This window comes from Bombina bombina, chromosome 2 (assembly GCF_027579735.1).
Source record: "Bombina bombina isolate aBomBom1 chromosome 2, aBomBom1.pri, whole genome shotgun sequence".
NCBI classification, from domain to species: domain Eukaryota; kingdom Metazoa; phylum Chordata; class Amphibia; order Anura; family Bombinatoridae; genus Bombina; species Bombina bombina.
The window spans coordinates 901,335,567-901,407,655 of NC_069500.1; positions in this window are offsets into that span (position 1 = coordinate 901,335,567).

Sequence of the window (72,089 nt, forward strand, 5' to 3'; positions counted from 1 at the left end):
GTTTACAAATTAAAGAAATATGTGTAAAAGTTTAGTTTCTATATAGTAATGGGTGGAACCTTATTGCCTCGTTGTAACTTAGTTATACTATGTTTAAAAGCCTGTTCATTTTACCCAATCTTCCATGTTGAGGCCCATTAGGAACAGTTATAAATGAGTCGATGAAGTAAATATCTTACAGGATTTTAGCGTCCCTTTAAAGGGACATGAACAGTAAACAAATACTAGGTATAATGATATATTTAAAGCAAAAATTAATAGTATGTGGATGTATTTTTTTAAACACTTTTTTTTTTTGCTAAGCCTTTTTACACCCCAGTGCTGAGCCAATTTGTAACTTTTTTTGCTACCTACATTTAAACCCTATTGTAATCAAATTTCAGTGAATGACCCACACAAATTATAAACTGTTTGTTTCAACAGGCCCAGCAGATTCATAATATGTCATTATTATATGTATAATAGATAGCTGCGGCAAAAACGGAAGAAAAAAAAAGTATATTTTTTGCATAGATTTTGGTAAATAATATTGAAAATGGCCCAGTGCTGTTACTGTGATTACCTTACTAAATTGTCATCAAGGATAGCCACATGTGAAATAGCGGCTCAGGGCTTTTGGGGGTTATAATACAGAATAGAGAGGCCCCATTGTTCAGTACAGAAATAAAAGCACTTTTTTCTTGCAAGGTGTTCACAGTTACCACCTGACTATGCAGACAAAATTCATATATTTTTTTAAGAGAGGGACTAGAAAAAAAAAACTTTATTAGGGGTCTTTTTTATATATAATGTAACATCCCAGAGCAAATCCCTTTTTGATGTTTTACTTTATTTTTAAAACATCTAGTACTGCTCCAAGACCACCAATTGAAAGAGCAAGCGATTCTCTTTCAAATGAGGAGTCTTTGAGGTTTGTAGCTGCTAAGGGAGCTGAGATCGAGGGGTTTGAAGAAACTCTCAACATCCTGCTTCCTTGCAGCTGCCGATGCATCCTGGTTCAGCCCCTTTGTGATGTCATGAAGCCTGGAAGTGCCGCCCTCTAGGCCACCAATGATCCCTGGCCTGTAGTTAGTGCCGGATTGGCTGGCTTCCGGCACCACAGGGCCACATACGTTGGCAGAGCTTGCATTGGATAGACATTCAATGCCTCTCTGCTCCTGGCAGCAGGGGCACGGGTGTGGAGGCCTGGGGGGGGCAGATCAGTGGCTACTTAGAACACTTGGCAGACAAGGTAAAGGGCGAGCGGGGCTGCCCTGAGTGCCGGGGGCTGGGGTCCAGGGCTGGTTTGATTTCCCAATCCAGCCCTTCCTGTAGTGCAGAGTATCACCAAAAATAGCATTTGAATGTTGATCCCCTTCATCATTCGTCTACAAGGCACAATGTGAGATAGCTCGTCATGTACATCGATGTGGCTAATTATATTAGCTGTTTAAATATTGAAGAAATAACTGTAAAGTTTTAGCTTTCAAAAGGTACATATGTTTTTAAAAAGTAATGGACACTACTATAGTAATTGAAACCTAGGCTTCCCTTAGCTAATATATTCTTTTGAAGACAATTAGGGATAGACAAAGTGTGCATTGGCTGTGTAGAAATATAAAAAATGTTAAAATAATTATTAAAGTGCATATACTAATGCAATATTCCACACACAACTTTTATTTGTACATAATATTTATCCTTAGTTGTCCTCCACAGAATAGAATAGATAAAAGAACCATAGGTTACAACATGGCGACTTCCATTACTATAGCAACTCGAAAAGCCCTCAATTTTTAGTGTTCAATTTAAGGAAAGGGAAAAAAAAATTTTAAAGGGACACTGAACCCAATTTTTTTCTTTTGTGATTCAGACATGAAATTTTAAGCAACTTTCTAATTTACTCCTATTTTCAAATTTTCTTTATTCTCTTGGTATCTTTATTTGAAATGCAAGAATGTAAGTTTAGATGTCGGCCCATTTTTGGTGAACAACCTGGCTTGTTCTTGTTGATTGGTGGATAAATTCATCCACCAATAAAAAAGTGCTGTCCAGAGTCCTGAACCAAGAAAAAAAGCTTAGATGCCTTCTTTTTCAAATAAAAATAGCAAGAGAACGACGAAAAATTGATAATAGGAGTAAATTAGAAAGTTGCTTAAAATTGCATGCTCTATCTGAATAACGAAAGAAAAAATTTGGCTTCATTGTCCCTTTAACTATATTGCAAAGGTTTTTTTTAACTACACTGTGATTAAACATTTTAAATCACACTTTAAAGGGACATGAAACCCAATTTTATTTCATGATTTAGAAGGCGCTTACAGTTTTAAACAACTTTCCAATTTACTTCTATTATCTTATTTGTTTCATTCTCTTGATATCATTTGTTGAAAAGCATATCTAAATAAGCTCAGTAGCTTCTGATTGGTAGCCGCATATAGATGCCACGTGTGATTGGCTCACCCATGTGCATTGCTAAAAAATGAAGCAAATTAGATAATAGAAGTAAATTGGAATGTTGTTTGAAATTGTATTCTCTATCTGAATCATAAAATAATTTTTTTTTGTTTCATGTCCCTTTAAAATTGATTCATGTCCCTTTAACCATACAAGCATAAGCTCATACTAGACACACAAACTACACACACTCTCGTCTTGCAAAGTTTACTGATTTGTTAACTTGTGAAAACACCTTTGTCTGCCTATGGTTTGTAGCAGGCAATTAACACCATTTAACTACTTTGGCACATACATAATAGGCCTTTGTTTTCCTCAACATCAGCTGAACTGCTAATTGTCCTGCATTGCACTACAGATTCAGGCTCAAATTGACAATATGCAATATATAAAAACAATGCAGAGGCCTTGTTAATACAACCAATACACAAAAAAAGTGTTAAATGGAAAAAAAAAAAAAAGTGAATTAAAATACACTAGATTCATTAGATCTAATCCAAAAGCATTAGTGATAGTCTATCACAGAAGCTGTGTATCGGCTTTTAAAGCATGTGGCAGATTAGTTGCTATCATTTAATCCCTCAGAATTCCCATGTAAACTAATTGCAAAGCTTTTCAAATTGGAGCACATCCAATGAATTGGAAACTTTCTTTACTCTCCTAAAGGGACACATTTACTATCACACATGGCAGCATTTTATTTTTTGCTTGAAAAGAAAAAGTTGTTTAAATTTAATTTGAGTCTAATACTGCAGGGTTGACAGCTGCTTCTTCACTGGTGGAGAGGGACAATGCTTCTGTAAATGATACAAGAAAACGCTGGTTTATTCAGGAGAGGAACATGAGTTTTTAAAAATAATTAAAAAATTTTTTTTTTTTTATATGGGTTCTTTTAGATAAAAAAAAGAAAAGATGACATAACATTCTGTTAAAGGGACACTAAAGTCAAAATTAAAGGGACACTGAACCCAATTTTTTTCTTTTTTAAGCAACTTTCTAATTTACTCCTATTATCAAATTTTCTTTAGTCTCTCGGTATCTTTATTTGAAATGCAAGAATGTAAGTTTAGATGCCAGCCCATTTTTGGTGAACAACCTGGGTTGTACTTGCTGATTGGTGTATAAATTCATCCACCAATAAAAAAAGTGATGTCCAGAGCACTGAACTAATAAAAAAGCTTAGAGGCCTTCTTTTTCAAATAAAGATAGCAAGAGAACGAAGAAAAAATGATAATAGGAGTAAATTAGAAAGTTGCTTAAAATTGCATGCTCTGTCTGAATCACGAAAGAAAAAAAATTGTGTTCAGTGTCCCTTTAACCTTTCATGTATCAGAGCATGACATTTTTAACAACTTTCCAGTTTACTCAATTATCTAATTGGCTTTGTTCTCTTGGTATCCTTAGTTGAAAAGCAAACATAGGAAGGCTCAGGAGCAGCAATGTGCAATAGGAGTTAGCTGCTTATTAATGTCTCCACATATACGCCTCTTTCCATTGGTTCATCCAATGTACTCAGCTAACTTTCAGTAGTGCATTGAGGATCCTTCAACAAAGGATACCAAGAGAATAAAGCACATTTTAAAATAGAAGTCAATTGGAAAATTGTTTACAGTTGTATGGTCTGTCTCAATCATTAATGAAAACATGGGTTTCACTACCTTTAAGAAGCCCTGCAACTTTTTCACAGTTTGTACAAACCTCTCAACTATTGAGTAAGCAAAAGTTGTCAAACTGACATTAAAATAAAGGCATTTAGAGGCACAATAAAATGTATTATTATTATTTATTTATTTTCAGCACAATTTACAAGGTTGTATAAACAAGAGCAATTTGTGCATGCTCCCCTTCAAAATCTTTGTGGAATTCATGTTGCTGGTTTCCTCTGCTTTGGCCAGTTAGGGAAGACATAATCATTTCTGTATAGAGGATGTAGCCTTCTGGGAGTATGATCTCCAGTATACTCCTGTACAAGATCTTAGCAGTGAACAGCAACTTGACCACTTCTGTTTTCTGTTGCAAAACTATCTCTATGTAGGACAAAAGTGGGCACTGGAAAATATACTGCTCCAATGTACCCCAATCCACACCAATATTAACTCATAATTGCTGCATATATTTCCCAAACCGGAGGCCAAGGACACACAAGGGGGCCATGCACCTCCACTTGACAACCAGGGATCATTGATTTGTAAAAAAATGAATAAATAAAATATTTGAGGAGCATAGGGGTGGGATGACATCATGCCACAAAAATGACAACTTTAAAATTCTAAGCCCCCTTAAAGGACCACTCAGTGTTGTAGAACTGCATAATTAACAAGTGAATAATAAACACCTACTCTGAATTTCAAATAAGCAGTAGATTTTTTTTCTGACTATTTTTTTTCCTCCCATTTTCTGACCCCTTGTATCATGTGACAGACATCAGCCAATCACAGACTAGTATACGTATACCCTGTGAGCTGGTCCACATGCTCAGTAGGATTTTGTTCACCAGAAAGTGTGAATATAAAAAGACTGTGTAAAATTTGATAATGGAAGTAAATTGGGAAGGGTCTCAAAACTGCACGCTCTATCGGAATCATAAAAGTTTATTTTAACTTGATTGTCCCTTTAAGTCATGTACAGACCCAGGAAGTCTAGACCAAAATGCGCCCCTGTGTAGGCTAAAGGCTTTATCCTTACATTGCAGATCATAGATGGTTTTTTTTTTTTAAATTCTTTTTATTGATATTTTGGAAAACAGAAAAGAAAAACAAACAGCCATCAGCAGAATTATGAAACAAAACATAGAAAACAAAAAAACATGACTTTGGTCAATAAGACCCCAATTCCACTGGCCACATATGTCAACGTAGCATATATAATCGGTTCGCACATAATAATCTGTTGAACCTCTAACATGCTTATTCTTTATATACATTGAAAAATGACTGTAGAATATGATTTAGAAAGTTGGGGGGGAAAGGGAAAGATTCCCTAAACATTGAGCCACATATTGGGTCCTCGACCTATGTCCTTGCTCTTGTGTATATTGCGAAACAATCATATAGCCTTAGTAAAAATCTCCTCTCCTCCCTCTCTCCCCCCCCCCCCAGTAGTCACCGGGACACAATACTGCTAAGGATATAAAGGGTGCATATCTAATATATTTCTCTATGATTCAACATACACATCTCTAGAAATATGCCCAATAAAACCAATTCCGCAAAACTTATCGAAGATAAAAATGGAAATAAAAGCTGTTTTTGTAGAGGAATTGGAAAGGACTTAATAATTAGGGCCCATTTCATAAAAAAAATTTAAATTATTTTCTCAGTTGCTAAATACAAATGAAAAGACTCGTAAACCATTTGATTTTGAATTCCTTTCAGTATTTGGGCAAAATTTTGGAATACGCTTAGCTTTCCAATTTTTTACTATAAAATATCTAACTATCATTATAATGGTATTTAAAGTGTTTGTCTGGAAACTTGCACTAGAAGTATATACTAACAACAAAACATCTTCCGACAACAAGGCCACAGTCGAGTTATGTATTTTATTAAACCAAAATTGAACTTTTTGCCAGACCTGGTAAATTTTAGGGCAAGACCAGAACATATGGACCATGTCTGCTTTTCCATTAGTACAGCGTGGACAAACCACCGGATTGGATGGATAAAATTTGGATATTTTGGAAGGAGATAAATAAAAATCGTTAATGAGTTTCATGTGTGATTCCTTCCAGCTCACTGAAATTTGACATCTAGCTAAAGTGGCAAACCTTTGTTTGATTTTGTCAGAATTTATTGTGGGTATAATAGGTAACCAGAGGTTACACAATTTTTCCAGGAGTATAATGCCTTGTTTTGAAAGCATAATATCATACAATAGTGAGATTGAAGCCTTACTCGTAATAAATCTCTGAATGCAAATCTTGACATCGGTCCACACGCCCTCCAAAGAGAGAGACCATCTCTGAGAAGAAATGTAATGTCTCAGTTGAAAGTATTCAAACAGATTTGTTCGAGGAAGTTTATAGTGTTGAAAGATAAGCTCAGTTGAGAGTAACTGATTGTTCTCCTCCAGCATTTTTTTAATGTTTTTAAGCCCCTTCTCGAACCAAACTGTAAAAACCTTTTGATTTATACATGGCAAAAATCCTGGATTACCGATTATAGGTAAAAATTCTGAAAGGGTGTAGTCAATCTGCAACAAAGAGCAAATTGAAAGAATTTCTACTATGTTTCCCGATCCACATAAGTTCACTTTTTTCCAAGTTAACTCTGTATCCCGAGAATGAGCTAAACTCATCCAAACACTGCAGCATGGATGGTATCGATTGTGCCGTATTTTCCAAAAAGATTAATAAATCATCTGCATATAACAATGTTTTCAACGTTTGGGAGCCAACTACGATCCCTGCCAACACCTCTCTCAATCGAACCGCTAATGGTTCTAGAGCTATATTAAAAAGAAGGGGTGACAGGGGGCATCCTTGTCTCGTACCTCTCCATAACATTATTTTAGGAGATACCGTGCAGTTGATTAAAAGGAAAGACACTGGCTTTTGATAAAGCTTCTTTACGAAACACAAGAAATTATCCTTGAGACCAAAATTCGCTAAGGCTTTAAAGAGATGTCCCCACACGATACAATCGAATGCTTTATCCTCATCTAGAGTTAAAATAGCTAAATCCCTATGGGAGGACTTCCTTTTGAATTAATCTAAATTACAAGTGTAATCCACTAGAGTAATGAGTTTACGAAAAAGTTTAGCAGGATTCCTCGATAGCATAAAACTGGCCTGATCAGGGTGAATAAGTTTATCCAGAGAGGATGCAAGTCTAAATGGAATAAAAGAAGCTATAATTTTATAGTCTGTATTGAGAACAGAGATGGGTCTATAGGAAGCTGGGTCTTCTGAATCCTTACCTTTCTTCAAAATCAATTAAATGTTTGCGGCTGAAAAATACCCTGAGATAGGCTTATCTGAAATAAAATAGCTATTATAAAGTTTCTCTAAGGAAGGGATCAGCTCTTCAGCAAGACTCTTATAATATTCTGCTGGAAGGCAGTCTGGAACCGCCGCATTATTTAATTTAGAGTTATCTATAGTCTTCACAATCTCTTCCTTTGTGATTGGGGCATTGAGTGTCTCTAGCTCCTCCCTTTGTATCTTAGGTAATGTTATCTGAGACCAAAAAGCGTGTTGGTTCTGACTGTTTATTTCGACCTCTGTATAGAGTGGCTGATAGTAATTGAAAAAGGTATTGCTAATGTCTTTAGTATCTGTAAACTGCTTTTCACCGTCTTTAATAGCTGATATAACATTTTTCTTCTTTCTGGTTTTAACTAATCTGGCCAGATTCTTAGCTGAGCAACCCTGAAAACTCCTAAACTGGAGATTCAATTTAGTTCCTTCTTCTTGTGCTTTACGCATCAAAAATAGATCCCTCTCTTTTCTCATCTCTACGTATTTATTGCAGTTTAACTCCAAACGATCTACATAGTATTTTTTATACTCATTCCTGACCTGATTCGATAACTGAAGTTCGTGGGCCCTGTTTTTTTTATGCAAAATATTTAAATAAGGCTTAATTTCACCCCTTACAACCGCTTTAGACGCCTCCCAAAAGATTTCTATTTTATTAAAATATTAAATATTATGTGTACAGTAGTCTTTCCACTTTTGTTTCAACCAAATAACAAATATTGGATTATTATAAAGATAACGAGGGTAGACTAGCATAGATGTTTTACATTGAGTTTTACTCAAAAAATGAAAAGTCAAAGAGATAATTGCGTGGTCCGATATCAAGATCTCACCTATACCATTCTCAGCTCTGAGCAGCGATAAAGATTCAGAGATCAGAAATAAATCGATTCGTGGAAAAGTTCTATGGGCTTTTGACTCACAAGAAAAAAGCTGAACATCCGGGTTGAAGGTTCGTCAAATGTCCACTAATTTTAATTTATGACAAAATTTCTTTAAAAAATTGGCCTCTTTCTTATATTCTGCAATATTGTTTTTGGATAATCTATCCAATTCTGGACATAAGGTTAAATTGAAGTCGCCTCCCAGCACCAAATTCTCATTAATAAAAGGGAATGCTTTAATCTTAATCTTCTCCCAAAATTCCAAAGAAAATTTATTGGGCCCATACACATTGAACAATATTTACCAAAATTTGTACTATTAAAAATCTAACAGCAGGGTCTAGCTCCACATGTAAAATACTGTATTCAAGTGCCTTATTAATTAAAATCGCTAATCCAAATTTTCTATTAGTTGAGGTGGTAGTAATCACCTCACCTACCCATTTTATCTTTAGTTTAGCGGCCTCTAGGGCATTAAGATGTGTCTCCTGTAGGAAGACAATATCAGGATTGGATTTCATTAAAGTTTTAATGATCAGTTTGAGCTTCATAGGGGAAGATATACCACCTACATTCAAAGATAAAATTTTGATGTCAGCCATAGCCTACTACAAAATAATTCCTTTCATCAGGGACCAGTCGGGGGGAGAGAGAGAGGGGGAAAGAGAGGAAGAGAAAAAAAAAAAAAACCCACCCCCTCTCCCAACTCAGGGGGTACACTGCAACAGACCCCATATACATAAGGACACCTTTTACCTCTAGAACTAAGATTATACTTCTCCAGTTATAGTTTAGCTGGCATGACACAATAGGCCATCTACATAAAATGGAAAAAAACATGATGAGCCTCTTAATAGGCATGAATTATATGTACTTAAACTGTCATTATTTAACAGCGATATATTCTTTAACTTCTGAAATATTGTTGAAAACCAGCCTTGACTGATTCTCCTCAACTATAATTTTGGCAGGGTACACCATTCTGGCTTTCAACCCTTTATCTATAAGTTGAGAAAAATAAGGGGCCATTAGCTTCCTTTTCATGAATGTTTCGCTGGAAAAATCCTGAACAATAGTATTTTATTGCTTCCAAAGGAACACTTTTTTTAAAACGATTTAGTATTTCAAGTTTATCCTGGAATTTTAAAACTTTAAAGATACACATCCTGTTTCTGGGGACCCCTTCTGAGTAGATTTTCTTAGAGCCGATTCTATGAGCCCTTTCTATTTCTAATGGTAACTGTTGAGGGGGGATACCAAGAGCTTGGGGTAAAGTGACAGATGTAAACTTTATAAGATCCTCAAATTCAGGGGCTTCAGGGAGACCCACTATTCTGATATTGTTGCGCCTTGAGTGATCCTCGAGATCCTCAAGGCGCAACTGCATACTATTAATTTTAGAATCTTATTTTGTAATCTTATTGTCTTGACTATTAACTTTATCCTCTAGATCAGATATTCTGTTCTCTGCCTCCTGAATTCTTGTTGAGAATTGTCTAACCTCTAAGGAAAGAGATCTTATGTCTGAAGAGATTGAGCTCAGCACTTTCTTGATTGAATCAAATTGGGGAGCAAACAATTCAGTTAGTTGGGCCATTAAAGTTTGCGTATCTAAGAACATTGAAGTAGTGTCAAAAGTAATATCTAAACTAGCATCGGCCATCTTGGCTCTTATCTTTAGTTTTAACAGACATTATGGGTGAACTGGATTTCACCTGTGTGACAAATTTTTCCATGGATTGAAGAACGTGTACATTGATATAAAAAATATCAAAAAAGGAAAGAGAACAAAAAAATTAGAAAAATCCAAGGTCAATACCTCTGTAAAATGTTTACACATATACAGTGAAAAGGACTGTGAGTGAAAGAAAAGGCCCCATGGCCCCCGTTTTTTTTTTATTATTATTATTATTATTATTATTATATACGTATTGTCTTTTTTATGTGAATCGTGTGCTATTCTGAAAAAAAAACAAAATCCCCGCCAGGGGTGAATTACAATAGTGAGTGTGATTAAGGCCTGTATTACATAACACCATATGTCTAAAGAAGCCAAGCTTATTTCCTAAATGCTTCTAAATGCTGAAAACTGGGAACAAAAAAAAAGATTAACATTCAATCCCAATAGACTAAACAACTAGTATACAGAGTTGTACCTGATTCCTCTTAGAGAACATTAAATGCATTTATAAGAGGGACAAGAATTAGATATATAAGTAGCACACACAGTTGTATATTGACTTCTAAGCTAGTATTTATATCACTTAACTGAACCCTTGATATAGGACAATATTCTATACAACATAATCTTCTTAGAAAATTTCCCTTCGATCAAGCCCCAAAAAACAAAAAGTAATCAGACTTCAAAGTTTCTTTTTTGCATTATTTAAGTATGAGGGATGATTCCTTGCTGTTTCCCTTGTATCAGGAATGGTTCACTGTGAAAAAGATCACTATGAGCTACTAAGAGTAACCACCTTAGAGGGGGGCAACACCGGGTTTTCAAACCTGCATCTGGTGGAACTGAATAACAGTAGGGAAAAAGTACACAAGCAATAGTTCCTGACAAGTTCCTTCAGATTGGTTAGAAAACAACCGTCTCCCAAAACACAGCAGATCTTTATCTCACGCTTCTTAGAGTTTTTCTTGGACTTTTTAATTGCCTCTGTTGCTCTAAAAAACTTCTCATTGAGGCAGTCACAACCTTTTTACATACACACCCCACCAAAGGTATCTGTCCCTCTCCAAAGACAGATAAAAGACAGGCTAATCTTTTCAGCCGTAAAAAGTCACCAAGAGTTATATGGCCCCATACTTGCAATTATAGGGAGTGGGTCCACTAGGCGGTCCCAACTTGGGCCGGTACCTTACTGGGATAAACTCCAGAGGCAACACCAATGCAGCACTGTAGCTCTGTATCGCAGCTCTGCTGGTCTGGACCATTCCTGCAAATTCCTCTACCGGCTGCGAGGTCAGAGCGTGACGTCCGGATCACTCCGCACACCAACCGCTCCATCCTCAAGCAGCACAGCTGACCACGGATCTCCGGTCCCAGACACTTCACCTCCTGCCGCATTCAATCTTCTGCCAATCTAGCAATTCTTCCTTCCAGGTAAGCGTGCCCAGGAGACGCCTGATATAACTTTTGCTGAAGCTGTCACTAGAGTTTAAAATAAATGCGGCGAGTGAGACCACAAGCCAGTTCAGCCGTATCGGCTTCCGACACTGTGGCGGGCAGAAGCCACTCCGTAGCCCACCAGGAACCCAGATTAAGACCCGGGCTAAGTGGTATAGAGCGGGGGAGCGTTTTCAGGTACTCTGCAACACCGCCGACATGAAGCGTGCTGCTACACGCTCCACCCCCTACCGGAAGCCTCTCGCAGATCATAGATGTTACATTAATCTCTTGGATACCAGACAGGTAGCTATTCATATATACTAAAGGGCTATCTCTCACCCCAAGCTTATTTCCTGAAATCAATTCATAGTAATAAAAGGGCAAATTACTTGTTTTGGAATGATGAGCACTATGGCCTAGATTTGGAGTTTTGTCGGTAACGACCCGAAAAACTAACGTCGGCTTTTTTCTGGCCGCACCATAAAAATAACTCTGGTATCGAGAGTCCACATAAAGGCTGTGTTAGGCTCCAAAAAAGGAGCGTAGAGCATTTTTAACGCAGCTTCAACTCTCGATACCAGAGTTACTTACGGACGCGGCCAGCCTCAAAAACGTGCTCGTGCACGATTCCCCCATAGGAAACAATGGAGCTGTTTGAGCTGAAAAAAAAACAAACACCTGCAAAAAAGCAGCGTTCAGCTCCTAACGCAGCCCCATTGTTTGCTATGCGGAAACACTTCCTACGTCTGCACCTAACACTCTAACATGTACCCCGAGTCTAAACACCCCTAACCTTACACTTATTAACCCCTAATCTGCCGCCCCCGCTATCGCTGACCCCTGCATATTATTATTAACCCCTAATCTGCCGCTCCGTAAACCGCCGCTACTTACATTATCCCTATGTACCCCTAATCTGCTGCCCTAACATCGCCGACCCCTATATTATATTTATTAACCCCTAATCTGCCCCCCACAACGTCGCCTCCACCTGCCTACAATTACCTACAATTAACCTAACACTACACTATCAATAAATTAATTAAATACAATTGCTACAAATAAATACAATTAAATAAACTAACTAAAGTACAAAAAATAAAAAAGAACTAAGTTACAAAAAATAAAAAAATATTTACAAACATAAGAAAAATATTACAACAATTTTAAACTAATTACACCTACTCTAAGCCCCCTAATAAAATAACAAAGCCCCCCAAAATAAAAAAATGCCCTACCCTATTCTAAATTACTAAAGTTCAAAGCTCTTTTACCTTACCAGCCCTGAACAGGGCCCTTTGCGGGGCATGCCCCAAGAAATACAGCTCTTTTGCCTGTAAAAAAAACATACAATACCCAAGCCCCCCAACATTACAACCCACCACCCACATACCCCTAATCTAACCCAAACCCCCTTAAATAAACCTAACACTAAGCCCCTGAAGATCATCCTACCTTGTCTTCACCATACCAGGTTCACCGATCGGTCCAGAAGAGCTCCTCCGATGTCCTGATCCAAGCCCAAGCGGGGGGCTGAAGAGGTCCATGATCCAGCTGTAGTCTTCATCCAAGCGGGCCAGAAGAGGTCTTCCATCCGATTGAAGTCTTCATCCAAGCGGCATCCATCCGGAGCGAAGCGGCAGCATCCTGAAGACCTCCACCGCGGAACATCCATCCTGGCCGACGACTGAACGACGAATGACGGTTCCTTTAAATGACGTCATCCAAGATGGCGTCCCTCGAATTCCGATTGGCTGATAGGATTCTATCAGCCAATCGGAATTAAGGTAGGAATATTCTGATTGGCTGATGGAATCAGCCAATCAGAATCAAGTTCAATCCGATTGGCTGATCCAATCAGCCAATCAGATTGAGCTTGCATTCTATTGGCTGATCGGAACAGCCAATAGAATGTGAGCTCAATCTGATTGGCTGATCGGATCAGCCAATCGGATTGAACTTGATTCTGATTGGCTGATTCCATCAGCCAATCAGAATATTCCTACCTTAATTCCGATTGGCTGATAGAATCCTATCAGCCAATCGGAATTCGAGGGACGCCATCTTGGATGACGTCATTTAAAGGAACCGTCATTCGTCGTTCAGTCGTCGGCCAGGATGGATGTTCCGCGGTGGAGGTCTTCAGGATGCTGTCGCTTCGCTCCGGATGGATGCCGCTTGGATGAAGGCTTCAATCGGATGGAAGACCTCTTCTGGCTTGCTTGGATGAAGACTTCAGCCGGATCATGGACCTCTTCAGCCCCCCGCTTGGGCTTGGATCAGGACATCGGAGGAGCTCTTCTGGACCGATCGGTGAACCTGGTATGGTGAAGACAAGGTAGGATGATCTTCAGGGGCTTAGTGTTAGGTTTATTTAAGGGGGGTTTGGGTTAGATTAGGGGTATGTGGGTGGTGGGTTGTAATGTTGGGGGGCTTGGGTATTGTATGTTTTTTTTTTACAGGCAAAAGAGCTGTATTTCTTGGGGCATGCCCCGCAAAGGGCCCTGTTCAGGGCTGGTAAGGTAAAAGAGCTTTGAACTTTAGTAATTTAGAATAGGGTAGGGCATTTTTTTATTTTGGGGGGCTTTGTTATTTTATTAGGGGGCTTAGAGTAGGTGTAATTAGTTTAAAATTGTTGTAATATTTTTCTTATGTTTGTAAATATTTTTTTATTTTTTGTAACTTAGTTCTTTTTTATTTTTTGTACTTTAGCTAGTTTATTTAATTGTTTTTATTTGTAGTAATTGTATTTAATTAATTTATTGATAGTGTAGTGTTAGGTTAATTGTAGGTAATTGTAGGTAGTTTATTTAATTAATTTATTGATAGTCTAGTGTTAGGTTTATTTGTAACTTAGGTTAGGATTTCTTTTACAGGTAAATTTGTAATTATTTTAACTATTTTAGCTATTAAATAGTTCTTAACTATTTAATAGCTATTGTACCTGGTTAAAATAAATACAAAGTTACCTGTAAAATAAATATAAATCCTAAAATAGCTATAATATAATTATAATTTATATTGTAGCTATATTAGGATTTATTTTACAGGTAAGTATTTAGCTTTAAATTGGAATAATTTATTTAATAAGAGTTAATTAATTTCGTTAGATTTAAATTATATTTAACTTAGGGGGGTGTTAGTATTAGGGTTAGACTTAGCTTTAGGGGTTAATACATTTATTAGAATAGCGGCGAGATTCGGTCGGCAGATTAGGGGTTAATAATTGAAGTTAGGTGCCGGCGATGTTAGGGAGGGCAGATTAGGGGTTAATACTATTTATGATAGGGTTAGTGAGGCGGATTAGGGGTTAATAACTTTATTATAGTAGCGCTCAGGTCCAGTCAGCAGATTAGGGGTTAATAAGTGTAGGCAGGTGGAGGCGACGTTGTGGGGGGCAGATTAGGGGTTAATAAATATAATATAGGGGTCGGCGGTGTTAGGGGCAGCAGATTAGGGGTACATAAGGATAACGTAGGTGGCAGCGCTTTGCGGTCGGCAGATTAGGGGTTAATAAATGTAGGCAGGTGGAGGCGACGTTGAGGGGGGCAGATTAGGGGTTAATAAATATAATACAGGGGTCGGCGGTGTTAGGGGCAGCAGATTAGGGGTACATAAGGATAACGTAGGTGGCGGTCGGCAGATTAGGGGTTAAAAAATGTTTTTCGAGTGTCGGCGATGTGGGGGGACCTCGGTTTAGGGGTACATAGGTAGTTTATGGGTGTTAGTGTACTTTAGAGTACAGTAGTTAAGAGCTTTATAAACCGGCGTTAGCCCAGAAAGCTCTTAACTACTGACTTTTTTCCTGCGGCTGGAGTTTTGTCGTTAGATGTCTAACGCTCACTTCAGACACGACTCTAAATACCGGAGTTATAAAAATCCCATTGAAAAGATAGGATACGCAATTTATGTAAGGGGATCTGCGGTATGGAAAAGTGAGCGTTAGACCCTATTTTGAGTGACTCCAAATATCGGCGGTAGCCTAAAACCAGCGTTAGGAGCCTCTAACGCTGGTTTTCACGGCTACCGCCAAACTCTAAATCTAGGCCTATGTTAGTAATGCCTTTATAACCAATAGCTCAGGAAAAATGTCTTTGCAAACTCTTCTGCAACATAAAATATAATTCAAAGTATCTCATATTGAAAGAAAGCAAATATATTTTATAGAGTTATCAGCATTCACATTGAAATTATCATAGCTAACAATCCCAGAGATATTTTTGTCACTGAGGGGAAACAATCTCAAATGAGTGTTGGAAGAAGAAAGACTTAAGGCTAGATTTATTAAGCCCCTACGGCAGCAAGTTCTCTCAAGAACTTGCTCGCCGGGATTTATCAAGCAGCGGTCACCAGACCGCTGCTTCCCTAACATCTACACCACCTCTATTGTGGCGAAATTCAATCTCCTCGGTCGAGTCAGACCGAGGAGATTGACAGCTCCTGCCCGCGCGTGATTGGGTGTGCGTGGGCAGGGGGCGGGATTGCACGCGAGCGCAAAATTGCGCTCATGTGCAATGTTAATTACCTGCGGGTAATTTCGCCCCACCACAGGCGAGCTGAGGCGTAGTACGCCTCAGCGTTGATAAATCTAGCCTTTACATTGTCTGATGAGGATGCTGAATACTTTATTGCTTTTTCTTTTGTCTTCATACACTTAACCCAAGCATCCTCTTCTTCGCTGACTCTGAGCAGCCATTTCAACCTTCAATGACAGTTCCAGGACACAGCAAAGTTTATGACCACTAAGGTGACAAATTTTAATGATACACACAATAGGCTCTACTCACACCAATTCCCTTTCATCATAAACATTTTAAATAAAGTTAAATTACCTTGTTATTTTGCCTGTTCAAATACAAAATAAATAAGAGTAGCTGAACAGAAACTTGGGAAATGGTCTATGGTTTAAATTCCCATTTTGTACAATGTCACAATAATGTGGTCTTTACTTGCCTGCTAATGGAGTTTTGCCTAATTACATGTGGCTGGTATCCTCTCCCATTACATCCTATTAAAATATTGTTTATGCATCTTTCATCATAGTAACTTGTTAAACTTGAATCTACGTCAGAAATCACATTGCACATAATTGGATTTGTCGTAATTTAAAGTTAGGAAGAATTCTTCTTCTAGGAAATGCTGCAGCACAATTGTTTATTAGAAGATCCATTCTAGAAAATAGTTTTTTGTTACTTAAAGCACAAGAAAAATATTATTCTAAAGTTATTCATAACTGCAGAAAAATAAATATATAAATATACTCTTTCAGTGATATTTTTCAAGCCACCAAGCACTTTCTGATGATACTGTTAGCTTAAAGACCTATGCACTCTGTTTCGGACGAACAATGCAAAAATAACAAACTTTTTGTTATTTGTTGCTTTAGTCCAATTAACGAATAATAAGCTGTCCCTTTAATTTATTAATGAACAAACAAATTAATGTAACAAAGAAAATTTGTTGGGCCATTCATCCATTTGTTAAAACATTTCTCTGTTAGGGGGAAAGACTTTGCATCCAATAACGACCCAGCAATGTGCTTGTCAGATGATTCATTTTTGTATCAGCCAATAAGTGTGTAAGATTAATTTTTGTGCTATGCCTATCCTTACCCCATTAGGGTATGTCTCAAAATCATGATAAAGGTCCTTGTCTGCCATTTTCTTTCACTTAAAGGGATAGTAAACCCAAAAATGTTCTTTTATGATTCAAATAGAACATATAATTTTAAACAACTTTCCAATTTATTTCTATTATTAAATTTGCTTCATTCTCTTGTTATTCATTGCTGAAGGAACAGCATTGCACTACTGGCAGCTAGCTGAAAACATCTAGTTAGCCAATCACAAGAGACAAATGTGTGCAGGCACCAATCAGCAGCTAGCTCCCACTGGTGTATAATATGTGCGTAGTCATTTTCAACAAGGGATACTAAGAGAACGAAGAACATTTGAAAATAGAAGTGAATTTAAAAGTGTCTTAAAATTGCATGCTCTATATGCAGGGCCGTCTTTAATATTGATTGGACCCTGGGCAAAAATTTTCTTGGGCCCCCCCACCCCCACCCCATGCAATTTCGCTCTCCACCCCAACATCCCAAAAAAACAACTAAATCAATTTTTTTATTATTATTAGCCCAGCGGTGGATCATCCACTGCTGGGCTAATCATTTAAAAAAAAAAATTAAAAAAAATTGCAATATGTGAAACTGGACCTAAGCAGAACTAATAAGTAAATAAATATATAAATTCCTCCACTGTGGATTCATTTAATATTCTTTTGAATGTGATTCTGGTGTGAGGTTAGCTGGTTAAAGAGATTTAGGGCAGCCAACAGGAGCAAAGCAAGGTAAAGGAGGAAGCATGGAGGTGCAGACAAATATAAGTTTACTGACTTGAACAGCAGAACTACTATGGGAAGCTGTAAAATCTGAGACAGAGAGAAAATAAAAACTATAAAAATAAACCTTACATTAATGTGTGAAGTATCAGCATAACGCTATACATCAGCCACACCAGCACATGTAGCTTCTTTGCTAGGAACAAGTTCCCTCTCACCCTGAACTAGACAATGCTGCATGGGGAGGGGCGTGTGTGCACTCACTTATTCTTCCCACTGACACCTTTCTACATTGCACTATTCCCCTAACAAACTTCAGTTAGTTGATCTTAGGGCCACAGCAGAAAGAGCAGGGCTAAGGGGACCAGTAGACATGATGCTGTCTGTCCAAGGCCGCATGGATACAGTGTGAGATGAGTCACACAGCCTCAAGACTGAAGAGAGCAGTGTATGCAGCTGCACAGATGCTCAAATCCTCATGTGCCTGCCGCTCTCTGCTGCATGTGCCTACAGTCAGCCCTACCCAGAAACAATCCCCACCACCAGAGCAGTTACCTGGTAACAGTGGTAACCCCAGTAAGACATTTTCTGATGCAGTGGGAAATGGCTGGATGCCGAGTTAGGGCTTTGCATTCAGGGCTGCACAGTGCACATCTAAAACAGCACATGGCACTAGCTTGGCATGTCACATGACACGGGCACGGTCTGGCACAGTTTTTAAAAAAAAATATAAGCAGAGTACTTTTGACTGTGACAGTATTAGGACTGAATGTGTGTGTTCCCCATGTCACATCAGCAGTCTGGTATGAACCATTAAAAAAAAAAAAAAAATTTTTTTTTTTTTTTTTTTTTTTTTTAGGACTCTTGGGCCCCTGAACAGAAACTGGGCCCAGGGCAGCTGCCCCTTTTGCCCTGTGTTAAAGACGGTCCTGTCTATATGAATCAGGCAAGTTTAATTTTGACTTTCCTATTCCTTTAAAGCTCGGTCAGCATCCTGCTTGGTTGCAACTTACCTGAGTGCTGCCAAAATAGAGAGTGAGGAGAGGTGGAGATAGGGAACAAAGGAGAATAATAAGACAGAAATAAGACAAAGGGCTCAATTATCTAACATTTGCCAGAGCAGACATGAGACATCATGCTGACACTCAATAGGGCTTCCCTAAGTATTTACAGGTCCTCATTTGCAATTGAAACTGATCAGAAGCCCCTAATAACAATTTCTTACAAAGAGTTATGGAAAGCTCCACCTAGAATTCAAAGACTGCTGCTCAAGCTGCAAAAATATGACTATATTTTGTAGTTTTCCCCTGGCAGACTTCTTTTAATAGCAGATACCTTGTCAAGAATTTGGTCTGAACGGACCAGGTCTCCGGATGATGGCAGGGATGCTGATGTGGATGTGCATATTAACACAGGGATGAACTATCCGTGGTTGACAATGTACTCTTGAAAGGCAGGAGATTGGTAATTGCAGTTTCTCTCCGACGCTAAATGCTACAAAAAATATATAAAGGACATTTAGGGATACAAAAATGCAAGAGGAGAACAAAGGATGTTCTTTTCTGGCCTTCAATAATGAGTGATATAGCAGCTGCAGTCTCTTCATGTCCCACCTGTCAGTCATTTCAGCCAGTCCAAAAGAACCTTTACTGCAGGAAGATATGGTGAAGATTCCTTGGCATGCAGTGGGAGTGAATGTGTTTTCACTTGATGGACATGATTACCTAGCAATGCTGGACTCTTACTCGTTGTACCCAGAGGTTGCCAAACTCAGGAATACGTCATCAGAGCATGTATGCAGGCAATTACTAGTTATATTTTCAAGCTTTGGCATTCCTACAATCCTAAAAACAGACAATGGACCCCAGTTCCCCTGCAGGTACTTTAAGGCATTTTCTGAAGAGTTTGGATTTCTTCACAGAACATCAAGTACAAAGTATCCTCAAGGAAATTGATTAGCCGAGTGCGGAGTCAAAATTATTAAGAGACTATTTATAAAGGCTAGTCACTCAGGTGAGGAACCACATGTAGCTTAATTATCGAGCAACACCTTTGGAAGGGGGCAAATCTCCTGCGGAATTATTCTTTGGGCATCAGATAAAGACAAAGCTACCACAATTGCATTTGACACAGTATCATTATGGTAGAAACTTGCATACTTCATATATAGTGCAAAAAATGTAAAAATGCTGCACATTGGGGCCCCCGTAAGTATCTGGACAGGCCAACGCTGGATGAATGAAGCTGTAGTGCTGCGTAAAGTTGCAGACAGGTCCTTTAAAGTAAAGTCAAAGCACGGAGTGGTGTTGAGACGTAATCTGAAACATTTATTGAAGATACCAAATCATTCTCTGAGCCGAACACAGTAATTGGACATGGATTGCTTAAGCAATGCTAACGATTCAAAAACGTCCGGAAATGCAGCATGACCAGAATTTAATTGATCTGAATACTTTGCTGGTAAATTAAACTGATGAAGAGTAATCTTTTGAGGATACAGTATCCAAAAGGAACTCTACAACAACCCTCACAAGGGGACCAACATACAACAAGTGGCAGAACTGTTAGAAGGCCACACAGACTCATTGAAGGATGTTAATTGCTCTTGACACTAAACTCCTTTCTACTGCATTTTATGTTAAAGGGCCACTGTAAGTAAATATTTTCTATGCCTGTTACTAACTAACTACCCCAAATACGCTTTTTATCAATAGCATTTCATTAACATATCTCTACCGTATATCAGAAATCTTGTCTGCAAATTTAATTGTTTTCCAAACCCACTCCGCAGGTATCCTTTGCTCTGTACCAATCAGTTTACAATACCTAGGTTTCAAAATGGCGCTTTAAACACAATTTCATTGGTTTAAGTATTTTGAACATGCAGTGCTGAAAATAGTGGGCAGGATAACGTGATATCATCGGCAAATAAAAGATATAACTTTTAGAACGTTATGAAACTTCGTTTTGGAGAAAATATAGGTCAGTAGGTTTTAATTAATGTTTATTAACTTTAATATGTTAGTTGTTTGGCTTAAAAATTATAACGGAAAGTAATCCTTTAAATTTAGTTTAGTTGTTGTAGGTTGATTGTTATGCCAGAAAATATAGACATTTTGTTATTTGCGAAAACTTGTTCTATTGTTAATTATAAATGTTTGTGTTGTTGTTTGTTTTGTTTAGAAAAGGAAAGATGTGCTGAGCTGAGCCTGTAATGAATATGCAAAAAGGTCCGATTAAAAGGGAGTAGGGATGCGCAAATGTTTCGCAACATTCGAAAAATGAAACTAATTTTAACACATTTGTTTGTTCGTTTGTTTCGAATTTCGAATGTTTGTACAAAATTCTAACATTCGTTTAATGTAATAGTATTTCTAATGCTTTCCTTAAATGTAATATTCGGTTAGAATTTTTCTAATAATCCGATTCAAATTATGCAATATTCTAAATAGAAAAATTCTAATTGATATGTCTGTAATAGTATTTCTAATGCTTTCTTTAAATGTAATATTAGAATTATGCAATATTCGAAATAGAAACATTCTAATTGATATATTTGTATCTATTATTTATCAATTTACTAAATTCTCTAGCACATGACCTTCTGATTAGTATTTGTTAAATCGAATGTTTCATTCGAAATTTTGAATGTAGACATTTGATCTACAGGGAGTGCAGAATTATTAGGCAAGTTGTATTTTTGAGGATTCATTTTATTATTGAACAACAACCATCTTCTCAATGAACCCAAAAAACTCATTAATATCAAAGCTGAATAGTTTTGGAAGTAGTTTTTAGTTTGTTTTTAGTTTTAGCTATTTTAGGGGGATATCTGTGTGTGCAGGTGACTATTACTGTGCATAATTATTAGGCAACTTAACAAAAAACAAATATATACCCATTTCAATTATTTATTTTTACCAGTGAAACCAATATAACATCTCAACATTCACAAATATACATTTCTGACATTCAAAAACAAAACAAAAACAAATCAGTGACCAATATAGCCACCTTTCTTTGCAAGGACACTCAAAAGCCTGCCATCCATGGATTCTGTCAGTGTTTTGATCTGTTCACCATCAACATTGTGTGCAGCAGCAACCACAGCCTCCCAGACACTGTTCAGAGAGGTGTACTGTTTTCCCTCCTTGTAAATCTCACATTTGATGATGGACCACAGGTTCTCAATGGGGTTCAGATCAAGTGAACAAGGAGGCCATGTCATTAGATTTTCTTCTTTTATACCCTTTCTTGCCAGCCACGCTGTGGAGTACTTGGACGCGTGTGATGGAGCATTGTCCTGCATGAAAATCATATTTTTCTTGAAGGATGCAGACTTCTTCCTGTACCACTGCTTGAAGAAGGTGTCTTCCAGAAACTGGCAGTAGGACTGGGAGTTGAGCATGACTCCATCCTCAACCCGAAAAGGCCCCACAAGCTCATCTTTGATGATACCATCCCAAAGCAGTACTCCATCTCCACCTTGCTGGCGTCTGAGTCGGGCTGGAGCTCTCTGCCCTTTACCAATCCAGCCACGGGCCCATCCATCTGGCCCATCAAGACTCACTCTCATTTCATCAGTCCATAAAACCTTAGAAAAATCAGTCTTGAGATATTTCTTGGCCCAGTCTTGACGTTTCAGCTTGAGTGTCTAGTTCAGTGGTGGTCGTCTTTCAGCCTTTCTTACCTTGGCCATGTCTCTGAGTATTGCACACTTTGTGCTTTTGGGCACTCCAGTGATGTTGCAGCTCTGAAATATGGCCAAACTGGTGGCAAGTGGCATCTTGGCAGCTGCACGCTTGACTTTTCTCAGTTCATGGGCAGTTATTTTGCGCCTTGGTTTTTCCACATGCTTCTTTCGACCCTGTTGACTATTTTGAATGAAACGCTTGATTGTTCGATGATCACGCTTCAGAAGCTTTGCAATTTTAAGAGTGCTGCATCCCTCTGCAAGATATCTCACTATTTTTGACTTTTCTGAGCCTGTCAAGTCCTTCTTTTGACCCATTTTGCCAAAGGAAAGGAAGTTGCCTAATAATTATGCACACCTGATATAGGGTGTTGATGTCATTAGACCACACCCCTTCTCATTACAGAGATGCACATCACCTAATATGCTTAATTGGTAGTAGACTTTCGAGCCTATACAGCTTGGAGTAAGACAACATGCATAAAGAGGATGATGTGGTCAAAATACTCATTTGCCTAATAATTCTGCACTCCCTGTATTTATGCATATTCAAAATTGAAAGTGACATTTGAAAACTGTTAATAGCATTCGATTAAAGAATATTTAAGAATATTCATTCTTATCAACATTCAATTATGTAAATCTAATTTCTAGAATAACATTCGTTCTAACATTCAAATTCAAATATAAACAAATTCGCCCATCCCTAGAAGGGAACTGATGCCCCAGGAAGTGTTCAGCTGTGTAGTAGTCAGAGAGAGTTCAGCAGACAGAAAGCACCTCAGGTGTCATCATGGCTCAGAAATAATAAATAAGTTGATTAAAAAGAACTTTGTGAATCATTTTAGTACATCATACAGCTGAACAACACATCTCCCAGTAGTGTATTGCTGCTGTTTCAGCAAAGGCTATCTAGAATAAAGCCAATTTGATAATAAAAGTAAATTGGAAAGTTATTTAAAATCACATGATCTATCTGAATTATGAAAGAACAATTCTGGATTTGATATCTCTTTAAAGTAGAGTTCTCATAGTGCTCCACTTTAGTTGAACTAACTTTCTCTGATATAATTTGTAATCTTATTATTTATAATTTACAATCTGATTAGCCAATCAGAAGAATAGGTAGCTAAATTGTGAGTAGCTTTAGTTCACATTGGTTAATATCATTATCATTAATCAGAATGCTAACTAGTTAGAGTATAAATAAGATGGAATAATGGAGGAAGTCTATGCTTTTCCCATCATGATTGTTAAAGTAAAACAGATAATCCACCTTAAGACAGCAAATAACTACAAAGACAAGGTGAGCTAGAAAGGGAGGAACGCAATGTTAAAGGACTGATGAGACATGCTTGTGACACTCCTACACACCACCCACAACCCACCCAGAATGCCTGTAACCCTGTTCCTCTTGCGTAACTCCTCTAATGTGTGGCCCCATGCACTCAAAATATCGGTGGGCCACAAAGCTCAAGCTCTTAACCTCCCACATCCTAGATAATCATGATGTTGGGAGGTAAGGGATATGGGATGAGGTGTTTTTCATTGGCTTGACAAATTTCTGCTGTTTGTGATTGATATAAATGCATTCTATTTTTGTATACATATCATTGCACTTGTATATTTTGCTGTCATTTCAATTATAGAATTAATAAAATACTCCTGGGAAAAGATTATGTAGTTTTATATTAATCAAACATTGACTTGTAAAGACCACTGGAGGCATTGGGGAATATACAGCATGCAAAAGCTTACAAATCATTCATACAATTAAGATCTTGCTGACAAAACTTTAGCAACTTGAAAAAGTTAAAGTGAATGTAAATTTAGCAGGACAGCCTCACGGCATTGTATAGACTTATAAAAATGAGCATGAGTTTAAGTCATGACATTTTTTAAATGTATTTATTTTCTTAAATTTTTTAACTTTTTACTGCTCCGCCGATAAGCGCAACTCTCCTGCCAGCCATTTTGTCTAATTGACAGATGATGATCTTAAACCAACTAATACTTGTTCCCCCCCCCCCACGAAAACAAGGATTAGTTGTTTTAATAATCGTTATCTGTCAATCAGTTAGACAGTATGGCGGGTGGGAGGGCTGCGCTTATCGGCGGAGCAGTAAAAAAAGTAAAAATTTAAGAAAAAAAATTAATTAAAAAAATTTAATAAATTAAACTCATGCTCATTTTTTTCAAGTCCATACAATGCCGTGAGGCTGTCCTGTTAACTTTACATTTACTTTAAGTAGATGTTTAACCTCTCCGCATCACAGAGCAGCGAGTGAAATAAACAGAGCTGCTATCTTGCAACGATAGACAAGTAGGGATATGAAGCTCACATTTTTTTCATGATTCAGTAAGAGGATAAAATTAGACTGTCTGGTAGTCATCCAAACTCCCAAAACATTAGCGTATGAAAGATACTAAAATAATTTATTCATTTTAGATTTCTCATTTCCTGTCATTTCTTAGAAAAATCACACACTTTTTACGGATCTAATACATATACACCTCATATATTTTATTAACTAAAAGCACTTTGCTACAGTCTATATATCAAAGGATAGGCAAATGGTCAGACTAACTGGCAACACGAGGAATAAGGTACACACAAGATTAAAAGGTTTCAATGTAATTACACCATAAATCTATTCTATATATAGACTACAGAGTAGAAAAGAATACTAAGTTAGAATGTTACGAGTGTATTGGGGAAAGTGTAAATAACTGAAGTAGAATAAAAGCTAATTATCTTTTCCCCAAAAAAAAGTTATTTAGTAGCCCTAGTGGGGTTACAATAAAAGAGAAGTAAAATAGAAAAGATGTGTGTATAACTTTTATTCAAAGGACAAATTCAGAGACTAGTTAAAGGGACACTGAACCTAATTTGTTTTCTTTTGTGATTCAGATAGAGCATGCCATTTTAAGCAACTTTCTAATTTACTCCTATTATCAATTTTTCTTCGTTCTCTTGCTAACTTTTGAAATAAAAGCCATCTAAGCTTTTTTGGGTTAAGAACTCTGGACAGCACTTTTTGATTGGTGGATGGATTTTTTCCACCAATCAGCAAGGACAACCCAGGTTGTTCACCAAAATGGGCCGGCATCTAAACTTAGATTCTTGCATTTCAAATAAAGATACCAAGAGAATAAAGAAAATTTTGATAATAGGAGTAAATTATAAAGTTGCTTAAAAATTCATGCTCTATCTGAATCACAAAAGAAAAATTTTGGGTTCAGTGTCCCTTTAAAGGGACATGTTAAAGGGACATGAAACCCAAAAATTTTCTTTCAAGATTCGGATAGAGACTACAATTAAAAAAAAAAAGTTTTCAATTTACTTCTATAATCAAATATGCTTCATTCTCTTGTTATTCTTTGTTAAAGAGATATCTAGATAGGTCACATATGGTAGGTCACATATGATAGATATGCACATGCCTGAAGTACTACATGACAGGAAATAGTGCTGCTTTCTAGTGCTCTTGCTAATGTATAACATTGTTGCAAAACTGCTGCCCTATAGTACTGCAGACACGTGCGCATTCATGAGCTTACCTTTCTGCTTTTCAAAAAAGGATAACAAGAAAACAAAGAAAATTAGAAAATTTAAGTAAATTGGAAAGTTGTTTAAAATTGTATGTTCTATTTGAATCAGGAAAGAAGCATTTTTGGATTTTATGTCCCTTTAAAGTGGCATAAAAGTAAATTGGCTCCTAAGAGCATAATGTTTATCTGTTGAAACTGATCTTTAATCAGATTTTATCTTTAAAAATGTCTATTTAACACATTTAGGTACTGATATCAATCCAGGAGCATATGATTTTAATTGACCATATTAATCACTTGAAAGGCATTTATAGAATTCTATTAGATTCTTCTCTTGATACTTGTTTTTTAGGTTGTCATTACATAGCAGATTAATCGCTTTTAATTAAAGGTTAGATGGAAGCTCCTCAATTTCACAGTAAAATGGATTCTGAAATATGGAAATTACTTTCGCATTTACATCGAGGTCCAAAAAACGCAGCTGGAACTATAGTTTAAAGAGACAGTCAAGACAAAAATATTGTTGTTTAAAAAGATAGATGATACATTTCTTACCCATTCCCCAGCTTTGTACAACCAGCATTAGTAAATTAATATAATTTAAAACATTTAAACCTATACATTTCTGCCTGTTTTTAAGCCACTACAGACAGCCTATTGTCGCATGCTTTTTTAGTTGCTTTTCACAACAAGAGACTGCTAATTCATGTGGGCCATATAGATAACTGTGCTCTCTACCGTGGAGTTGTGCACTACATATGCAAGTCAATACATAATAGTCATGTGATCAGGGGGCTGTCTGAAGAGGCTTAGATACAAGGTAATCAAAGAGGTAAAAAGTGTATTAATATAACAGTGTTGGTTATGCAAAACTGTGGAATGGATAATAAAAGGATTATCTATCTTTTTAAACAATAAAAAAATTGGAGTTGACTGTCCCTTTAAGTCACAATCTACTCTGCCTGTGTCTTTAGTTTGCTTTTTGTGCTCTAAAATACAAATAGTCTATATTTATTTAAAAAAAAAAATATTACCTTTCTGATTACATTACTGTACTATCTGAGGGTACTGTGTATACAAAAGTATTCAAAATGATATAAAACTGCCTTTAGGTTACATGTATAAGTTGTATTAGGATTTATAAATATTGCCGAAATGACATAAGATATTGTTGTTAACACTTGGGGTTCGATTTATGAAGCTGCGGCGGACAGGGGCGTAAATACACAGCTCGAGACGTTTGGATAAAGTGTGTTCTACCTCTTTATGTTTCTCATAAAGGCACTGTTTTGTAATTTTAGGCTGAAATATTATCAAGTATGCAGCAAAAGCTAATTTCCAAAGCCATTTTGTGTCTTGAACTCAAAAAACCTGCATACAACTTGAACACTGCTAAACCATCAAATGTTTGAGTATCGATTTTTGACAAAAAAATCACAGAACTGAGAATCGTTAACTGGTCGAGATCGAATTATTTTCACCATTGACATTACTGGTTCAATAACGTGATAGATTGAAATATCTTCTGCAAAGTAACCATAGGCTTTATTAACCCCTTGACTGCTGGTCCATGCCCCACCCCTGTGCAGAGCTGTTTTAATGCCGCTCACATTTAAGCCCAGCACTATATGGGTCATTTTTAGTGAGAAATCTACACATACTGGGCTAAATTACAAGTGGAGGGCTAACATTAGCATGCGCGCAATATAAGGATAACTAAGTTTTTATGTGCACTAACCTGACATCACGTTCGACTTACATTGCAAAACCCGAAGGGAGTTACTCATATTTTACATTTCAATGTTTTTCATTAAGGAAAAAAAAATCCTTTTTATTATTAAATACTTGAGAAAGCCCGGGGCGTTTTATTTGGGAAACGCGTTGAGCTTCTTGTCCGTTAGGAGGATCCGTAGTCACGCTGTAACATTGGTTCCTGTGGTAGATTAGCGGTACATTTGACTGCGCACTGATCGTAACTTTGGAACTTGCAAACGGCTGACAGAGGGACCTCTACGGAACTTCAAAGTAAATATTCAAATGCGAAAAAGAACTTACATCAAGTAAGGGTGTTTTTAACTTGATAATGCTTCTTAAAAATAAAAAACGCCTTAAATTGGGGTTGCGCTGTCTCTTTTTTGTTTTACATGTCCAGGATCTGCTTTTAATCTTTTGGAGGAGAAACCCACGGTTTTGGAAACAGCAGCACCCTGTCCTAGAAGGTAGAATTCACAGGAACTGTGACATCTCACATTGTTGGATCTTCACTGGGACTGATTATATCTCACGGTGTCTACAAAACTGTGAAGTCTTATACATTTTTTTATTTTTTTTAAAAAAGTTTCATTTGGACTGCTTTATTCATACAAAGATTTTAAGTTTATCTGTTGTGATTTTCTAACATTGTCTTGCTGCTAACATTTCGCTGCTATTATTATGCTGCTTGCTGTTGCTATGACTACTGGCTACTAACACTATTTATGGGCCATTTTTTAACACTGTGCAAATAATACGGTGCAAATATTGCCGCTAAGGGTCACTAACATTGCATGTCATTTAAGGTAGTAGGGCAATAGAGCTGATAATATAGTAAGGCTACCAATTTGTCTAAACTTTATTTAGTTTATCAAGGATTTTCTCTATAATAGTTCTGGAATACCCTCAAAACCCATATTGCCATCTGGGAGTTTGTTAAAATGGTATTTATGAATTTTGTTTTATTGTAAGCGCTGCCAGTTTTCCTGAGTTTATTCAGGTTTTGTAGGTATAGGTAAATACAGATATATATATATAGAAATATGTATTTAATAATAAAAATAACATATTCCTGTATGTGAAGAACATTGGAATGTGAAATATTAACTCATCGGGTTATCGCTCGAGTGATAAGTGTTAGGTGTTTTCTTCTGCGCTTCTTATTGAAGTCTATGGGGAGCAAGTTAGCACAGTGGCAATATCCAAAGTCCTAAAGTTAGCACACAGAGGGTTTAATTTTTGTGCAAAACTTTTACTTTCAACTTGTAATACATGTGCTAGTGAAGTTTACACTTGCGTGGGTGCACTAAATAGCGTACCACTTGTAATCTAGACCATTATATATTGTTTGGGATTTTTTTGTTCAGCAAGCCCTGCAGATTCAAACTATACCATTATTGTATATATGTATATCATGACATGTAAGAAATCTACAACAAAAATGTGAATTTTTTTATATTTTTACTAAGGTGTTATATTTTTAGTGGAGCGCTAACAATTACACACAAGCAAAAAGGGGTTTATCGCGGGTATTTGCGCTCAATGTTTTTTTTTTTTCGCATTACAAGTTGAAAGTAAACGAGATCGCTTGAGTGCAATTGAAACTAACGCGCGTCGGGTAACGCAACCTCAGAGCACTGTTTAACTGTTTTGCAAAACAAAAAAGTGTCACACAACAAGTCAAAAATATATTACAAAGTACAGTTACACTCATAATAACACTATCTGATAAAAATTATTAAAAATATATATATTGCACACAAAAGTTATAAGGGCTTTAACATAGGGATACATACATATACATGTCTAAAGATGTATATGTATGTTTATATATGTTTATATGTGTGTACATTTATATTTATGTACAACCCAATTCCCGAAAAAGTTGGTACAGTATGGAAAACGCAAAATAAACAAAACAAAAAGAGTCATATGAAAATTCAATTCAACCTGTACTATATTGAAAACACGTGTTAGTAATGCGCCACACATTCTCAAATGGAAACAGATCAGGACTGAAGGCAGACCATGCTAGCACCCTCACGCTCTGCTTACACAACCATGCCCTTGTAATCCGGGCAGAATGTGGTTTGGCGTTGTCCTGCTGGAAAATGCAGGGACATCCCTGGAAAAAACGACATCTGTATGGCAGTATATGTTGCTCCAAAATGTTTACATATCTTTCTGCATTAATGGTGCCCTCACAGATGTGCAAGTTACCCATACCATGGGCACTGACATGCCCCTGTACCATGACAGACGCTGGCTTTTTGACGTGACGCTGATAACAGCTTGGATGGTCCTTTTCTACTTATGCCCGGAAAACAAGACGGCTGTTTTTTCCAAAAACTATTTGAAATGTTGACTTCTTGGACCACAAAACACAATTCCATTGTGCTATTGTCCATCTCAGATGAGAACGAGCCCAGAGAAGTCGGGGCGCTTCTAGACAGTGTTGATGTATGGCTTCTGATTTGTATAGTAAAGCCTTAACTTGCATCCGTGGATGCAGCGGCAAATGGTGTTGACTGACAAAGGTTACGAAAGTATTCCTGAGCCCATGTCAGGAATCTCAGGATATCTATTACAGACTCATGACAGGTATTGAGAAAGTGACATCTGAGGGATCGAAGATCACGTGCATTCAGTAATGGTTTTCGGCCTTCCCTTTATGCACCAAGATTTGACCGGATTCCTTAAATCTTTTAATTATATTGTGTACGGTAGAAGGTGAAATGCCCAAAATCCAACTGATTTGTTTTTGGAGAGTGATGTTCTCAAAGTGTTAGATTATTCGCTGATGCATCTGTTGGCAGATTTGTGACCCTCGACCCATCCTTGCTCTTGAAGGACTAGGCCTTTTTTGGAGGCTCCTTATATACTATGATTACACGATTGCCTCACCTGTTTCACATCACCTTCTTATTATAACTTGTCACAATGCTATTAGTCCTAAATTGCCCCTGTCCCAACTTTTTTGGAGTGTGTTGCAGTTGTCAGATTTGAAATGAGTGTATATTTTCAAAAATACATTAAATGCACAAAGTGAAACATCAACTAATGTGTTAATAATGTGTTTTCAATATAGTACAGGCGGAATTGAATTTTCAAATGACTCTTTTTTTCTTGTTTTTTTTTGCATTTTCAATACTGTCCCAACTTTTTCAGAATTGGGGTTGTATTTGTTTTATTTTTTTTAAAATGGGCCCAAACTGCATGAAAGAGCAGGTGATTACCTTTCAAACAGTTGGTCTTGGAGTTTCTAGGGCTTAAAGGGACATGAAACCCACATTTTTTTCTTTCATGATTTAGAAAGAGTATGCAATTTTAAACAACTTTCTAATTTACTTCTATGATCTAATTTGCTTCATTCTCTTGAAATTCTTTGCTGAAAAGCATATCTAGATAGGCTCAGTAGCTGCTGATTGGTAGCTGTACATATATGCCTCATGTGATTAGCTCACCCATGTGCATTGCTATTTCTTTAACAAAGGGTATCTAAAAAATGAAGCAAATTAGATAATAGAAGTAAATTGGAATGTTGTTTAAAATTATATTCTCTACCTGAATGATGAAAGAAAATATTTGGGTTTAGTGTCCCTTTAAGGGAGCTGAGATAGAGGGATTTGAATACTTTTTCTGTGTCACACAATTTTTTACCACAATCAGCTCTAAAACATATTCTCACAAAGATAGCTCATAGAGGCAAATTCTTGAGTCACTCGGTATTAACTCCTCAAATAAACAACAACTGAGCAATATTGGTAATATCTGTTGACTCAACAAGATCCAAAGAAAACAACTCAAAAACCTTTGTCTTGTTTTTCAATTAACTTTTGAGGTTGCTCCCAATGGCATCTTTGAGCTACTGTTCTTGCCGAAAAGGCTTATAGTCTAAACACAAGTTTATTTTCTCTGGACACAGTTCTTCGGGCTGCTACAACCAAACAGTTTAATTAACTCACTATCGGTAAACAACTTTGCGAGCTTGTTTCACAAATAAGCCACATGGAAACTTAATTTAATTCCAGCCTCATTTTCCTGTTTGTTTTTTTGTTTTGTTTTTAAGACATTCTGCTGTGATGAGACATTCTGTTTTAAAGGTACATAAAACCCAAACGGTTTCTTTCATGATTCAGATAGAAAACGCAATTTTAAACAACTTTCCAATTTACTTCTATTATCAAATTTACTTTGTTTTCTTGTTATCCTTTGTTGAAAACAGGAATGTAAGGTCAGGAGTGGGCATGTGTCTGCATTACTATGTGGCAGCAGTTTCTTCAACAAAGGATATCTAAAGAATGAAGCAATTTAAATAATAGACGTATTTTGGAATGTTGTTTAAAATTGTGCACTCTATCTGAATTATGAAAGAAATATTTTGGGTTTCATGTCCCTTTAAGGAGGGTGGTGCAGCTGTATCACCACTCTTTTCTCCTCTGAGCTATATGTATTAAGGTCACTAAGGCCTAGATTTGGAGTTTGGCGGTAGCCGTCAAAACCAGCGTTAGAGGCTCCTAACGCTGGTTTTGGCCGCCCGCTGGTATTTGGAGTCAGTGATTAAAGGGTCTAACGCTCACTTTTCAGCCGCGACTTTTCCATACCGCAGATCCCCCTACGCCATTTGCGTAGCCTATATTTTCAATGGGATCTTTCTAACGCTGGTATTTAGAGTCGTTTCTGAAGTGAGCGTTAGAGCTCTAACGACAAGATTCCAGCCGCTTGAAAATAGCAGGAGTTAAGAGCTTTCTGGCTAACGCCGGTTTATAAAGCTCTTAACTACTGTACCCTAAAGTACACTAACACCCATAAACTACCTATGTACCCCTAAACCGAGGTCCCCCCACACCGCCGCCACTCGATTAAAATTTTTAACCCCTAATCTGCCGACCGCCACCTACGTTATACTTATGTACCCCTAATCTGCTGCCCCTAACCCCGCCGACCCCTGTATTATATTTATTAACCCCTAACTTGCCCCCCACAACGTCGCCGCCAGCTACTTAAAATAATTAACCCCTAATCTTCCGACCGCAAATCGCCGCCACCTATGTTATCCCTATGTACCCCTAATCTGCTGCCCTAACATCGCCGACCCCTATATTATATTTATTAACCCCTAATCTGCCCCCCTCAACGTCGCCGACACCTGCCTACACTTATTAACCCCTAATCTGCCGAGCGGACCTGAGCGCTACTATAATAAATGTATTAACCCCTAATCCGCCTCACTAACCCTATCATAAATAGTATTAACCCCTAATCTGCCCTCCCTAACATCGCCGACACCTAACTTCAATTATTAACCCCTAATCTGCCGACCGGAGCTCACCGCTATTCTAATAAATGTATTAACCCCTAAAGCTAAGTCTAACCCTAACACTAACACCCCCCTAAGTTAAATATAATTTTTATCTAACAAAATAAATTAACTCTTATTAAATAACTTATTCCTATTTAAAGCTAAATACTTACCTGTAAAATAAATCCTAATATAGCTACAATATAAATTATAATTATATTATAGCTATTTTAGGATTAATATTTATTTTACAGGCAACTTTGTTATTATTTTAACCAGGTAAAATAGCTATTAAATAGTTAAGAACTATTTAATAGTTACCTAGTTAAAATAATAACAAATTTACCTGTAAAATAAATCCTAACCTAAGTTATAATTAAACCTAACACTACCCTATCAATAAAATAATTAAATAAACTACCTACAATTACCTACAATTAACCTAACACTACACTATCAATAAATTAATTAAACACAATTCCTACAAATAAATACAATTAAATAAACTAGCTAAAGTACAAAAAATAAAAAAGAACTAAGTTACAGAAAATAAAAAAATATTTACAAACATAAGAAAAATATTACAACAATTTTAAACTAATTACACCTACTCTAAGCCCCCTAATAAAATAACAAAGCCCCCCAAAATAAAAAATTCCCTACCCTATTCTAAATTAAAAAAGTTACAAGCTCTTTTACCTTACCAGCCCTGAACAGGGCCCTTTGCGGGGCATGCCCCAAGAATTTCAGCTCTTTTGCCTGTAAAAAAAAACATACAATACCCCCCCCCAACATTACAACCCACCACCCACATACCCCTAATCTAACCCAAACCCCCCTTAAATAAACCTAACACTAAGCCCCTGAAGATCTTCCTACCTTGTCTTCACCATCCAGGTATCACCGATCCGTCCTGGCTCCAAGATCTTCATCCAACCCAAGCGGGGGTTGGCGATCCATAATCCGGTCCAGAAGAGGCTCCAAAGTCTTCCTCCTATCCGGCAAGAAGAGGACATCCGGACCGGCAAACATCTTCTCCAAGCGGCATCTTCGATCTTCTTCCATCCGGAGCGAAGCGGCAGGATCCTGAAGACCTCCAGCGCGGAACATCCATCCGGACCGACGACTGAACGACGAATGACTGTTCCTTTAAGGGACGTCATCCAAGATGGCGTCCCTCGAATTCCGATTGGCTGATAGGATTCTATCAGCCAATCGGAATTAAGGTAGGAATTTTCTGATTGGCTGATGGAATCAGCCAATCAGAATCTAGTTCAATCCGATTGGCCGATCCAATCAGCCAATCAGATTGAGCTCGCATTCTATTGGCTGATCGGAACAGCCAATAGAATGCGAGCTCAATCTGATTGGCTGATTGGATCAGCCAATCGGATTGAACTTGATTCTGATTGGCTGATTCCATCAGCCAATCAGAAAATTCCTACCTTAATTCCGATTGGCTGATAGAATCCTATCAGCCAATCGGAATTCGAGGGACGCCATCTTGGATGACGTCCCTTAAAGGAACAGTCATTCGTCGTTCAGTCGTCGGTCCGGATGGATGTTCCGCGCTGGAGGTCTTCAGGATCCTGCCGCTTCGCTCCGGATGGAAGAAGATCGAAGATGCCGCTTGGAGAAGATGTTTGCCGGTCCGGATGTCCTCTTCTTGCCGGATAGGAGGAAGACTTTGGAGCCTCTTCTGGACCGGATTATGGATCGCCAACCCCCGCTTGGGTTGGATGAAGATCTTGGAGCCAGGACGGATCGGTGATACCTGGATGGTGAAGACAAGGTAGGAAGATCTTCAGGGGCTTAGTGTTAGGTTTATTTAAGGGGGGTTTGGGTTAGATTAGGGGTATGTGGGTGGTGGGTTGTAATGTTGGGGGGGGGGTATTGTATGTTTTTTTTTACAGGCAAAAGAGCTGAAATTCTTGGGGCATGCCCCGCAAAGGGCCCTGTTCAGGGCTGGTAAGGTAAAAGAGCTTGTAACTTTTTTAATTTAGAATAGGGTAGGGAATTTTTTATTTTGGGGGGCTTTGTTATTTTATTAGGGGGCTTAGAGTAGGTGTAATTAGTTTAAAATTGTTGTAATATTTTTCTTATGTTTGTAAATATTTTTTTATTTTCTGTAACTTAGTTCTTTTTTATTTTTTGTACTTTAGCTAGTTTATTTAATTGTATTTATTTGTAGGAATTGTGTTTAATTAATTTATTGATAGTGTAGTGTTAGGTTAATTGTAGGTAATTGTAGGTAGTTTATTTAATTATTTTATTGATAGGGTAGTGTTAGGTTTAATTATAACTTAGGTTAGGATTTATTTTACAGGTAAATTTGTTATTATTTTAACTAGGTAACTATTAAATAGTTCTTAACTATTTAATAGCTATTGTACCTGGTTAAAATAATTACAAAGTTGCCTGTAAAATAAATATTAATCCTAAAATAGCTATAATATAATTATAATTTATATTGTAGCTATATTAGGATTTATTTTACAGGTAAGTATTTAGCTTTAAATAGGAATAAGTTATTTAATAAGAGTTAATTTATTTCGTTAGATAAATATTATATTTAACTTAGGGGGGTGTTAGTGTTAGGGTTAGACTTAGCTTTAGGGGTTAATCCATTTATTAGAATAGCGGTGAGCTCCGATCGGAAGATTAGGGGTTAATAATTGAAGTTAGGTGTCGGCGATGTTAGGGAGGGCAGATTAGGGGTTAATACTATTTATGATAGGGTTAGTGAGGCGGATTAGGGGTTAATAACTTTATTATAGTAGCGCTCAGGTCCGCTCGGCAGATTAGGGGTTAATAAGTGTAGGCAGGTGTCGGCGACGTTGTGGGGGGCAGGTTAGGGGTTAATAAATATAATATAGGGGTCGGCGGTGTTAGGGGTAGCAGATTAGGGGTACATAGGGATAACGTAGGTGGCGGCGGTTTACGGAGCGGCAGATTAGGGGTTTAAAAAAATATGCAGGGGTCAGCGATAGCGGGGGCGGCAGATTAGGGGTTAATAAGTGTAAGGCTAGGGGTGTTTAGACTCGGGGTACATGTTAGAGTGTTAGGTGCAGACGTAGGAAGTGTTTCCCCATAGCAAACAATGGGGCTGCGTTAGGAGCTGAACGCTGCTTTTTTGCAGGTGTTAGGTTTTTTTTCAGCTCAAACAACCCCATTGTTTCCTATGGGGGAATCGTGCACGAGCACGTTTTTGAGGCCGGCCGCGTCCGTAAGCAACTCTGGTATCGAGAGTTGCTTTTGCGGTAAAAATGCTCTACGCTCCTTTTTTGGAGCCTAACGCAGCATTTGTTTGAACTCTCGATACCAGAGTTAATTTTATGGTGCGGCCAGAAAAAAGCCCGCGGAGCGTTAACAGCCCTTTTACCGCCGAACTCCAAATCTAGGCCATAGTATTTCCATAGAAATTATATTTCATTGACCATGTACTATATTTTCTTTCATGTGGAGCACATTGGAATGTAAAATATTCATAACTATCTTCGGTTTTACCGCAGTTGGTCTAATGCAATGTTGGGGGTAACACACGAGTGATAAGTGTTAGAGTTTATTTTTAAAGAGTGCTCCATTCAAGTCTATGGGAGAAGAATTTAACGCTGTTGCGAAATCAAAAGTTAGCGCGCATCAGACTTTTGCATGCAAGCTAACTTATTACTTTTAACTTATAATACACATGCCAACCCACCCGCGTTAAAAGTTTACTTTGGGTGCAGAATCAGATAGGGCGCGAGCGAGAAAATCCCTTTGGCCCTTAGAGGGGCCATTTACCCAAATTAGACAAGCAGCAATCAATTATTTGTAATTAATTAAATAAGTGCAAAGTATGGGAATGTGAAGGAAACGTGCAATTTTGCCCCTCAAAATTAGTTGCCTCTCCTCCGAATCCTGCTGCTATGGTCAGACAAACATAAGCACAAACATATCCAAGGCCGTCTTTAATATTGACTGGACCCTGGGCAAAAATGTTCTTGGGGCCCCCACTCCATGCAATTTCGCTCTCCACACCAACATCCCAAAAAACAACTAAATCAATTTTTTTTTTTTATTATTCGCCCAGCGGTGGATCATCCCCTGCTGGGCTAATAATTTAAAAAAAAAAAAATTGCAATATGTGAAACTGGACCTAAGCAGTACTAATAAGTAAGTAAATAAATATATAAATTCCTCCACTGTGGATTCATTTAATATTCTTTTGAATGTGATTCTGGTGTGAGGTTTGCTGGTTAAAGAGATTTAGGGCAGCCAACAGGAGCAAAGCAAGGTAAAGACTGAGGAGGAAGCATGGAGGTGCAGACAAATACAAGTTTACTGACTGGAACAGCAGAACTACTATGGGAAGCTGTAAAATCTGAGACAGAGAGAAAATAAAAACTATAAAAATAAACCTTACATTTATGTGTGAAGGATCAGCATGGCACTATACATCAGCCACAGCAGCACATGTCGCTTCTTTGCTAGGAACAAGTTCCCTCTTACCCTGCACTAGACAATGCTGCATGGGGAGGGTCGTGTGTGCACTCACTTATTCTTCCCACTGACACCTTTCTACAAAGCACTGTTCCCCTAACAAACTTTAGTTAGTTGATCTTAGGGCCACAGCAGAAAGAGCAGGGCTAAGGGAACCAGTAGACTGGATGCTGTCTGTCCAAGGCTGCATGGATACAGTGTGAGACAAGTCACACAGCCTCAAGACTGAAGAGAGCAGTGTGTGCAGCTGCACAGATGCTCAAATCCTCACGTGCCTGCCGCTCCAGCTGCATGCGCCTACAGTCAGCCCTACCCAGAAACAATCCCCACAACCAGAGCAGTTACCTGGTAACAGTGGTAACCCCAGTAGGACCTTTTCTGATGCAGTGGAAATGGCTGGATGCCGAGTTAGGGCTTTGCATTCAGTGCTTCACAGTGCACATCTAAAACAGCACATGGCACTAGCTTGGCATGTCACATGACACCGGCACGGTCTGGCACAGTTTTTTTTTTTCTTAAATATAAGCAGAGTACTTTTGACTGTGACAGTATTATAACTGAATGTGTGTGTTCCCCATGTCACATCAGCAGTCTGCCCCTTTTGCCCTGTGTTAAAGACGGTCCTGAACATATCAACATATAAAATAGTTACAATGTACGTCATTATCATATTAACATGGCAGTAGGATGTCTAGCGCTGCCATTATGCATAAAGGGACCTATGCTTATATACCTTGGTTTGTTTGTAAATAGATATTTCCATATCACGTTTCCTGTTACTCCAACTGAATACGTTTTCTGGAATGTAAATCTGTCCTCACATGTTTCTCAATGTACTTTTTTATAAAAAAAAAGCCGGAGGGGCTTTTTCTGATGTCATTGCAGGAAAGTAACTTTTTTGGTTTGCATTATTGTACCATGAGTAAGAATTTGCACTGATGTGATTGTGACAGTTAATTGAGCTTTGCATAATTAGCACATCAAAGGCCATGAAAGTGAGGTTTATTTTAAAAACATATATTATTGCCATTATCTAATGTACAAGTAAATTAACTTGGTACATATGACATGCCCTGCAGTAAGGAAACATTGTGTAAATGTGAACATGCATTAATGAAACAGCCTGTGGATTTAGTCTGTGCTAGTAAAGGAGACAGATAAAAAGGATTATCCTTGGGTGACTGTGATGCACTGAAAGGAAAATGGGTGCCTGGTACTACTGTGTTTTGAAAAGCTTTACAGCATCTGAGTTACATAATATTTATTTTAAAGGGACAGTCTACTCCAGAATTATTATTGTTTAAAAAAATAGATACTCCTTTTATTACCCATTCCCCAGTTTTGCATAACCAATATTAATACACTTTTCACCAGTGTGATATCTAAGCCTCTGAGACTGCCCCCTTATCTCAGTTATTTTGACAGACATGCACTTTAGCCTATCAGTGCTGAATCTTAGATAACTCCACAGGAGTGAGCACAATGTCATCTATGTGACACACTAAGCAAAGCAAATTTGATGATACAAGTAAATTGTAAAGTTGTTTAAAATTGCATGATCTATCTGAATGATGAAAGTTTATTTTTGACTAGACTGTCACTTTAATTGTTGTGTAACAACTTGATGTCTCCAGTCTGTCCCTTTTGGAAGGACTGTCCATCTTTCAAAGGGAGAAAATTAAACTTTCATGATTCAGATAGAACATTTTTTACATTAATTTACATTATCAAATTGACTTTGTTCCATTTGTTGAAAACCATTCGCTGAATGCGGAGAGCAATACGCTCACAAGAGCTGCTGATGCAGCGCCGCCCCCTGCAGACTCGCGGCCAATGGGCCGCCAGCAGGGAGGTGTCAATCAACCCGATCGTACTCGATCGAGTTGAATTGTGGCGATTCCTGTCCTCCTGCTCAGAGCAGGCGGACAAGGTTATGTAGTTGCGGTCTTTAGACCGCTGCTCCATAATTTGTGTTTCTGGCGAGTCTGAAAACTCGCCAGAAACACGGGCCTTCAAGCTCCGTTTGGAGCTTGATAGATAGGCCCCCATGTGTACATAGCAGCAAAAGCAATGCACTTCTGGGAGCTAGCTGGTAATTGGTGGCTACACACATTTGTCTCTTGTTATTGGCTCACACAATGTGTTCAGCTAGTAGCCAGTTGTGCATTGTTGATCTAAAGCTGACCTTTAACTATGTATTTATTCCCTTTGTAGGAGTTAAACACCTAGTTATATTTAATTAACTGTGCAATTATAAAAAGCTATAACATATTAGAGTTAGAGTGTTCGATTTTCACATTTTTATGTCCCTTTAAGGGCAAATCTCCCTGTGCCCCATGGTCCTTCTTTTTGGAGTGCTGCCAAATTTTAGAATCAACAAACGAAATCTCCTATAAATGTATTAATTGAATTAATGAAAATATAGCAATATTGTATTACAAATATATTACTTTTCTGTCTTCTGCTACAAAATACCTCTGAAAATGTGTTCCTTCAACATTCCCGCTGGAAAGTATGGTGCAAATTGTAATTGCTTACAATAGTGTAGTGACTCATTTAAAGCTATCCAAAACTGGCCACAATCAAGTTAGATGAGTTATATACTGAGTGTTTTTAAAAGAGTTGCCAAGTGTTCAGTATTAATCGGACCGTCCAGAATTTCACTGTAAAATCTCTACAAAATTATTGTCCAGTTTTTTAAAGTCCTATTAGTGGCAGCTAAATTTTGATTGTCTCTTATTTCTCTAATTATTTCAAATATGTAGGTAAAGGGTAAAAAGAAAAATTGCTTTCTAATATGTTACGGGCACCCATTAGTATTGCTCTATTTGTGTTACTTGTAGTGACTGGGGTAAAATCACTGTTCTGTGGTTTTTACTGGCAGCCACACAAAAAACCTAGCTCTGTGTGTGCTACTCGCAGTCAAGGTTATGGGAGGTATCAAATCACTGTAGAGTGTGTTTTACTGGCAGCCAAGACACCACCACCCTTGAATACGGATGTATTCTCTGTGCTAATTTTTCAGTTGCTATGTCTAAGTGTCTGTATTGTAAGATAAGAAGGCTTTTGTCCATAAAGAGAAAGTTAAAGGGGCAGTCAACGATAAATATTTTTTAACATAATTGTGCAGTATTTAAACCGCTAATCTTGAAGATATTTTTTTTCTCTATATTTATATATTTAGACCTCCAAAAGTCCTCCGATTTATTGCTAATAGCCTCCTGTCTAGAGCTGTGCTTCTGTTTTGTTTTTATGGTGAACTGCGACTGGGGAGGACTTTTTTAACCTAACAGAAAAAAGGTGAGACTCTCATTCTAATTATTAATTGTGTGCATATTATTATTTATTTGTATAGCGCCGCAAAATTCTGTAGTGCTGGGTACAGAGATAAGGCTATACAATGGCAAAAATTTGTTATAAGATACAAAAATATAACAAACTAAACAAATCTAGTACAGGAGGAAGAGGGCCTTGCTCTTGAGAGCTTGTAGTTTACAGGTTGTGGGTGCAGAGACATATGGTTTGGGGTAGCTTGTCAAGTGGATTGTTGTTGCAGCATTGAGTCAAGTTTGGTTAGCGCTCTCTTCCCCCCCCCCCCCATTTTTCTGCAGCAGTGAGTCAAGGCAGTTCAAAAATTATTTTGGTTAGGATGAAAATCAGAGGAGAAATGGTAAGCCTCTCTGAATAGGTGCATTTTCAATGAACGTCTGAAGCAATACAAGGTTGGAGACAGTCTTATTTAGTGGGGTAGAGAGTTCCAGAGGACAGGAGCAGCACGTGATAGCTCTTGGAAGCGGGAGAGGGATGTAGATATAATAGGAGTGGAGAGACTGTGAGAGTGAGGAGAGACTGGAGAGAGTGAGGCTGTTGAGTGCTTTATGGGTTAGGGTTAATACTTTAACATGTATTCTGGAGTGTAGGGGAAGCCATTTTAGAGACTGGCAGAGCGGAGCAGCTGATGTAGATCGTCAACGTAGGTGGATGAATCTAGCTGTAGCATTCATAATAGATTAGAGGGAGGAGAGGCAGTGTTTGGGAAGGCCATTTAGAAGTAGATTGCAATAGTAAATGGATGACAAAATTAAGGCACATTTTTGTAGTTTCTTGAGTAAAGTATGGACAAATTTTAGAAATGTTGCGTACAGCAGGATTTGGTAAGTGCTTGTATATGTGGGATGAATGTGTGTTAAGAGTTAAGTATGACCCCAAGACAGTGGACCTGGGGTGAGGTGTTGAGAATAGAGTCTCCAACTGTCAGAGAAATGCCAGGTGTTGGATGTCTCGAAGAGAGGAAATACAAAGCAGCTCAGTTTTAGACAGACTGAGTAGCAGTTAGTTCAAGGACTTCAAAGAGAAATTGCAGAGAAACAGCTGATAATCTGGTTGAGTAAAGAGGGAGATATATTAGGAGAGATAAGATAGATTTGGGTATCATCAGCATATAATTAATACTGGAAGCCAAAGAAGGATGACAAATGAAAGTAGGATGTTTAAGAGGACAGGATGGTCAACTGTGTCGAAAGCAGCAGATAGATCCAGAAGAATGAGTAAGGAGTAGTGCTTTAGTTAATAACAGATAATGTGTTACTTTAGTGAGAACTGTTTCTGTTGAGTGTTTAGGGAGGAAACTAGATTGTAGTGGATCATATAAGGAGTTAGTTGAGAGAAATTGAGGCGATTATAGACCAGTCGTTCCAAAATTTTGGAAGCAAAGGTAAGTAAGGAGACTGGCTGATAGTTAGAAGGGGTGAAGAGGTCAAGCGAGGGCTTTTTTAGGATCGGTTTAATTGACACATGCTTGAATGTATCAGGAAATACTTGGTGAGACATTGGTTAAAGAGATTTAGGGCAGGGGTTAGAGAAGCAGAAAGAGAGGGAAGAAGTCATGAAGGAATAGGACCAAGTGGGCAGGTTGTAAGATGAGCCAAAGATAGGAGTATAGAGACTTCTTCCTCTGTTACAGGAGGAAAGTTGCAGAGAGTTTTGTTAATAAAAGGGGTGAGTAGGATTACTAGGTTTGAGGGTTGTGAGGGGGAGATGTCTTTTCTAATTGTGTAAATTTTATAATCTGAGCAGTGAGTTTCGTAGTGGGCAAAGGTGCAGGCAGACATAGAAGGTTAAAAACAGCCTTCCACGTTGGATGTGTGAGTTAACACAAGGGAAGAGAAATAGACTTGTTTGGCCAGGCCGAGGGCAAGTCATTGGAAACACATTATAGGGACACAAAAACTCAAAATTTTATTTTATGGTTCAGATAGAGAATAACATTTTCTAGTTTACTTCTATTATCTAATGTGCTTTATTCTCTTGGTACACGTTGTTGAAGAGCAGCAATGCACTACTGGGAGCTAGCAGAAAACTTCAGATGAACCAATAGGCATATATGTGCAGCCACCAATCAGAAGAAGCGTACATCTGGGGTTTTGCTGTTTCTCTCATTCAGAGAGAGATTGCCTGGTATTTCGTGGCTGGACTGTACTGTGAAGTCAGGATCAGACTGATATGCTTCAGGAAAGTTCTTCTCTGTGAAAGGCACATGTTGAGCAAAAAGAGGCTGCTTCTTGGGTGGTAACTAGCCATAGAACAAGTATTATGCTATTGCTCGTTTCCAGGTTGAGCGCTTCTCTCTTTTTATTTATAGCAATCAGAAGCTAGCTACCATTGCTGCTCTTACCTAGATACCAAGAGAACAAAGCACATTAGATCATAGAAGTAAATTGGAAAATTGTTTAAAATAACATGCTCCATCTGAATCATGAAAGTTTTTTATTTTGAATTTACTGTCCCTTTAAGGGGAAACATTTTACAGTACAGTGTCCATTTAAGAACAATGTATTTATTCTGAATATTTTTATAAAGCTAATTAGAAAGAGAAAGTCAGGAAAGTCTGCTATGTTAGTGTAGACAAAATGCAGAATATATATGAAAAAAAGACATATTACCTTATTAATACAGGTATACCTCACCCCTACAGCGGATTAGGGACCGGAGCCCCACTGTAAAGTGAAAACTGCCTTAAAGGGAAACAACACCGTTTTAGCTTTCATTTTACTTACTAGTGTGTTTTAAACTTGAAAACATGTTTGAACTAACATACATTAGGGGAGCAATAGCGTTAAAGGGACAGTCTACACCAGAATTTTTATTGTTTTAAAAGATAGATAATCCCTTTATTACCCATTTCCCAGTTTTGCATAACTAACACATTTATAATAATACACTTTTAACCTCTGTGATTATCTTGTATCTAAGCCTCTGCAAACTGCCCCTTTTCTCAGTTCTTTTGACAGACTTGCAGTCTAGCCAATCAGAGCCTGCTCCCAGATAACTTCTCGTGCACGAGCACAGTGTTATCTATATGAAATACGTGAACTAACACCCTCTAGTGGTGAAAAACTGTTAAAATGCAATCTGAAAGAGGTGGGCTTCAAGGTCTAAGAAATTAGCATATGAACCTCCTAGGTTAAGCTTTCAACTAAGAATACCAAGAGAACAAAGTAAAATTGGTGATAAAAGTAAATTGGAAAATTGTTTAAAATTACATGCTCTATCTGAATCATGAAAGTTTATTTTGGCCTAGACTGTCCCTTTAAGTTTAGCTTAACACTAGCACAGTACAGCACAGTTTTCAATCAGTATTCAATTAAAACTGTACAGTACCTGTAAAATAGTGACAATTACTGTAGTAGAATTTGCCAGACTACAACACTGAAACACAGAGTGCATTGCCATGCTGTAAACAGACCGAACTGTGCATAACAAAATGGCGCCAGTCACCTTTCTCGCAATCTCACGAGTACAGTACTGTTTCGAAATCCTTGGAGGTTGAACTTCAACTCCATATTAGCGCTGTATTAGTGAAGTGCTGTAAACCAAAGTATACCCGTAGTTACAAATAATGAAACTGTGTGTGTTCCTCTGACAAATAGAAATTCTGGGAAGGATACTAGGGTTCCACTGTAGAATAGTTGTATAATTATTTATTATTTTATTTTATATTTGTAAAGAAGGATAAAATTGTACCAATAGTATACAGTATACATCATGCTACAATTTTTTTTTCATTCAGGCTAACCAACCTTACAAGAAATTTCTAACAGTTATTTGTATTTACATTTTAAGAAGAGAACATTATTTAAAGGAGCAAAATATTTTTATTTTTTTTTTAATATCTTTATTTATAACAAAAGAGAAGAAGTTTAATAACCGAACATTTTACAAAATATAATACAGTGCGAGAGCAAATGTTGGAAAAAAAATACAATGCAGAAATACAGGACTATCGATAAATGTCACAGCAGAGTCACAGAGTAACAAAAAAAAAATTAATACATAGCCTGAAACAACGGGATGTGAACCCAGCTTCAAATATACCTGTATGTATCTCATTGCTACACGTTCTTCCCTTTTGTTTCTTAGTTTTATTTATTTTTTTAAAATGATTGAACCTGCATGCGTCAAACAATAAAAACAAACCAAAACAAGACAAACCAAACATATCGAAACAAACAAAAAAAAAAGAGAAAAAAAAAAAGGGGGAAAGTCCACCCTCTCCCTCCTCCAATCCCCCCCGAGCCCCTCACTCTACGCCCACTGCCCAATCTCCAGGAAAATGACCCGCCAGGATATTTGTCAAAACGAATTCAGATTCCCTGAATGGTTTAGTCATTTTTTTTTGGTAAGCTAGCGGCAAAGATCTTACAAACGTTTCCCATTTTCTAAAGAAAGCGGGCAAGTAGAGATCTTGAGGGTAGGGTATATTGAACTGCTCTGTCGTAAATTGATTGACTAAGGCTGCTTTAAATTGTACCATTGTAGGTGCTGAACGTGCCTTCCATAGTTTAAGGATGAGATTACGTCCAGTTAATATAATTGTATTTATAAGGCTATAATTTTTGTGTATTCCTTGAAATCTCACCAGAAAGAAGATTTCAATAGGAATTAGCTCATGTTCCAGTTTTAAGACTGTGCTCATCTAATATGAGATCTTTTTCCAGTATTGGAAAATTTTTGGGCAACCCCACAAACAATGAAATAAATCTGCGTCCAATATCGAGCATCTGGAGCAAAGAACCCTTGCATTGTACCACTTAGATAGCATTCCTGGGGGAATATACCTCTGAAGCCCGATTTTTATTTGAGATTCTCTCCATGTTGTTGGAACCCAACTCTGTTGAGTAATTTTAAAGCTCCCAACAATGGTTTGCTCATCTATATCTAAGAATTGGGTAACCCATTTGGCAACCATATCGCCAACCTGCAGACTCAAGGCTTTCTGAATTGCAAGTAAATATAGTGGGGAAATTGCAAACATCCCTGAAGCATAGATAGAAATCCTAGCCTGTAATTCACCCATGGACCAATTATTCCCATAGTTCTTGAGCAACTCCTGAAGAAAATGCCTAACTTGAAGGTAAGCATAAAATTCACGTGCACCTAGGTTAAATTTATTTGCAATTTCTGTATAGGTTAGTGGGTGCCCTTCTGCTCCCAGGAATTAACTCATGGTTTTTAAACCTTTTAGCTCCCAGTTTTTAAATATCTGGTTTGAGAGTCCGGGGATGAAGCTAGGGTTGCCGCATATGGGTAGATATTGTGAAACATATGGTGAGAAATCCACCTCTGTACACAGCCTCTGCCATGCGACTACAATATTCCTAAAGGTGGACAAACAGAATATATTTGAAGGAAGTGAAGTCAATGGACAATGGAGTAAAGCCTTCAACTGGAAGGGGGCCACTAGCCGCGATTCCCAAACAAAAGAAGAAATTTGATCTTTAACAGTTATCCAGTCCAGTGCAAATCTAGCTATGACCACTACATTATAAATCTGAATATTAGGGAGTGCAAGACCAGCTGCCAATTTAGAGTTCATAAGGCGATGGGAGGCTATCCGAGGCTTGGCTCCTTCCCACAAAAATTTAGAGCAAGCTCTGTTATATATAGCAATATCCTTTTTGTGTAAAAACAAAGGAATATTTTGAAAAATGTACATAAGTTTAGGAAGAATAATTGATTTAATCAATATTACACGAGCAGATAAAGAAATAGGCAGCAGGGTCCATTCCTCCAATTTTTTACTGCAAAGCTCCAGCCCAAGCCCATAATTTAACTTATACCACTCTTCCGGGTTTCTAGATAATCGAAGACCTAAATAAGTAATCTGAGAGACTTCCAAGAAGGGATGCTTAATATAATGAGAAGGCTTTTTATAGAGTCACATTAGTTCTGATTTCAGGGTGTTGACCTTGAATCCAGAAATCTCACCAAACTCATGAATAATATCCTGGAGAATTGGCAAAGTGACCTTAAGATTAGATAGGAATAACAACAGATCATCCGCATATAAAAGCACCTTCCAGCTCTTGGCGTAATCGTATGGCCAGGGGCTCCAAACTGATGTTGAATAGCAAGGGAGAGAGTGGACATCCCTGTCTAGTCCCTCTATGCAGAACAAATCGCTGGGAGGTCACATTGTTGATAATGACCGCAGATGTAGGGGCGCTATAAATTAACCTAATATAGTTCTTAAAAAACCCCGAAAGTCCAAATTTATCTAGGGTGAAGAACAAATGATCCCAACTGACCCGATCAAAGGCCTTCTCCACGTAGACCGTTAAGATGGCCTTATCTAGGATCTCGCGAGAACTGGAGGACTTATATCTGTTCCAAAAAGACTCAATGAGCACTAGTAGTTTCCTCGTGTTTCTCACAGGGTTCCGACCTGACATAAATCCATATTGGTTCTCATGAATTAGGTCACCAATATAAGGTTTCAGTCAAGAAGCTACAATGGCCGCTAATAATTTGTAGTCGGTGTTAAGGACTGAAATGGGTCTAAAAGAACTTGGCAGCTCAGGGTCCTCCTTACCCTTTTTTAAGATTAGCGTGATGTTTGCTGCTGCAAAAGAAGGTTAACACCTAATATTATCTGAAAAATAGAAATTAAATAATCCGGTCAATGTAGGAGTAACCTGGATTTGTAGCATTCTGTAGAATTCAATAGGGAATGAGTCTGGCCCAGCCGCTTTATTGGGTTTAGCGTTCTTAATTGCTAATATAATCTCCTCTTCAGAGATGGGGGCATTAATAGAATCCCTAGCTTCCAACGACAATCTTGGTATCTTGATCTTCTCCCAGAATTCTCTTTTCTTTACTAGATTGAGAGGGTCTGGTTTGTACAAATCTTGAAAAACACTCGTTCAATATCGGGATGACTCGTGTACCTCATTGCTCCTTGTTTAATGGCCGAAATTGCCTGCCTTGGGGAGAATTTAGCTATTTTGGCTAAAAATTTGGCCGATCTACCTGCGAATCCACCATATAGAGCTTTTGTTCTAAGCTCTTCTTGGGCACTATTCTGCTTAATATGCATATCCCGAAGTGCCTTTGCCCTTGCATATGCATCCCAACATCCTTTGCTAGGGTTAATTAAATACGCTCTATAAGAATTTTTCACTTGATTGGCAAGCTGTCTAGCAACCTGACTACATTTCTTCTCCCAGTGTGACATATACGATTTAATTTCCCCACGTAGAACGGCCTTAGAGGCCTCCCAAAACACTTCAACTTTATCCAAATCATTTCCGTTGTTTTTAAAATAATCTGCCCACTTTGATCGTAGCCAGTTTTGAAAGCTAGCGTTGTTACTTAAAAATCTGGGGAAATAAATATAATTATTACCCGAATTCCTGGCACCAGATCTACGGCTCAGCGAGATGGCGGCATGATCGGATATTACTATATCCTCAATTTTAGTCACCCAATTCCATTTGAGCAGAGAATCTGAGATGAGAAAGTAATCAATCCTAGAAAATGCTTGCTGAGCTTGAGACAAGCATGTATATACACGAGCATCTGGGTTCTGTACCCGCCATATATCAACCAAACCCAACTGGGAGCAGAACTTTTGAAAGATCCTAACTTTCCTACCTCTGCTGTTTAGCGATTTTTTTTTTAACTATCCAGAGTAGAATCTGCTGTCAAGTTAAAATCTCCCGCAGTAATTAGATTCTGCCCTATAAATCTGTGTAAACTTACCAATAAGGCCGCCCAAAAGTTGTGATCAACTTGATTAGGACCATAAATATTACAAAGTATATATTTGATTTTTTGGATCTCGAGCTCCAAGATTAGAAATCTACCTTCGGGGTCAACTTCAGTAGTAACTATTTGATAGTCCAAATTCCGATTCAGTAAAATGGCTACCCCCCTCTTCCTGGATGTGGACGGTGCGGCAATAACCTCCCCAACCCACTTAGATTTAAGTTTAGGAATTTCTGGAGATTTAAAATGTAATTCCTGAAGGAAAACTATATCGGGGTTAAATTTCCCCAAGTATTTTATTATAGATTTCCTTTTAATTGGGGAGGTTATGCCACCCACATTCCAGGACAATAAATTAAAATTAGGGACCATCATACCCTATTAACTGTCAGCGTGAGAATAGGGAGGGAAAGGCCGAGCGAGATAGAGGGGCCCAGGGCGGGCAGGAGCATGGGAGAGGGTGTGGGGAGAAAAAAACAAACAAACAAACAAGTGTCCTTTTCTACAGAGATACCAAATCCTGAGGTAGTAACCCATATTAAATCTGAGAAAAGAAAAAAAACATAACGCATACAACACATATATGACTTCTGAACAGAAAGTACCCTGAATCTACTAACACAGAAAACCTGCAATGTAGGAGCCTAGTTAATTTAAGGTACACCAGCTTCTCTACAGAAAGTCTCAGCTTCCATAACATTATTTAATGTGTGAGAAATTCCCTCTTTCAATACCACTAGCTTTGCAGGATAGATCAACTTGATATTGTAATTTTCCTTCTGTAACCTGCCAAAGAAAAAAGACATGTCTCTTCTCTTGGACAAGGTTTCAGAAGAAAAATCTTGAAAGATTAGTAACTTGTGTGAATCTAGGACAAAAGGATTACATTTCCTGTAATACTTAAGGAATAGCAGTTTGTCTTGAAAATTGACGAATTTAAATATTACTGGCCTAGGTCTATAGCCCTCACTATGATCCCTATGCTGCCCTAGTCTATGCACCCTCTCTATCTGGAAGGGAGCAGCAGGAGCTGGAATTTGCAGTGCCTTTGGTAGTGTATTGGATACAAAGGTCATTAAATCTTGAAATTCAGGCGATTTGGGGAGGCCGATCACTTTCTAGTTATTAAGTCTTGAACGGTCCTCGAGATCTTCGATCTTAGCTTGTAATGCTGAGATCATTTTGCTATGTGTATCTATGATCGGATCTTGTACATTGAATCTATCTTCCAAATCAGAGACTCTGTTTTCGACTTCATCTAGTCTTGTTGAAAACTGCCTGACCTCTGCCGTAAGATTTGATATCTCGTTCCTGATCTCAAGTTTAATCAAGTCGAATTGAGGAAGCAAAGTTTTGGCAACTTCGGCTGCATATTCTGTCATACTATTACATATGGGATTGATGACACCTTTTTCGTGAGATGTGTCAATACTAGAGTCCAGATTCCTGCTACTCCATTTTTTATCTTTGGATTTGGGGGGCATATTGGAAGGTGAGCTCCTTTGGAGCATGTATCTGTCCATGAACCAAGAGAACCCCGGGGCTTTTTGTACAATGTTGCGAGTATTTTAATGAGAGCAAAGAAGGAAGAACCTAGGAACAGGATAGACCAGAGTTCTAAAGCGGGCTCAGTGTATTTTATATTGTGAAATTACTCAAGGGGTTATAGCACACTCCTATCCAATGTTTCCACAAATACTGGAATACTCCCTTAGTGTATACCTTAAACTATACCAAGATAGTTCCTATAATGTTTATGTTTCTGTTATTTATGGTGATTTAAACCTAACCGACAAAAAAAAAAAAAAAGACAAAAAAAATATTGTGACCTGATGTGCTTGTGTTTCTAATGTTTATATTATTAGTGTGTACTTAACAGCGCAAGATTGTGCTGCCTGTAATACTTATATTACAAGGATTTATAGTATTTTAACCTGTCCAACACAGGAAAAAGGAGGAACTAAATCAAAGTGCTTTCTATAGTGCTTATGCTTCTATTCTTAACGTTACTTTAACTCTTAGCTAATCCGGGTGAAGAAAAATTTATAACAAGGTGCTTCCTTTAGTGCTTAAACTTCTATTATAATGGGTAGGTTTTATAATATGTGATGGCTTTAATATAAGTGGTAGCTTTATTAAAAGCTATCACAGCGAGTGAAGCACAACTAAGGCAGAGTGCCACTTAAAGATGTATATACTTCTATTGTTAGTGTTACTTTTACTCTTGGCTAGCCCAAGAAGAAAAGGTTAGGAAAACTAGAAAAAAGTGCCTCTTAACAGTGCAGATACTTCTAACATGAGTATTGAGTTCCTTATTCTTGAATTTAACTGAGATGTGAACAACACTAAATAACAAAATACTTTCAACAGAGGTTATGGCAGAATTACATAGCAGCTTTTAACATTAAATAGAAAATTTCGCACATGCTCTGAATAGTCCTAGCAAATTCCACAGATTGTACATAGAGAAACAAAACTATAACAGGATGCGTGTAGTCCTAGTGTTGGTCCAAAAAAATTAAAGAGAAATCAACTATAAAAATATTTACCATGAAACATGGGATGCTATAAACTGTGCAAAGTTGAATATAGCTAGCATAAGACTTTACAAACTCTTAATCAAATATCAGGGCACATTTTCTGCTGATACTGCTCTAAATAAGATGATATGATGTATAATGTATCAAGGACACTATTAATGTAACCCGACTACTAGTATACACCGTTGAAAGAAAAATGCTAGAGCACGTCAATATAACCAATATATGCCCATATATAACACAGTTGGATTAAGGAATAAAGATGTTATCAATGATAAACTCCTTGGGTATATATTGTCCCCAGAATTAACAGATCAAAGTATTTAAATTTCTCTTGTGCCAAAACCTGCGTGAGGAACAATTTGTAATGAGGCTGTCTGATGGAAGGCAAAGCTATTGCAGAGAGTGTAGATTATATTTCTTGCACTGTCGATCGCATAGGCAGGGCAGGCGATAGTGAAACTTAACCACCGTATCTGCAAGACTACTGTCAGCACAGTCAATTAGCACACAGCTCAGAACACAGTCTCACAGGCATACTTGTGCCCGTGGCCGCCCTCAGAGCCGCTATTCTCAACTGTACCTGGGCGCTATGTACCGTTTCCAGGGTACTCCTAATAGGAACCCAGAGGACCAGAGCGCCAAGTTATGAGACTACCGCCGAGCTTTCTGCAGCCTGCTGACTTCCTACAGTCACATTGGGGCAATAGATAGCAGTACCTTGTATGAAGTATCCTGAGCCTTCGCAGCGTTCTTGCCTTTCTTTACACTTCCACCTTTCGTGGGGTCTATCAAAGCAGGAACCTGATGTGCTGTTAGCCCAGAAGGAGGATTCACTCTGCAACTTAGACAATCCACTGGCCCAGTGGAGCCAATGGTCAATGTGGCCAGGTTAACTAATCAAGGAGTCTTCCGCGCGTATGGACTTGTAGCCAGAACTTTCAGCTGTATGTAGACCAGATAAAAGATAGACAGCACAACCTCCGTCACAACCAGGGGACAAAAGTGCTGCTGCTGATGTTCCAACCCATCCAGGTGGGCTAGCGTACCGCTCCTCCGATGTGGGTGAAACCAGGCACCCCAGGGCAAGCGTGATCCGGCTCCAGCCAAGTTAGCCGCGGAAACTCAAGTGGCCCTCATTAAGGCAGGACTGGTGCTCATCCCCGGCATACAAAGAGGTAACAAAGTTCTTTAGGTTAATGTTCAGGATTAGCTGACCGAGCACCTGAGGGCTCCTGGAGAAATAGCGTGCACCAGCCACCATGCACAATTCGGCTGTAAATGCAGACTTCCTATGCAGGATCACAATCCTAAGACCCAAGCCTGGAACCGGCCAAGGGAAACAGCATAGGCTGGTGATGGCTTAGGCCTCACATAGAGGCGCAGAGCTTCCAGAGACACCTGCAGCTACCTGCAGTTACCTGTCGGCCCCGCCTCCAGCCGGAAGTCAGCACTTTCCTGGGAGCATAATATTTATATGCTAAATCACTTGAAAGTGATACAGCATACCTGTAAAAATCTGACAGGAAAATATCACCTGAGCATCTCTATGTAAAAAAGGAAGATATTTGACCTCACAATTTCCTCAGCTCACCAGAGTAAGTGCTGTGTAAAAAGTTTTCTTTCAGTTACTGCCCCCCAAAAAAAGAAGAAATGAACAGCAGCCAATTAGCATCAGCAGTGCTTAGATTATGAACTGATTTACTGTGATCTCATGAGATTTCATGGTAAACTTCCTTAAAATGAATAGGGAAATAACATGAGTGTGCATGAGGCTCAATCCCTTGCCTGTCCCCGGATACCGATTTGCTGTTTACAGTCCTTTACAATGGGTTGTGAATATTTAGGACATTTTGAGGTAAAATATCTTTCTTTTTTACATAGAGATGTTCAGGTGATATTTTCTAGTCAGCTTATATCTGCTATGCTGCCTCACTTTCAAGTGTTTCAACATTTGGGTGTCATGTCTCTTTAGTTTAATATAATAATCTATTGGCTGGCAAAGATTTCCTTAGTTACTAAACTGAATAAAGGGATACAGCTAAACCAGATAATCATTTCCTTTAATGGGATATAAAAGTGAAAAAAATAAAATGTGTTAGACTATTTTATTATTGTATTACTGCCTGTATATAACTATGTGTAAACCTATGCAAAGGAGTTAAACACATTATTAAAGTGAAGGTCAATTTTCATGTGAAAGTGCCCGGTTTTTAAAAAAACTATTAAAAACAAGGGCACTTTCATTCATTAAAATAGACATGGCACCGTATTTTAAAAATACTTACCTTGTTCTTCTGAAACGCCAGATCACCGTTCTGAAATGATGCCCTGTCTGCTTCTTCCTGGTTTACTTACCCAGCAATGACGAAACCGGCTTCCTCCAATCACGGTGTTGCCTCAGGCAATGATTCCCCCGGGGGGGGAAGCCGTGATTGAAGAATGCCAAAATCGGCATTGCTGACCTATGGAGAGGCTTGCAACGGGCTGGTGAAGCACTGGAGCGGCTTCAAGAAGAAAAGGTATACAGTGAGGCCTCGGTTTACGAATTTAATTCGTTCTCCGGGTCGTTTCGTATTGCGAAAAATTCGTAAACCGAAACACGGTTTCCCATAGGAATGCATTGAAAATCAATTAATGCGTTCCGGAGGTCCGAAAAAATTCAAGTAAAGTGTCCAAAAAAGGCTCCAAAAGGCTCCAAAAGGCTTAACAACTTGCTGCAAATGGCTCCAATGTCTCCAAAAGGCTCCACAACTTGCTGCAAATGGCTCCAAAAGGCTTAACAACTTGCTGCAAATGGCTCCAAAAGGCTCAACAACTTGCTGCAAAATGGCTCCAAAACCTCTCCAACACCTCTACACTGGTACCCAAACTTCATTAATTCAATCATACTTGAGTATGCAGGGGGCACAGGGGCCACTGGTTTCGTATTGCGAAAAATATTCGTAAACCGAGGGGGGCAAACCGGCATTTTGTTTCGTATTGCGAAAAAAATTCGTAAACCGAGGGGGGCAAACCGGCATTTTGTTTCGTATTGCGAAAAAAATTCGTAAACCGAGTCAAATTTTCTTCAAATTTCGATTTCGTAAACCGAAATTTCGTATACCGAGTCGTGCGTAAACCGGGGCCTCACTGTATTTTAAGAAAACGGGTGAAATGTAAATTTTCATGAATGAAAGTTTTAAACGGGCACTCTAACATGAAAATTGACCTTCACTTTAAGGTTTATTATCCACAGGCCATTATGGGGGGATTTCCAGGCAATTCCACTTGAAATCCCATCCCTACCACTAGCCTCATCACTTTTTACCACAAAGAAGAGCTTTAAAGGACCTAATTTTACCATCATATAAAGCAACATTACAAAACAAACAACATCCCATAAATATGCTTAAAGGGACAGTCTAGTATAAATTAAACTTTCATTATTCAGATAGGACTTTTAATTATAATCAACTTTCCAATTTACTTTTATCATCAAATTTGCTTTTTTCTCTTGGTATTCTTAGTTTAAACTAAACATAGGTAGGCTCATATGCTATTTTCTAAGCCTTTGAGGGCTGCCTCTTATCACATGCTTTTTAAATCTCTTTTCAACACAAAGAGACAGAAAGTACACATGGGCCATATAGATAACACTGTGCTCAGGCACAGGGGGTTATTTAAGATCTAGCACAACACAATACTAAATTTAAGACAATAGATAATAAACAGTCAGTCTTGTGATCAGGGGGCTGGAAGAAGGTTCCTAGATACAAGGTAATCAGAGGTAAAAAGTATATTAATATAACTGTGTTGGTTATGCAAAACTGGGGAATGGGTAATGAAGGGATTATCTATCTTTTAAAACAATAACAATTCTATGGTAGACTGTCCCTTTAAAGGGACATTTTAGTTATAATAATAAAGCATTCTTGTAATATACATGCAGGAACAACCTTTTAAGGGCTAGATTACAAGTGGATTCCAAACGTTTGCGCCCAAGCAATAAAGGGTATATTGCGAGGGTTTGCGCTCATCTGGCTTACCGCTCGTATTTTACGAGTTGAAAGTAAATGCTATCGCGTGAGCACAATCACGATTTACAATAGAATGATTACCACCACTACAGAGCTCTGGTTAACTGTTTCACAAAACTAAATAGTCTCACAAAACACATCACAAATACATTACAAAGTACAGTTACACTAATAATATTTATTAAAAAAAAATATTGCACACCAAAGTTATAAAGGCTCAAAGATAGAAGATCTCAGATGTTAGGGAAAAAAGGGCAGGCAAAGGGCTTTAACATTGAGATACATACATATACATTTCTAAAGATGGATATGTATGTGTATATATATATATATATATATATATATATATATATATACATATATATATAAATATATATATATATATATATATATATATATATATATATATATATATATATATATATATATATATATATATATATATATATATATATATTGAATAGAAATGAAAGGTACTCCAGGCTTCCGTGTTAAGGTAAAATCCAAAACTTTATTTCAGCAAAATATCATCAGAGTAAAAAAGACCCTGAGCAGCAGAGCCTCTGGATAAAATTAATTCAGCAAACACAGCCTAACATGTTTCGGCCAGTCTGGCCGTAATCATAGACATATCCCCCTTCTCAGAGGGTGTGATTTTAAAGGGCAATACTCCGCCCCTTAATCAATTAATAAAGAACCACTGTAATTAATTTTTTTTTTTTTTTTTTTTTTAGGCGAGATGAAATAGAACTTCATTTTATTTTATCAGCGTATGAGCTCCACATTCCAATAGTATTTTACCTAGGATCAAGATATTAGTCTGTGGAGATTTAACATGGGTATCAGCCACTCTTGGGTCGAGCTATATAGGGGGGAGGGGGATATTCAGCGGGTAAGCACCGCTATGCGTATAGGGGAAAGAAATAGGGGGGACGGAGCCATGTTTAAACTTAGTAAGGGATAAACTGTGCGCTAGCATAAACAGTGATAAAAGTAGTTGTAGTATTATATGAGCATGTGCAAATGAACTAATATTTCTACACACTGCAAACAGTAACAGCTGGATACTTAATATATGCCATATAGAGAGCTAATCAAAGATATAGATATATGTGAAGCATAGCTAATACTAGGAACTAGAGATTATTACAATATCAGGGCAATCCAGGAACTACTAGTAATAGTCAACCTATCATTAATTATTCATATAATAATAGTCTAATGAGAGCTAGATATTCACATCATTATACATGTATTAATAATAGTTGCCTTACTTGCATGGCATAGTTTATACAGTCATCAATAGGTAGCTGCTGATGGTATTTCCAGAAACCTGACGAAAGTTCAAAAGTGTGTTTTATAGAGAAACAACTTGCGCTGAAGCATAGAAAAAAACAAAACAATATATAGAGATATATAAACTTAAGGAGACCTTCAAATATTTGCGGTAGTATCAAGGCTTCCATATTAGCCATATAAAATGCCCTGAGTATATCCTGTAGCGTGGGAGGAATATAAAGAGAAACTGACATGCAATATATAACAATGCTTAACTATAGCATATTAAATTTAACTACTTTTAAGCTAGATTGAGGTACCTAAGTATAGATTAGTAATGGTAGATTATCAAGATCAGGTTAAATGCATGACTAGTAGTTCACCCCTTAAGTAAAAACAATTCTAGGAGATATAGCATTTCCCCCTACTATAATAAGCACGGTAAAGGGGTTAATATGGACCTCTAAGTACTAAACCTAGAGCATAAACAGGTAACTAATTGTTTAATGGGCACAATCTCATATATTTTAAAGATCATTAACGTTAGGGTGAGAGTCAATCGCCTATGGAGACCTAAAACAGTCTTGTGGATATCAGAGTTCTTCCTTACAGGCAAGCGTGTCATACACAATATTAATCAAGTGTCCCAAGAGGAATATATATGGAACCAAACGTTCAAGGTAGTACAAGGTTTACCACAGCAGGATAATGTTCAGGCGTATTTCAGAATGCAGGCAATCAAAGAAAAAAGAAGAAGTCATAAAACAGGTAAAACTAGATTAATAGCTGCAACATTGGGCTCACATAGGTATCCAAAAGTCACCGGAGGAAAGAAGCCTAAAGTCATAGTAGATGATTAAGGCTTCAGCTGCGCATCTTCTACAATCATCCCACTCCTGCCTTTATAGAATGCCTTAAGGATAGTTCAGAATCCAGCTGCCGTGGGGATCTAGATGGTGCGTAGGTGCCGGTATGAACTTTGGCTTTACGGAACAGGATTAGCGCCCTTGCTAACTCCTCCATTTGAAAGCTGAGCCGCCGTTTCTCTGAAACTGCATCCCACCTCAGCTTGCCCTGCAATCCTCCGTCTCCTGTGTATTGAAGGTCAGACTCACCTGACCAGATGACCGCCTCTTCCTGAAAAGCAAAAGTGTCCGGTATGTATGTAAGTTGCGAGCGGGTGGTATTGTCTGTTGTAGCTAGGAATCGTCCCTCATGATGTTCCGGAGCTTCAGGCACATCTATCAAATGTTTGTCTGTGGCCTGATCTCGGAGTCTTCGATACTCTGCTGAGGCTTCAGGCCTATTCTTAGCAAAGCACAGTTCTTCGCCGCCATGTTGCGTGTCGTGTGAGGGGGATATCTGTTTGAGAAGTTGCGCTAATAGCAGGTTCAATCCTGTGTAGTGGGATTGCAGCGCTTCACAAACCTCATCCTCAAATTTGTTTAATGCTGCCTCCATATCTATGTATTAGATAGTAGGGGAGTGAAAAGGGGAATTGTATCCACGATATCCCATTAGATGGTGCAGGCCTCTGATCGCAACGCCGCCAAAGCAGCTCCAAAGTCCACAGCTTAACCTTCTTTTTCCCTTTTTTTTCCGCCTCTAAAAGGGCCAGATAGTGTAGTTGCTCTAAATCTCTGAGAGCATTAAAGGATTAAACCCTTGAAAATTAGATAATTGCTTAGTTTAGTTAGGTAGAGCTGAGGAGCTCTAAACACACACGTCTGCTCTTAATGCTGGCAAGCTCCGCCCCCCCACTGTAATTAATTTTAATTAATAGTTGCAATGCCTATCACTATCATTTCATATCTAATACAACATTAGCAAACTTATTCCTAATGTTAGTAAATCAAAAGGTGGACTTCAATTAAACAACAATGTAGAAAATATTTCATCATCCACAATTAATGTGTATAATCAACAAATAATTAATTGAATAGCAGGGACATAGTTAGTAACATAGTGAGGGGTATACTTCAGGATAATGCATTAAGGTGCTGTTGATTATTAAATAGACACCTCACCTATTATCCATACTGTGTATCATATATTAATAGCGATGTCTAGTGCAAGAGTAAACTTCTGTACATCATTATATAATAAAGAGGTATGCTCAAAATATTACAATAAGGTGCTATTCATTATTAGATAAAAACCTCACCTAGTATCCTTGCTGTATACCATATAATAATTGCAATACCTAGTACAAAGGTAAACATCTATACATAGTTCAATTTCCCCCCTACAGTAAGTTATCTATAAGTTATCTAAATATAGAAATGTGTATATAAGTTCTTAAACAAATTGTTAATACTTATTCCCAAATTAGCTTGGCACCTATTTTGGTTAGAAAGATATTAACCTATAGTATCAAGCTATATGTAGATCGATATAAATTCATATACAATCCCCGCTATAAAAATAATAATTATAGATGAATTATTCCCAATAATTGATCACGTCAAATTGTGAATTGAATCCATACGGGACCAATGTTTTTAGTTTGTGGATCCAATAAATTTCCTGTCTTTCAAGTATTTTTTGTTTGCTGCCACCTCTTCGTGGCTTGCAAATGGCTTCAATCGCATTCCATTTAAACATATCAACATTTTTCCCGTGTGTTTCAATAAAATGTCTAGAAAGTGCCGAACAATGGATGTAATTTGAAATATATCCTAAATGCTCCTTAATCCTAGTGCGTATGTCCCGGGTAGTTAACCCAACATACTGTAATCTATGTTGAGTACATTCAACCAAGTAAATAACAAATGTAGAAGAGCATTTTACACATCCCCTAGTGGTAAATGATTCCTTTGTTACATATGATTCAAAACCATTTCCTTGCTTTAAGTATTTACATGGTTTACAAAGGGATTTACCACACTTATAGGTCCCCACAGTATTCAACCACGAGCTACGTGGACCATGGTCAGGGAGCATACTTGGTGAAAGCATATTGCCAATTGTCAAATTTTTAGAATATATGAAGTCACAACCTTTTTCCACAATATGCTTCAAGTTATCATCCCCATATAAGATGGGCATATATTTTTTGATTATGCTGCAGACTTCAGAAAATTGGTTAGAATATTTGGTGATAAACTTTAGACCCTTACGCTCTGATCTCCACTTAGCTTTACCAAGCATTTGCTCCCTGTCCAAAGTTGCAACCTCCTTAGACACCTTGTCAACCATATTCCTACTGTATCCTCTCTCCACAAAACGTGACACTAAATCTTTAGATTCTCTTTCAAAATCCAGATCTAGGCTACAGTTTCTTCGTGCCCTTAGGAACTGCCCCTTTACTATACCTTTGTACACATGTGGTGGGTGGTTACTCTGTGCATGTTGGAGGCAGTTACCCGCAATCGGTTTACGGTGTAGTGTGGTATTCACCTTTCCAGTTGAACCATCAAATGTCAATAAAAGGTCCAAATTTTTTTTTCATCTCCTTGCCAAATGAACAAGAGATCGTCTATGAACCTCCTATAAAAATAGATGTTACCTATGAAGGGGTTACTATCTGCAAAGATGTGGAACAGCTCCCACCAACCCATAAATAGGTTGGCATATGAGGGCGCAAACTTGACCCCCATAGCTGTTCCACGTCTCTGCAGAAAGAAAACCCCCTCAAACATAAAATAATTATGGCTTAGAAGAAATTCTACCACTCTCAACAGAAAACCTTTGTAAGCCTCACTCAGATCTGTTTCGGTATCCAAAAAGAATTTGATGGCTTCAAGCCCCTTGCTATGAGGAATCGCTGAATACAAGGAGACCACATCTATAGTCAACCATCTTTGATTAGGTGAATAGTCAACCATCTCCATTAACCTCAATACATGTGTTGTATCTCTGATGTAACTGGGTAATTTCTTTACAAGGGGCTGTAAATAAGAGTCTAGCCACTCTGACATAGGCTCTAATAAAGAGCCTATCCCTGCCACAATCGGGCGACCCTTTACATTTTCCAAACCTTTATGTACCTTTGGAAGATGGTGGAAAATAGGCAAAACAGGATCTTTAACATTAAGTATAGTAGCTGTTTTTCTGTCTAAAATGCCTATTTCCACACCATCATCCACTAACAACATAAGTTCTCTCTGGAACCTAACAGTGGGGTTAAAGGAAAGTTCCACATAGACATTGCAGTCACCCAGTTGTCGTTGTGCTTCCAATACATATGAACTTCTGTCCATAACAACGACACTGCCTCCTTTATCCGAATTTTTAATGACCAGCGAGCTGTTTGACTGCAATGACCTTATGGCTTCCCTTTCTTTGTAATTGAGGTTGAATTCAATATAGGTACTGTTCTCCGAGAGTACAGTAAGGTCCTCCAATACACGTTTGTGAAACAATTCCAACTGTTTACCCCTTGATTGAATGGGATAAAAATTGGATTTAGTATTAGTGAGGTGTCCTTTGGCACGTTCGTATGGTGTGTCAAGTGTATCAGTACTGTCTAGTGTCCTCAACGTTAGCATACTGCGTGTATCCTCAAAATTTAGGAGATGTATCTCTTCCAGACCATCCCTGGGTCCCATGCCTGTAACAGATTCAGCTGATTCTGAATAGTGTTTTTTTAGTGTAAGTTGTCTCACAAACTTGTTTACATCAAGGTTGGTCTGGAAGAGATCAAAATTCTTAGTAGGACTAAAATTTAAACCAAATTTCAGCACCCTTATTTCCAATTCACTAAGAACATACAAAGAAATATTAATCACATCCATTTGTTTTATTGTTTTGGGATACTTGTCTTCCTGAGCAAATATTTGTCTCTCCCCCTCTGAGGTAGGGGAGTATTCTGCCCCCCTCCCCCCTTGGTTTGCACTGTGTCTACCTGAAAAACCTGCTCCTTAACTCTATGTTGTTTACCATTCAATGTCTGTTTATTTGTCAAAATTGGCTTAATGGGATTCTTAGATATGTCTACCTGTACTTTAGGTCGTACTGCCAGATTCTCATTATTAGTTGTATTACTACAGGTAGCAGCCTGATCGACTGCTGCAGTTGATGCTATATCATTTGTGGCTTCACTATTACCTGTATCTGAATCTCCACTCTCTTCATAAGAGCTTGAGAAGGCTGACAATGAGCCATCATCATCAGTAGATTCTGGCTCTGTGTCAGAGAATGTCACTCTATGTTTACCCTTAGATTTAAATTTCCTTTTACTGGTTTTAATCTGTGCACTTTCATTCAGATTTTCTAACACTTGCTGGTTATGTTTGTTAGAATTTTTTGACCTTCTTTTTCTATTTTTCCTTCTCCAAATAAAAACCTGTTTACTCTGGTAGTCATTTCTATCCCTTATATATTTAGTTTGTTTAACATGTATAATCTCTGTTTTGTTTGTCTCAATAGTATTTTGTAAGGTTTTGTCCAGAACCCCATACCCATCTATCTCTCTAAATTTGTTTAACTCCTGTTGTAAACCTTCTATCTCCTGTCTCACAACCACCAATTGTACAGTTTTATAATTGACAAGTAATTGCATTAAACGTAATGAGCATTCAGACAGAACTTCATTCCACTCCTGAATGAAGATTTCGTCTGAGGTTTCAAAGGTTGGAAATTGATAAACACGTAAACCTCTTGGGATCATTCTAAGCAGTATATATTTGTTCAAAGTCCAAGTATCAAGTTTAAGTCTTTGCTCTTTTAACCTTAAACGTTCCATTTGTGAAAAAAGTTCACTAAGTTGTACATCTGGCCCATCTAAACCAAATAAGTCCTCCAGTTCAAGGCCCTGTAGATCTAAATCATCCACTTTTGATAGTGAAAAAAAGTTCTCAGTTGCATTGCTCATATTAATGGCAGAGTTCTCTGCTGTAGTTAATGACGTCATGATTATTATCAAAATATGTATATTCCCAGAAAAGGCAAGAAAAAACCAATAAAGCACTCACGAAGTGGGGTAATCAAAGGCAGAAAAAACAGTTCACAAGCGCTATCATTAGTTCTCTTATAAGGCTTCAAAAAGCCTGCAACCAGATGAGGAGTAAAGCAAACAAGCTGATTGTAGAAAGTGCATAGTCAAAGCGAATAGCTCTCAATAGCTCTGCTTCTTAGCAAAGAGATCAAACTACAAAAGGATTAAATACATAAGGATATTTGAGTTATTTCAGGAGTTATTCAGGGTTATTCAGGCTTATTCAGTAGAAAATAATACTTATATTTTTCTTATTGTTAAAGTGTTGCATAGTTTAAAATGTCTCAGATACAGTGCAATGGGTGTTTTGCACTTTTTAATCGTTATACTTTTTGGAGATTTAGGGGCTGTCCTGTTTGTAAGCAGTTTTCCCTGTTAAGGGAGGAAATAGCTAAACTTCAAGCTAAGGTAAGTAACATACCTGTTACCTCTACAAAGCTGCCTCAGAAAGAAGCCCCTCTACCCCAGAGATCAGCAAGGAGAGGCAGATGGATCACTGTAGGCTCTGGAAGAATTAGAACAGTAGACCAGAAGCATTGCCCACAACCTCTGCCATTGCAAAACTCCTATGCTGCTCTTGCCGAATACACTTGTGATGAGGAGATTGCTGTTTCTGAGCCCTCTGAAGCTGTAACAGGTAATTTAAATCTATTGGCACCTGATTCTCCAGGTAACATAACACAGGAAAGAACTGCAGATGTGTTTTTGAGAAAAAGACTGTTAGTGGGTGACTCTATTTTGAGGAATGTGTATTTAGGTGAAAGTAAAGGAGAAACAAGGGAGGTTAGATGTCTTCCAGGAGCTACTGCTCACAGGGATAGGAATCGTATTTTGAGAATTGTTAAGGCAGCAGGAAAGGGAAGTGAGTTGGATGTGATTGTTCATTTAGGAACAAATGATCTGGCTAGTAATCATGTTGCTGCTGTTCAGAAAGAGTTTTGTGACCTAGGTAATCATTTAGAGACTGTGGCATCAACTCTATCATTTTCTGCTATTTTACCTGTGTATGACCAGGAAGCAGGAAAGATGGAGCGGATAACAACATTTAATTCTTGGTTAGATAAGTGGTGCAGGGAACGAGGATTTGGTTTTATTGGCCATTATAGCTCTGTTTGGAAAGATACTAGGTTATTTAGGAGAGATGGCTTGCATTTGGATGCTAAAGGAACAGAGTATCTGGGAGAGGAGTTCAAATACTTTATTAGAAATCATTTAAACTAATAAAGGGGGGTAGCATTAATATATCCACCTGCCCCCCACAGCATGCCAAAACTGTTAGTCCAAGTAACAATTCTAGAAATTCTAGTAGAAAAATTCTTCGTGCCATGAGCACAAATGCTCGCAGCTTAGGAAATAAATTACCTGAACTCATTTCAATAATGACTAGGGACAACTTGGATTTAGTAGCTATAACAGAAACATGGTACAATGATTTGCATGACTGGGACATAGTCATACCTGGATACAGGTTATTTAAAAAGAACAGAGTAGGAAAGAAAGGTGGAGGAGTTGCTTTGTATGTAAATGAAAATATAAAGGTTACTGAAATTGTAGGAACAAATGATGAGGTGGAAAGTATTTGGGTGACTTTGGAAATTGGAGATAAAAATGTTTTTAGAATAGGGGTTGTATATAGGCCTCCATTGCAGGATGAAAAACTGGACAATCTGTTATTAGATGAAATAACCAAAATGACCATGAAGGGTAAGGTTATAGTACTGGGGGACTTTAATTTGCCAGATATAGACTGGAAGATTCCTTCTGCTAGATCGGCTAGAAGCAGGTATATTCTTGAATCTCTGCTAGGGGAATCACTTGAACAATTAGTCAAGGAACCAACTCGTAAGGAAGCTATATTAGATCTAATACTTACAAACAGTGATACAGTTTCAGATGTGTCTGTAGGTGAGAACTTAGGATCCAGTGATCATCAATCTGTTTGGTTTAGTATTCATGTTCAGGAACTGTACACCCAGACTAAAACAAAAGTTTTAGACTTTAGGACGGCAGATTTTTCATTAATGGGAGAATACCTAAAAAACTATTTAAAGGGGAAAAATCTTATTACAGGGGTTCAAGAACAGTGGGAATTTGTGAAAGGTGCCATTTTAGATGCAACCGCACACTGTATTAGACATGTCTGTAAAAGTAAAAGAAAGCGGAAACCAATTTGGTTTTCCAAAGAAGTAGCACATGCTGTAAAGACAAAAAAGATAGCTTATAAAAATTACAGACACACACAAGCAGATGATGATATGAAAATATGGAGACTCCAACAAAAAAAGACTAAGCAGTTAATTAGGAAGGTTAAAGCTGATGCAGAAGAGAAGATAGCACAGTCAGTAAAACATGGGGACAAAACATTCTTTAGATATATCAGTGAAAGAAGAAAAAATAAGGTAGGAATAGTAAAATTGAAATCAGTTGATGGTAGGATAATAGAAGGAGATAAGCAGATTGCAGACTGTCTCAATGATTACTTCTGTTCTGTTTTCACTAAAGATTGTGAAGATACAATGTCTACATTAAGGGATGCTATGCAAAATAGAAACAAGCTTAACAGTAATCTTTTTACAGAGGATGAGGTTTTGTTAGCATTATCAAAAATAAATGTTACAAAGGCAGTGGGTCCTGATAATATTCATCCAAGGGTTTTAAAAGAACTTCGTTCAGTGCTAACTGTCCCATTAACTGATCTGTTTAATCAGTCACTATTAACAGGAGCTGTCCCAGATGATTGGAGAATAGCAAATGTAATACCTCTTCATAAAAAGGGCAGTAGAGAAGAATCTGGCAACTACAGGCCAGTTAGTTTAACTTCAGTAGTAGGGAAATTAATGGAAAGCCTCTTAAAGGAAAGAATTATGACTTACATAAAGACAAACAATTTAGAGGACCAAAATCAGCATGGTTTTACTTCAGGGAGATCATGTCAGACTAATCTAATTGACTTCTTTGATTATGTAACAAAAGTATTAGACAAGGGAGGAGCAGTTGATGTAGCATATCTAGATTTCAGCAAAGCATTTGACACCGTCCCACACAATAAACTTATTCACAAACTATATCTCCTTGGTCTAGATTCAAAAATTGTGAACTGGGTGGAATGCTGGCTTAAGGACAGAAAACAAAGTGTCTTAGTAAATGGAGTTCATTCAGCAGAGGGGGCTGTTACTAGTGGTGTTCCTCAGGGGTCAGTTCTGGGGCCTGTTTTGTTTAACATATTTATCTGCGATATCAGCAAAGGGCTACAGGGGAAAGTATGTCTCTTTGCAGATGATACAAAAATTTGCAACAGAGTGGATGTTCCAGGGGGGGTAGACAAAATGAGAAGTGATATACAACAATTGGAGGATTGGACAAACGACTGGGATCTAAAGTTTAACACAGCAAAGTGTAAAATAATGCATTTAGGGAAGAAAAATCCAAATGTTAATTACAGACTCAATGACACTTTACTGACTGTTACAGACGAGGAACAGGACTTGGGAATTATTATTTCAGATGATTTAAAACTTAGTAAACAATGTAGTAAGGCAGCGAGTAAGGCTAGCAGAATGCTTGGATGTATTGGTAGAGGTATTTGCAGCAGAAATAGTAAGGTTCTTATGCCACTTTATAGATCATTAGTTAGGCCTCATCTTGAGTATTGTGTGCAGTTCTGGAGGCCATATCTTCAGAAGGATATTAACAAACTTGAATCTGTGCAAAGGAGGGCTACCAAAATGGTACATGGTCTAAAAAATAAAACTTACCAGGATAGGCTCAATGACCTAAATATGTATAGCTTAGAGGAGAGAAGGGAAAGAGGTGATATGATAGCAACTTTCAAGTACATTAAAGGGTTTAGTAAAACTGAGGCTGTGGGTATTTTACATAAAATGGAAAATTCAAGAACAAGGGGTCATGAGCTCAAGCTAAAGGGTAGTAGATTCAGGAGTAATTTGAGGAAGCACTTCTTTACAGAAAGAGTGATTGATTTATGGAATAAACTTCCTCAAGAGGTAGTAGCAACAAACACTGTGGGGGACTTTAAAAATGCATGGGACAAGCATAGGGCTATCCTACGAACTAGATAAGTTTATACTGTTAGGTAAGGTGGGGCAGACTTGCTGGGCCTATGGCTCTTATCTGCCGTCAATATCTATGTTTCTATGTTTCTATGTAAGCAATAGATAGCAGGCAACATGGAGGCAGCGGCATACAGGAAGCACGAACAATATAAACAGATTTGACCATCTACTCACTCTTTCGGGGCAATATTCATCTACCCTGGACAGAATGGTCCTGTTCCTTTCGTTCAGTCGCCGGTCCTTCCTCTTAGCGGACAGCTTAGCCTCTCCTGTATGCGTCTCTAGCCCTCCACAGCAGCGGAAATGCCGACAAGCGCTATCACCTGACTTCTGGGTGCACTTACAATTCAGATCCCCTCTCTCCGTCCTGGGAAAGTGACGTCACCGGACGCTCCGGTAAAGGAATGGAGCTCCCCAAACTCCAGATTATGTTGAATAGAAATGAAAGGTACTCCAGGCGTCTGTGTTAAGGTAAAATCCAAAACTTTATTTCAGCAAAATATCATCAGAGTAAAAAAGACCCTGAGCAGCAGAGCCTCTGGATAAAATCAATTCAGCAAACACAGCCTAACATGTTTTGGCCAGTCTGGCCGTAATCATAGACATATCCCCCTTCTCAGAGGGTGTGCTTATAAAGGGCAATACTCCGCCCCTTAATCAATTAATAAAGAACCACTGTAATTAATTTTAATTAATAGTTGCAATGCCTATCACTATCATTTCATATCTAATACAACATTAGCAAACTTATTCCTAATGTTAGTAAATCAAAAGGTGGACTTCCATTAAACAACAATGTAGAAAAATATTTCATCATCCACAATTAACTTGTATAATCAACAAATAATTAATTGAATAGCAGGGACATAGTTAGTAACATAGTGAGGGGTATACTTCAGGATAATGCATTAAGGTGCTGTTGATTATTAAATAGACACCTCACCTATTATCCATACTGTGTATCATATATTAATAGCGATGTCTAGTGCAAGAGTAAACTTCTGTACATCATTATATAATAAAGAGGTATGCTCAAAATATTACAATAAGGTGCTATTCATTATTAGATAAAAACCTCACCTAGTATCCTTGCTGTATACCATATAATAATTGCAATACCTAGTACAAAGGTAAACATCTATACATAGTCCAATTTCCCCCCTACAGTAAGTTATCTAAATATACAAATGTGTATATAAGTTCTTAAACAAATTGTTAATAATTATTCCCAAATTAGCTTGGCACCTATTTTGGTTAGAAAGATATTAACCTATAGTATCAAGCTATATGTAGATCGATATAAATTCATATACAATCCCCGCTATAAAAATAATAATTATAGATTAATTATTCCCAATAATTGATCACGTCAAATTGTGAATTGAATCCATACGGGACCGATAATTTTAGTTTGTGGATCCAATAAATTTCCTGTCTTTCAAGTATTTTTTGTTTGCTGCCACCTCTTCGTGGCTTGCAAATGGCTTCAATCGCATTCCATTTAAACATATCAACATTTTTCCTGTGTGTTTCAATAAAATGTCTAGAAAGTGCCGAACAATGGATGTCATTTGAAATATATCCTAAATGCTCCTTAATCCTAGTGCGTTTTACCATCATATAAAGCAACATTACAAAACAAACAACATCCCATAAATATGCTTAAAGGGACAGTCTAGTATAAATTAAACTTTCATTATTCAGATAGGACTTTTAATTATAATCAACTTTCCAATTTAGTTTTATCATCAAATTTGCTTTTTTCTCTTGGTATTCTTAGTTTAAACTAAACATAGGTAGGCTCATATGCTCATTTCTAAGCCTTTGAGGGCAGCCTCTTATCACATGCTTTTTAAATCTCTTTTCAACACAAAGAGACAGAAAGTACACGTGGACCATATAGATAACACTGTGTTCAGGCACAGGGGGTTATTTAAGATCTAGCACAACACAATACTAAATTTAAGACAATAGATAATAAACAGTCACAGTCATGTGATCAGGGGGCTGGAAGAAGGTTCCTAGCTACAAGGTAATCACAGAGGTAAAAAGTATATTAATATAACTGTGTTGGTTATGCAAAACTGGGGAATGGGTAATGAAGGGATTATCTATCTTTTAAAATAATAACAATTCTATGGTAGACTGTCCCTTTAAAGGGACATTTTAGTTATAATAATAAAGCATTCTTGTAATATACATGCAGGAACAACCTTTTAAGGGCTAGATTACGAGTGGATTCCAAACGTTTGCACCCAAGCAATAAGGGGTATATTGCGAGGGTTTGCGCTCATCTGGCTTACCGCTCGTATTTTACGAGTTGAAAGTAAATGCTATCGCGTGAGCACAATCACGATTTACAATAGAATGATTACCACCACTACAGAGCTCTGGTTAACTGTTTCACAAAACTAAATAGTCTCACAAAACACATCACAAATACATTACAAAGTACAGTTACACTAATAATATTTATTCAAAAAAAATATTGCACACAAAAGTTATAAAGGCTCAAAGATAGAAGATCTCAGATGTTAGGGAAAAAAGGGCAGGCAAAGGGCTTTAACATTGAGATACATACATATACATTTCTAAAGATGGATATGTATGTGTATATATATATGTATATATGTCTATTTACATTGCGCAGCCACTTTATTAGATACAGCTACCTAGTAGCGTCTTGAGCCTCCTTTAGCCTTCAAAGCAGCCTAAATTTGTCTAGGTATGGATTCAACAAGATGCTTAAAATGATACGGAGGTGTTGTGTACCATGCAGATATAAATGTGTCACACAACTCCTGGAGATTAGACGGTGGTGTAGGCCTGCAGCGAATAGCCCTTTCCAGCTCATCACAAAGATGTTCAACAAGATTTAGATCCAGGGACTGAGTGGGTCACTGCCGCAAAGAAAATTGTCATGTTCCAGGAACCATCCCATAGTGATGCGGGCTTTGTGCACCGGCGCATTATCCTGCTGGAAGTAACCATCTGCCTGAGGATAAACTGTCAACATGAACAGATGCACTTGGTCAGCAACAATGTTTACTTACGCTGTGGCATTCAGACGTGAATCTAGGGGTATCAATGGACCCAACGTGTGCCAGGAAAACATTCCCCACACCATAACACCGCCCTCACCACCTTGCACAGTTTTCATTAGACATGACAGGTCCATGGATTCATGCTGTTTTTGCCAAATTCTGAGCCTGCCGTCAACATCACGCACTAGGAACTTTGACTCGTCAGACCAAGCAACCTTTTTCCAGTCTTCAATGATCCAGTGCTGGTATGGTTGTGCCCACAGAAGGCATCCTCTCTTGTTCTTTTCTGATAACAATGGCAACAGACATGGCCACCAAATGTTGTAGCCCATCCGCGACAAGGTGGGCCTAGTGGTGCACTGTGATATGTTTTTCTCCACACCACAGTGGAAATCTGATGTGATTTGCGAAATTGTGGCCTGTCTGTTTGCACAAGTCTAGTCATCCTACGCTGACCTCTCTCATCAATGAGCATTTTTCTTCCACAGGATTGCTGCTGACTGGATGTTTTTTGTTCATTGCACCATGCTTGATATACCCTTGAAACTGTGGTAGTGAAAAGTTCAGGAGAACTGCAGTTTCAGATACGCTTCATACAGCACGCCTTACATCATGCCACGTTCAAAGTCCATTAGGTCACTGCTCTTCCCCATTCTCGCTGCGGTTTGATCGCTTTCCCGATAGTAGGTAGGTTGTTCTGCTGTATTTATACCAAAACTGTGGCCACTTGATGTGTAACATAGTGGAATGAACCATTTTTTATTACATCAGGGCTGTACCTAATAAAGTGGCTGCACAGTGTTTGTGTACATATGTATTTATGTATTTATATATGTATTTACAGACATATATATTTAGCGCTGCGGAATCTGTTGGCACTCTACAAATAACTGATAATAATAATAATATATACACAAATAAACACATAAATACATATGTATACCAGCGCTCAAAATTTCAAGTCCTAAGCTACTGGCCAGGACAAATGTTACTCACCACTTCTAATCCCACCCACACCCACTACCTCACCCCCTCTTTGCATATGTTTAGCCATTGTGAACCATTTTGTAATATTGTTTTTATTTTATACCATAACAAATTAAATAATGCTACATTCAGTAATAAATTAACAAAAATAAGTATATAGCAGTTAGGTTCTGGGGAAGACAACAGCTGGATAGATAAAGGAAGTTGTTGTAGAGAGTGCAGAGAGTGCTGACCGTCATGAAAAGTCATAGCAGATCTGGAGTTTTTAAAAAAAATTGTTATTTCTACCTTCTCTTTCTCAACTTCCTCCTCTCTTCAATCTGTTTTTTTCTCCTCCCTTTTCTCTATCAGGCCATATCTTCACTATACACTCTATTTCCCCTCTCTAATACCTCTTCACTCTTTTTTTTCTCTCCATTCTCTCCTAACTCTACCTTCTTCTATACTTCCCCTTTTTCTTTACAGTGTCTCTCTCTGCCCCTGTTTACCGTCTCAGAACTAATGGGGTCCCTACAGCCCTAGAGGAATAACATATCCCTGCACTTTCATGGATATATAATATCCCTTTAGATAATAGCTTTAGTACATAGCCCAAAATGTGTGTTTGTCAGTGCTGCAACTGCAATAGGAATGTAATTTCTGCAAATACAATGTGCCAACTTTGCTACTTACAATATGCCACCAGACTTCAGATTTAACATTCACTAACTTTCACTCGCCACCTTTAAATTTTCACTCAACAATGGCTAGTGGACTAGTGGAAATTTTGAGCTCTGTGTATAATTTTAGACATATATAGAAGTGCAATGGAGCCCTTTGCCGTTAAGTAGATGAAAACATGTAAAAGCATATTTATGCAATATTCATATTTAAGAAAAGTTTTAACTATGTATTTACTGTAAATATTAGTCTTCTGAATGTTTTGCACATAGCAGAATATGTTCTAAGTATTTCTAAATATATATTCATATATATATCTGTAAATATTGATACCTATATATAATCATATATATATGTATAAATATATATTGTGCCAAAATACCGTCAGATATATTTAGAAATATGTATTTATGAACAAACAGAACATATTCTGTTATGTACAGAATATTGGAATGTGAAATATTCAAATTTTCACGTCGGGTTAGCGCAAATGAGAATATGCAATCGTGTTTGCGCGTGAGTGGGGTAATTTTTCCACTTTTTTTTCTCCATTGACTTCTATGGGGGAATACATACTTCTATGGGGGAAGCAAAAATCTTACTTCTAGCGCAATAAACGCTCAATTGGGAGCATAAATTTGCACTCCACTCGTAATCTAGCCCTAAATCGGCTGGACTCTCACTCTTCGTCCCTCCCCCCACTGGGAGGATAATTTTTGCTGCTGTCTCTTGTTTACATAGCTTTTATGAAGAGAATATTGCTACATATTATATTTTCATTATATGTGGTGGTTTCAACAGGCAAAAGCAGCTATTTCAAATGACACAATTAAGTTAAAGGAGCTATTACAATGTAATTCTCCCCAGCTGGTGATCACATGGCTATTAAAAACTATATGGCTTTTTTTTAAAAGAGGGCTTTCTTTTTAAGATCTTGCACAGAAAAATACTGACCCCCTTTCTATAAA